This window comes from Grus americana, chromosome 4, assembly GCF_028858705.1.
Source record: "Grus americana isolate bGruAme1 chromosome 4, bGruAme1.mat, whole genome shotgun sequence".
In the NCBI taxonomy this organism is placed as follows: Eukaryota; Metazoa; Chordata; class Aves; order Gruiformes; family Gruidae; genus Grus; species Grus americana.
In genome coordinates, this window is record NC_072855.1 from 67854189 (window position 1) to 67926111 (window position 71923).

The 71923-nt window shown below is 37.4% G+C and overlaps 2 protein-coding genes across 6 annotated transcripts; one reads left to right on the forward strand and one right to left on the reverse strand.

Annotated features, from left to right (window-relative positions):
- Positions 1 to 1429: 1429 nt before the first annotated feature.
- Positions 1430 to 18455, reverse strand: ABCE1 (ATP binding cassette subfamily E member 1). Of its 3 annotated transcripts, none has more exons than XM_054823052.1 (18): positions 18324 to 18455; positions 12827 to 12995; positions 12429 to 12514; positions 11803 to 11900; positions 11290 to 11407; positions 9210 to 9347; positions 8972 to 9041; positions 7759 to 7855; positions 6723 to 6812; positions 5994 to 6115; positions 5079 to 5300; positions 4528 to 4587; positions 4385 to 4443; positions 4110 to 4220; positions 3874 to 4016; positions 3662 to 3784; positions 2417 to 2528; positions 1430 to 2194 (listed from the first exon to the last, which is right to left on the reverse strand). In XM_054823052.1, the coding sequence occupies exons 2-18, from the start codon at positions 12927 to 12929 to the stop codon at positions 2147 to 2149; spliced, it is 1800 nt and encodes a 599-aa protein (XP_054679027.1). In that variant the 5' UTR covers positions 12930 to 12995; positions 18324 to 18455; the 3' UTR covers positions 1430 to 2146. The 3 variants fall into 3 exon arrangements, with proteins under 3 accessions (XP_054679027.1, XP_054679025.1, XP_054679026.1); XM_054823050.1 differs by lacking the exon at positions 18324 to 18455 and adding an exon at positions 18135 to 18287; XM_054823051.1 differs by lacking the exon at positions 18324 to 18455 and adding an exon at positions 17394 to 17667.
- Positions 18456 to 18723: 268 nt separating this feature from the next.
- Positions 18724 to 56618, forward strand: ANAPC10 (anaphase promoting complex subunit 10). 3 transcript variants are annotated; one of them, XR_008576764.1, is made up of 7 exons: positions 18724 to 18954; positions 25288 to 25404; positions 26799 to 26889; positions 27679 to 27799; positions 46196 to 46325; positions 47087 to 47180; positions 56240 to 56375. XR_008576764.1 is itself a non-coding variant. In XM_054823053.1 (5 exons), the coding sequence occupies exons 2-5, from the start codon at positions 25290 to 25292 to the stop codon at positions 56468 to 56470; spliced, it is 558 nt and encodes a 185-aa protein (XP_054679028.1). In that variant the 5' UTR covers positions 18724 to 18954; positions 25288 to 25289; the 3' UTR covers positions 56471 to 56618. The 3 variants fall into 3 exon arrangements, 1 of the variants encoding a protein (XP_054679028.1); XR_008576765.1 differs by lacking the exon at positions 47087 to 47180; XM_054823053.1 differs by lacking the exons at positions 46196 to 46325; positions 47087 to 47180 and having other exon boundaries at positions 56240 to 56618.
- Positions 56619 to 71923: the final 15305 nt, after the last annotated feature.

Consider the following 71923-nt stretch of genomic DNA (forward strand, 5'->3'; position numbering starts at 1 on the left):
AAAGGGCTTTCTACTTATCTGCAGGACTTGAGCTATGACTTTCAGATAGTGGTGGTGGTGCTGTAAGGCCATGTTTGTTACCTGTACCTTTTCATGGAGTACCCCTGTTGGCATAACGCAGATGGATTTCTAGGTAGAGTCTGTGTAACACCCAATACTGCCAAGGTTATAAAGTAATGCAATTAATGACTAAAAAAAGACAAACCACTGCCTTTGTCTCTAATTTATGAGGGAAAGATGTAAATAAAGAACAAAGCCACATTTTCTTTCATTTCTCAACATTTTTCACATGCCGGTGAAGGCAGAACAGACAACTGTTGCATGGATGATATACTGTTCCTTACAGATACATAACTGAAAGTTATTTTCACATGTCTGTGAAACTTACTTACTTCTGTAACACTTGTGTAGGAACCCTCCAACATAAGCACTTTTCCCTTGATCTCGCTGAAGAACCTTTATCTGGAAACTTTTTAACAACCCATTTATTTCTCTTCATTTTTGTCTATAGTAAGGATCAAAGCTTTCACTTTAGGCCGAAGTACTAATTGCATCTTAATCTTGTAAAAAGTTAAATCTTCTATGGAAAGATGGTTTGTGTGAGGAATTACAGGAAGGAGTTGGTCAGGATTCTCACACCTGCTAGTAACCTCACTTTCCCTACCTAAGTGATCTGGTTACCTTTCTATAAACCACAGCTTTGTTGCTGGACGTAATGAATATGTGTCCCTGAAAATAGTAAGTTTTGTAGGATATTTAATCTACTAAATGATGCTTGATTGTAATGAGCTTCTAAAAACTGAGATGATCTTATCATAAAGTAAAGAGAGTACTATGACAGCATGTTACAAAGCAGTACTACTGCATTAAGTGAACCCTCCACAGAAACAGGATGGCTTATTAAGCAAGCTCACTAGCTAGCTATCTGCAGTGAACCGTGCTGGTTTTCTCCTCAGATCATCAGCACAAGGGATCTCTTACCTGTTGTTGAAACGTCCGATCTGGTTTTGTAAATGCCCCTTTAGTTAGGGTGCTGTGAGAGCCCTTAGAAACAAAGTGCTTTGCTGTGTGCACGTAAACTGAAACCACACTCTGGTTGGTTATTTTTGAAAATCCCTACATCGAAAGTAGACCCTGTGCCGAGATGAGCTGCCATGCCCTCCTGAATCCTTAACAAAGCTGCGTACAGATGATCGATTTGTTACAAGCTTTAAGGTAAGTGTTCTGTTCTGCTCTGGGTGTCTCTTATCACAGTACAGGAGGAGGAGTTTGCTGACAAGGTATCAATCCTTTGTGAAACAGATGGCTTTATTACTCAAAAACCTACTTCCTACAGTATACTGCTCAGTTTGTAGACAAAGCAACTGGAAAAACCAGGCATGAACATTTCTTCAATGTGCAGGTTTAAGTTAGAGAAGATCTGAAAGGATTTTAATATTTAAGTCTTTATTTAACTGATGATTCTTCTGTAAGTAGGTCTGAGATGATGCATAGGGACAGATGACTAAAAACGGGGTAAATCTCTTCTTTTACATTGTTACATGTAGTTTGTACTCCATCTTTTGTGTGTTCCTTTCTATAGTATGAGGTGTGCATGGCATCATCATATACACACTTTTAAATTAGTAATTCAGAAATTTTTGCACTGTGTCACAGAAGAGCTGTAAGTTGGGAGGATATTTATTTATGAAACCCTCATCCAGAGAGATTCAACCTTTTTACAATAGAAGTCGCTTCTGTAGCTTGACATTCTTGGTAAGCCTCCCTCTGATACAGAAAACAGTTTCAAAGATTTTTAAAATGAGGAAGTCCAGTCAGTACTTGGTACATGAGTAGGATATATTGAATTGAAAAACCTCCCTTAAATTTTGAAAAATCTGGAGACTGATTTGCACAATTTCAAGGTGGTCTATTTTGAAATTATTACACTGAAAACAGGGCTGTGTCACCAAAATATAGAAAGTGGCAGTTTTACTCAGACTAGGATTTACACTGCTACTGGTCTCAGATGTTACACGCAGCAAGAGATTTTTAAGCTCCAAAAGATGAAGTGTTCTAAAACCTGATTGGGCCTTCTCATCCAAAAATGTTTAGGTTCCAATATGCATTTCTATATGCCAGTTAGAAAGATGCTCAGATTCAATATTTAGTCATCCAGGAAAAAGTAGTTTCCACTCTTCTTCTGTTCCACGTCCTTGGGAAGAGAAAAAAGGTCAATGTTACTGAAATAGTCTTTAGCAGACCTGAACATAGCTGAAACAAGACACTTACCTAATTACTCTTACTACTCATTTCACATGCTGTTTTCCAGCACAGCAAAAGTACCAGGTTACTCTTCATTTTGTTCCTTATTTTGGAACCTGGCTTGATATTAAACAGTCATGGCTTCTCTACTGTAAAGGTGCTTCTCTCTTACCTTGATTGAATTGAGTTTGTTTATTCTTGGCCTGTAATTGTTGGGGTCTCTTCTAAAAGTGATTTCAAGTTGAGATAAAAACTTATTCATTCCAGCCAAAAGAGTCTGTGGACTGTTAAAAGAGAAGAATATTGCAGGAATATTTGCAGAATTTCTATGCTATGCAGGTTACAGGCAGCTTTGACCTCCACCCTGAGCTCCTTCAGATCTGTTAAGACAAATGTCAGCTGCATCTGACACACCAGGATGGGCTACGTTTTCTGTCAAATCACATCTCGGACAAGAAGTGGTACCTACTCCTCTCATCTCTCAGCAGTATGTCAGCAAGTCTGCAGACATTTACATTTTTTTTTTTTACTCTGTATCCACACCTGTGTCTGCTGGCAGACTTAATTATTTACATTCCAAGAAAAAAACAGAGTTGCACCATTAGCAAGATATAACAAAGCTCATAATGTACACTGATGCTGAGAAATGGTTATGTGATCGTGATTTTTTAATTCAAACAAGTGAGGTCTCAGAAGGAATACCATCAAAACCAGGCTAGTGGTGTGCTGTAAACACACTGCTAGACCAGTGTGGTTACTTCATCTGGCTTGTGTTAAGTACTTAGTAATTACTACTTCTAAAAGCCTGGTTTCTAGTAAGGCTGCTCCTCAAAACGTCTGTCATTTACATGAAATTATTTACAGGCACAAAGTAAACATACCAAAAGAGACTGCTCTGAAAGAGTAAAACTCATAGTGTACGTTATGTGTTGCTGTCAAGTGTTGCACTTCACAAGATTTGCATACATGTACCTGTAGTACACTGCTTTCTTTTAGTACAGCTGAAAGTTATTTTCATAAGCATAGTTTAAAATTGGTCCTTTTTTTCATTCCTTACACTCAATGCCACTTCTTTGTTCTCCTCTGATTGTAATGTAATCGGTGTGCAGCTGCTTAAGGCTAGTTTAAGCCAGGAGCTGGTCTAGCATTAGAGGGCTTGGTTGCATTCTCCAGCTATGCCTGAACTCTGTGTCTAGGCAGCCTCTAAGTGTGGATCAATCCTATTTTCTCTGCCTTGCTTCAAAAAACAAGAGCCAGAACCCTCTGGACGCTCTTGGATCACTTTAAATTCAGCTTAAATTTCTACAGGCAGAGATGCTTCACCTCCTTATTTTTGTTGATGCTTCTGATTGATAAACAATTTATTTCTATGTTGTCCTCTTTTTATCTTGCTTACTTATCTAAACAAGTCTCTTACCTGTTTGCAAGTGTGTTCTTGGAAGGAATACCATCAAAAACAATCACACGATCAGCAAGATATGTAGCCATGATAAAATCATGTTCTACCACAAAAGCTGTTTTTTTGGCATGGAGAATGAAACTGAAATAAGAAAAGTGAGAGAGCTGAATGTGAAATTATTGTAAAACTACTGAAAATGTCATGTATTTTTCCCATCGCATATACTTTACCGTTTAATGACTCTAGCAGCCATTAGACGTTGTTCAGAGTCCAAATACGCTGAAGGTTCGTCAATCAGGTAGACATCTGCAGGTTTACCAAGACAAAGAGCTAATGCAACACGCTGCAACTCACCACCAGACAGTGTTTGAACCTATTGGGGCGGGGGAATAAGGCCGTAATTAGTTCAGGTATAGGTAGAGAATTAAAGAAGAAAAGTTAGGATGTTGTCTCAGGCAATGAATACCTCCTGGTCAATGATGTTTTCTATCTGAAGAGGTTTCATCACATCAGTTACAAACTGGGGGTGCGTATAAGCATCTCTGATCTTCTCATGCAGTAGCTGACGGACACTTCCCTAGTAGAAGAAAAATGTTGCTGCTCAGTTTTATGTACCACAAGAAAACAAGAAGAAATAAAATTAATAGAGCTTTTTGTTCCAGGCATAAAGAAATTCTACCTGTGTACTAAGAACATGCTTTTTGTAGCAAACACAATACAATAAATAAGGCTTAGACGTACTGTAGATTTAGGACTGATCTTCTGTGGTTTGTAGCTGACGTTTAGAACCGGGACCTCACCTATAAAAAGATAAAATTTATAATGAAAACAAGAGCCTTTCCAGTATCTTCAAAATAGGTTTCTACTAAGGTATTAAGCGTTACCTCCTTCGTCAGGCGTAAGTCTTCCTGCAAGCATCCGGATAAATGTAGTTTTGCCAGTTCCTAAAATAAAATGCAAGTTTCATGTTACTTCAGACTTTTAATAACTTAGACCTCTGACAATTAAGTCACTGGTACAAAAAAAAAAAAAAAAAAAAAGACTTAATGAAGAACATATTTTAAAATTGGACTGCTTTGAGAATTCCTGTATTCACTTCCAGAAAACAGCACTTGCTATTATTTGCTTTTTCACATGGAAGAGACATCTCAAGCTACAATAGTGCAGACTCATGGCTAAGCTCACCAGGTCAATCAGCATCCTGCCAATCTATACTCTTAAAATGGGGTAACAGACAAACACAGTGGCATCATTAACATTCAATAACCTCAAGCCCCCGCTTTTTAAAAAGCGAGTTTGTGGCCTGGCATCTTCACTAGGAAACAACCAGTTCAACCTGACCAAAACCCACTAATTTTGAAGACCCAGACTGAAAAAGGGCTTTAGGAGCGTATTTTGGGCTGTAGAAGCAGTTCCCAACAAGAATTGCACTTACCATTTTCCCCTAACATCACCATAATTTCAGAATCAGTGAATTCTCCAGCTACTATGGATAGTTCAAATTCTCCCATCTTTTTTTTCATTCCTGGATATTTGTACATACACATCTTTTTAACCTCTTCTTCATTAGCTGTCTCGGCCACTTTAAATACCAGAGATGCATCTCGAAACCTTAGATTTTCTGTCGGAACATAGCCATCTAAGAAAATGTTTATGCCTATAAAGGGAGGAAAAAAAGAGCATTTAAAAAAAAAAAAAGAAAGGTCTACAACAAAGGCAGACAAGATGAATTTCAATTCTTGGCTGTAAATTCCAGTCAGATAAGAACACTGGATTTTAAATGGCATGTTAAAAGAGGCAACAAAACTTTCTGTTTGAAAGTATGTACATTATGCAAATTCAATGAGGAAAAATCTTACTAAAATTACAAAAAGGCTACAGAAGCCCTTCCTGAAAACCTAGTCTTAGTAATGTGCATAGAGTGTAAAGAAACTACTGCTGTTGGACCCATTCTCCCAAAAACATCTATTACTAAGTCTCAGTGCTACAAGCGTGGTCAATTCAGTTGAACACTACATACCTCTGCACTGTGCAAACTCTGTCCTGTCCTTTCTCTCCTATTTACAGGGTCTTTTGTGTAACTCTGTTTACAAAACACCTACAAGTATTAAAATTATGTCCATAGCAAGAGACAAAGGGCACTTCATAATTAAGACTTCTGGGTTGAATTATAAATTTAGGATCATGTAAAACAGATATTCTGCACAAAATAAAACAGTAGTTTTTTAGTTACTGAACTATAACAGGAAGAAGACATGGTCACGTAATAGATAACCAGCATTTTGGTACCTTTTTCTCTTCCATACAATTTTCTTGGTACATTTAAAAAGAGAAATATGGCAAGAATTACCTTCTCTTACGCTGAAAGGCATAGTAACAACACCATAAGCACTTGGCACACCATACAGGCAGCAGATAAAGTCAGAGAGATAATCTAACACACTTAGATCATGCTCTACAACAATAATGTACCTGAAAAATAGAGCCAGAGAGATGCTTTTATACTTCAGTATGAAACATTTTTTCTTTCTTTCTTACTCTAGTCTTGCACAAGCAAAAGCCATCAACACGATTTTAATTTAATAGGGTTTCTTAGCTTTATACTAAAAACCCCATGTTCAAATCTCTGCTAAGCATTTTTTTTAAACTGTCCAATAAACAGACATTGTGAATGACAAGTTGAAAGTCCGTCTTCAGTCTAAACTGGCAGCTTCTTTATGTACAGTAAGTGGAAGAATATTGATTGACTGGAGCGAAAAATACTGTGCACATTTTAAGAAAAAAAAAATCTTCATGAGAAGGGGATGGAACAGCAATATTCAGGTGAAAAATAACCACCTGTATTTTCACATCCTTATTACAAAATTTACCCCAGTGCTGAAATAGTACAGAAACTATAGAAAGTAAGTTTCCAAAATGCAAAGGAATAGAATATTACTGCCTTAAAATATTTTAAACATCTATTAGTGTACCATACTGAGAAGTCAGCACTGCTAGAGAGATGGACTGGGTGTTTCTTCCCTCTGTAAACAGTCACCTATTATTACAATCTAGCAAAACATTTCAAGTTTGTATTTACCTGTCAGGGTTTATTAGGGATCGAATAGTAATGGCAGCCTTCAAGCGCTGCTTGACATCTAGGTAGCTAGAAGGTTCATCAAACATGAAGCTAGCCCCAAAAGAAAAAATGAAGTCTTAGTGAATGCAAGCTTTCTACATATTCACACCTAATACTAACATTTCAACCATTAAATACACAGAAATTAAAAAAAAATCATTATTTACATTGAGAAGAAAAAATGAGAATTATGTACTGATGCCTGCTTTGAATCTCTGACGACTGCCACGTGAAATTGTTAAGTGGTTCGAGTTAAGTATTACTTTGCCAAAAGCTCTGACAAAGTTATCAAATGTTATAAGAAATCAGCAATCCATTAGGAATCCCATGCACTCAGTTGTGATTCATTTTAACATGAACTGAAAAGTCCAAAATACTTTAGGAGACTGGAAGAAGGACATCTTCCATAAGAGAAAAACAAAACAACAAAACAAACAAGAAAACCGACCCCAAACCCACCCCAACCAAAAAAAACCCCACAACCCAAACAAAAAGAAATTTAGAAAATACCAAAAAACCCCAAACCCCAAAACTCTTCTGATCTTGGCCCAAAAGAGTCAGGAAACAGCACAGACTAGACAGTAATTTCCTGGTTACAAGACAGGAGAAGAGGGACACAAGTCCCCAAAGACGGGAAGGATCTGTCCATTTCTTATGGCTAAGAAGCTAAGTGAGGAACGCTGTCAAACATACAGCAATATACAGGATACATTTTTGTGGGATTAGGGAAAGGTTATCAAGTTGTGATGCTGAAATTGGTCTCTGAAATTAGCTATTTCCAGTAAGATGAATTAAAGCATAAAACCCCCAGAGATTACATATGGAGTGTATATGGATCTCAGCTGCTGAGTTGGTAAAAACAATTTTTTCTAAAAATCCTTTTGTTTAAATATTTCAAAACAAAAGTATTATTTCTAACAATAAATGTAAATTAGGAGGGCCATATTTGGAGACAGATTATTAGAAGCAACGTGTAACAGAAGTAAATTAAACATACATATCAGCCTTCTGAATGCAAACAACTGCACAAGCAAATCTCTGAAGTTCTCCTCCTGAAAGGTCCTCAACATTTCTTTCTTTCAGATGGGTTAAGTCTGCAAATAAGTGGTTAATTTTAGATATATTATAACCAACACAACAATTCATATTTTTATTACCTACAGAAACATGTATAATCACAGCAGACATCCTACGCAGAGGGAAAAAACAGAAAGAAATAAAATAAGTGTTCAGTTTATACAGAAGCATCATAATGTTATTTTTAGGTCACAGCAAGTTACACCTTCTCTGCAGCATTAGCCAATGAATTTGTATGGCTGCTTCTTATCACACAGAAGGATTAAGTTTCTATTTGGTTTTCCACCAGATATTTGGTAAAGATTTCTGGCCCTAAAAAGAAACTATATCAGTTTTAAAGGTGTTTCTCGTTGGACCTGGCTGAAGAGTTCTGATTTTCAGGAAAATCAGGTTCCTCAAATGTTACGGCAAATTTGCAAAGCCAGTATTTTCTCATCAGAATACACATTTCAAGAATATGCTGTCTCAGTAATAAATTAAGTGGGACCCAAATACCACGCTCTTGGTGGCACAACGCACCCCCACCTTTACCACTCAGATCTACCAAAAAGAACCCTGTTAAATCTAAATTAACACCTAAATTTACTAACAATTGAATTCAAAACACCTACAAAAAATTACCAGGGCTGAACTATGCAGATGTTGGTCTGCTTAAATGCATTGTTCTCAGAAGGCAGTATCATTCCCACTATAATTAGCTATATGCAGCTTTTTGGGGGAGAGGAAATATAAAAAGGGTTTTTTTTGTACTTGGTTAGTATTTTCAGTATGTAATGCTTCTCACAAGAAAGTACGTTAAGATTTTGCCAGAGCTGTGAGCAAGCAAGAGGAGCAGATGGTAACTGAAATTTTTCCAGATTTAAAAATAAACACTTTCTACCATGAAACAGAAACTGCATTAGATTTTGTTAACTAGCATGGATCAAATAGTTTGCCTTTGCCACTAGAAAGTAGTATTTGCATTGGTTCAGATATGCTTACAGCAAGCCCTAGGCTTTAAACTAAAGTGTCTTTACTTTTTTATCTTTAATTGGTGTAATTTAAATCTACTATCACATTAGTAGTAACTTTATTTTTTCAGTAAATACACATTTCTCAAATGCTTTGAAGTGTGACTTTACAAAATTACTTACCAAGCTGCTGACATACAACAGTCTGTGTCTTAGTTTCATCCTTCCTATCCAAAATTGATCCCACTGTTCCCTACATGATAAATAATAAAAAACTCCACAATATTATTTAAACATTAAAAATTTCATACAGTAGTAAATTTTTGACATTGAATTATACTGCTAAATAAAATCTTTAAACACAAGAGAAGTATTACAGGAGAAGCTCCCAGCTTTCTATTAGCTCATGAAAATTTCTCACCTTTGCAGCTTTAGGGATCTGGTCCACGTACTGAGGTTTAATAATAGCTTTAAGGTCATCTTCCAGGATCTTGGTAAAATAATTTTGCAATTCAGATCCTCGGAAATAAGTCAGAATTTCTTGCCAGTCAGGTGGATCCTGTGACAAAATTAAAGCCTGTATTTACTTATACCATTCTAAAAACATCATATAAAATATCTAATTTTAAAATTCTGATCAATACGGCAAATAGAATATGCTTGCAAGATTAAAAAAAAGAAAAGCCTGGATAAAAGCTAGTTATCAAACTTACATTGCCTCTGTAAAGTTTCCATTAAAAAAAAAAAATTATAAAATTGCAAAATGGAGGGCAGAAGTTCAGATTTTTTTTTCCCCCAGGTCCACTGTCACTAGACCTTTCAAGAAAAAGCATTTTAAATTTGTACCTAGGATATCCAAAACTGTTCTTAGACAGCTAAGAAGCTACGAGTGAAACTGCTTCATGGGGAAAATGATAGTACGGGTTACTGTAACTGCACTTATTAGCTATCTGATCCAGGTAATCCAAAGGAAAAGGGTTGGACTGATAAAATCAACTTGCACAAAAGATGCAATAAAATTTGGTCATTTTCTCTGCTTTTAGCAAACATTTCCAAGAAAACAGGAGAAGATAAAGGAAAAAAGCAAAAAAAAAAAAGGAACTGTACAGACCCAGGAAAAAGTCCCAACTTGGTACAGTTTTGTTTTACACAGCATACTACTCTGAATAGTGGCAAGGTAATTATTTTGATGGTAAACAGTATGAAAACACAGCGACACAGCCATATTTCCAAACCAAGCAAATATACAGAGGAAGTGCTTCCTAAGTTTTAGAGCAGAAGCAACACAGAAGGTTGAATTCATACCACGTGTTTCTGTGGTCATAATGATTTGGCTCTTCACAGGAAAGTCTGATTTTGGAAGCATGGTAATTCAATTAAGTACACATTCAGAAAGTCAAAAGTTTTGCTATTTCTGCAATACTACCACCTGAAACAAGAAGTCCACAAAATAATATAAACCAAACTTGAAAGAGAATGGAAATGTAGCTGGGAAATTATTATTTCTTTGCAGTCTTAAGTGGCAGCCATAAAATTAATAATTTATTAAAACGTTACTCTTTCAGGTAAAGAAACTGATGAAGAAAGTTTGAACACACTTGTTCCCAGAAGTCCTTCCTGAAGGACAAACGTGAGCATCAAAATTCAATTGTCACCACACAATTCAAAGGTGAGAAGGTGATAACTGGAGTACTGTCTGATAAGAGGAGTCACAATAGCTATTATTCATGTCTTTTATCTAATAATCTTTGGAGTAGTGCTAGGTAAACAAACCCCTGTAAATTATCTTGCTTGCTGGCTGCACAGATTGACTTAGTGTAAATACATAGGAAAACGCATTATGATCTCCCATGAAGACCAGGAGATTACACGTTATTCTATGTCTCGTACTCACAAAATACTATCAAGATTCCTAAGTATCTAGCAACATGAAGAAACTAAGGATTTTCAGAACTCAGCATTTAAGTGTACAGTGGGAAATATCTTCAACGACTTATGATAACAGCATATTTTATAAGAGATCATCTTCAAAAGAATCAAAGATAAAAAAGCCTAAGAGATCACAAGGACCATGGTAAGTGCTCATAGACTACCACTGTTCAGATGAAAAGAATACTGAACTTAGAAGAAACTCCAAAACTTGAGCTACCTAAATCCCTTGATGGGCAACAGGTAAATCATGCAGGGAAAAGAAGCTGACATTTTTAAAGACAGGTATAAAAACCCCAACCCTTAAGTGTGATTTAAAGACAGAAACTACCTCTTGTATTTATCTTGAGTTACAATTATAATTAGTATCCTTATCTTTATATACAGAATTTGCATTTGTTAACAACATCCTTCTACTATTGTTTCTGTGTGTGGAGTAGGTCACTGGCTGTTGATAGGCAAAGTGCCAATGTCCTCGCAAATTTTATCGCTTCACAGATACCAAAATTCAGTGAAAAAAAAATAACCACAGCTACCTATAATGCCAAGTCTATTTTATTGCTGATACATACATCGTATTTTCCAAGATTTGGCTTCTGTTTTCCTGCTAAAATTTTCAAGGCAGTTGATTTTCCAATACCATTGGTTCCAACCAATCCCAGTACTTCACCTGGACGAGGGATAGGCAACCTGTACACAACATCAATAACTTTGGATTATATTAATGCCATCAGACACCAACATCTGGTTCTAAAGTAAATGTTACACCCTGTTTTCAGACTTCCTGATTATTTCAGCCTACTTTGTTAACTTGCCAATATGTAATTCAAATTAAATCAATATTCTTTAAAAATAGAAGGTCGTAAGAAAGATTTAAGAGCAGTGATTTCTTTAAACAGGAGCTCTGTAAAACAAGCACTAACATTTTATTTCATTACAATACTTTTTAATAAGCAAAAAGTAATTAACTTTCAGAAAAGAAGCTACTGAAGTAATAATCAAGAAAATCTTGATGTGCACTATGTTTAGACTATCAAAAACTTGAATTTTTTGTCTCTCTTACATTGATTTGAAACATAAAATACCTGTGAAGTTTGAAGGCATTGGCACAATATCTATGTGTTGTTTCTTTCTCCAGGTTGCTAGGTAAGTTAACAATTGACAAGGCTCCAAAAGGACATTTCTGTAATGGAAATAAACATATAGATTACTAGTGCACACAAACAATTTATTAACAAAATGCTATGCACTGTACTGTACCCAGCTGTGCATTAAAATAGTTTTAAAAGAACTTTTACCAAATTACTTCACTTTCATTCACATAGCCAACTTTCCAAAGAAGTTCTATACCACATTTTTCAAATTAAATAGTTAGCAACTTAGACTGCCAGCCTACAATACAAATAAGGCACGCTGCATATATTCTCTAGCTCTTTTACAAAAATACCTTTCTACTGCTAGATGTCTGTAGCTACAAACAAACAAAATCAAACCAAACCAAAGTCACAAACACCACATTACAACCCACACCCTCCACCCCAATCAGTTCAGTAACCTGACACAGTACTTCACTTTCTATAAACAATGACAGTTAACAAAGTCTGATTATTCAGGAAACAAAATTGCTTTTGGAAGTTACAGTATATATTACTAAATATAACAGCATAATAAGGAAATTTTATCACTTTATTTAAAGCAGCCTAACTTTTACCTTGATGCAAATACCACAACCAATACATAGTGTTTCTGAGATCCATGCTATTTTGCTCTGTGATGTGACTTCTATGCAAAGTTTTCCTGGTGAAAAAGAATAAGATTAACTCAAGAAAGTTTTTGATGAATCAGAAATCTTGCCAGTACTACTAAATTCCACAGAGGAACATGTAACTGATTAATGTTCACTGAAGCATCAGATCATCCTAAGACCTGAAAGGTGGCGTTATTACTATGAATTCTTCATGCTTTCAGTGATACTTCTAAAGGTTTTATGAAACGAAGCATGAATGATAAACAAAAACCTAGCAATAACAAAAAACTAGTTCCTTCTAGTAGAACATTATTTAAAACTTCTCCAATTATTTAAATACTTTGTTAAATTACATTTCTTACCCATTCGAACCACGGGACAACTCTTCTTGCATTCTTGACGGCATTTCTTTGGCTTACACTTGTCATGGTTGACAATTGCAATTCTTGTTAACTTGTCTGCCATAATGCACAATTTAGGGTTAAACGCATACACCAATTATGAGGAGGAATAGTGGGAGTCTTCCAGATCCTAAGGAAAAAAAAAAAATTCCAAAAGAGAACATAATTACTGACAGCACAGAGAAGAACATACATATCTGAAGTTATTACTAGCAGAGTTCAGAGATTAAAAAAAAGCAAAATGATTTTATTTTTTTCCTCTTTTAAGCAAGATGGCAAACAGGGCAAAGTCTCAGATACAAGTAGTAAGGTTACTGATGTATAAACAACTGCACAAATCTTTAACATCAGCTTTCCATTCCATTCCTATTTCTCCACTGTAAAACAGAACTGTGATGACATCTGAAAATGCACTTGTTTCCAAGAAAAGCATGTCATACTAACAACAGAATAATCTATACTGCTGCGAACTTCAGTTTCACAAGCTGCCTTGTGTAATCTTGTTCATGCCACAGTGTCTGGTAGTTAAATTGTGACTACAACTATTACGTCACGAATCTGATTATAATATTAATTTTACAAACTGTATGCTAATATTCTGTATTAAATTATTAAAATACTGTAAATAATAAACCAGTTTTCAAAGTGAAAATTTGTAGTTGCATATAGGAAAGTAATCCAGGCAATGTGAACAGACATACATGATGATGTTTTCATTCTTTTATCTTGAGTTTCACTAGAATAACTGCACTTACATTCTGCATTTCCTAATATGGTATCAATGACTATAATATATTGCAATAAAAATAAGCAAGATTCTTTATAAAATTAGTTATAGAAGAGAAAGATCTTGGAGGACTAGATGATTAAATATTCCTGAAATCACAAATAAATACGCTCAAAGAAGTGAAATTACTACTTGTATTCCTCTATGTAACTGTCTCTTCCCTTGCTTAGATATTTGTAACGCACACTGACAAGCACTGGATTGTACTGGGAATTTATGTCAACAATTGTACCAGAAGGGAGGGAAGGACAAAGAACTTAAGTTTAAAGTCTTGACAGATAAAAAAAGGTGGAATGTACTTTAAAGTGCATTTATATTTCCCTTCCCATATTCACACATCATATTGAAAATAACAATAATAACAACTTTATCTTCCTATGAGCAACACACACACCTCAGGAGAACTCCCTCCTCTTGCTCCTGCTCCAGAACAACAAAGACAACTGAATTATGAGGCTCTCGGAAGTTTACAAGATATTACAGATGACAAACAGATTTTATTTTAGGTCTAAAGAAAGACCATAAATAAAGTACAAAGCATTTCCAGTTGACCACCATTAAATAAAGTGATGGCAGCCGTACCGATGACACCAATTCAAAATAATTTCAATTCAATGCAGTATGTATCAGATGTTCAAAGACATAACTGGGAATGAGTCTTGGAAATACTTCAGGTTTCTGCACAGTCCACACACACACTTCCTTCCAAGAAAAAGATTCCAACATTTCTTATTAAAGAAAGTATTTTCTGTTGGATGTCCAGTTCATCTTGGCTTCACCAAACTAAAGTATCCTGCAGTGGTTTAGAGACTATTTACTACATACAGCTATTAAATGAAGAAAGGTTGTGACTTTCAATCTCCTGAAAGAAGCAAGAATACAACAGGTGTATGGCACATTTATCATGTTAAACTCCATCCTTCCCTAAACCCACCTGTGAACTTTAGTTGAAAGGAATCTTACAGATACTACTGTAATATGCAAGAAAGGAAGAGACTGGCATCTAACAGGGAGCAAAGGTCAGAAATTAAGATGTTATGGTATCTTTACCTCCATAATTACCATCGTTAGGAGTATTTTAAGTGGTTCCTTTTAAAAGTGATAGTCTTATTTCTCTTTTCAATTTCCAAAGTATTTTTAAATTAATGTCTACAGATATTCTTCATCAGATAGAAATGAATGTAATTATTAGTCATGCTGCCAACCTTACTGTAGCAGTTTCTACTTTTAATACTTCAATTTTTTCTTTAATTTTTTAACATTTCCTAAGCCAAAAAGTCCTAATAACATAGTTGGTGTTTTCAAATAAATGACTGCATATTTAAAAAAAAAAAAAAATTAAAAGTGATTTTACAGTTCTGTATTGTCAGACCAGATTGACAAGGTAGGGCAAAACACCGCAATTATATCCATAGGCCAGGCCAACAGACAGGGAATAATGGGTTTGCAATTCTCACTTTAATGCATTTTTCTTACATAAGAAAACAAGAAACTGAAGGTCTTATTCTTAAAAACAATAAGGATGTTTGAGTCTGGGTAATTTTCTAGGAGACATACTGGATTTTGTCAGTGCTTCAAATAAAGATACACTCTTTGGGAATATATGGTAGTGCTTTTCCTAAAAGCCCTGTAGTTTGCAGCGCGTAGAGTATCTGGGGGTGAATGACTCACTCAACTCTCTCTTTAGTTTCCCAAGAGAAGTGCCTCATCTGGGTCAGCCCCTTCTCCAACGCCTGTGTGGCTGAGTACCCTGAGCAGACAGACCACAATGTCTATCTTCCAGGCAGGGCTTCCCCTGCTAGTTCTCTTAGCTCTAACTAGCATGTAAACCCTTTCCATGTGTTGCAAAAGCAAGCTCTAGAAGATTGAGCTGCCGTACTACAGGAGCTTGCCTCCCCTGTCCAACCTCCCAAAGCTCTGGTGGAGGTTACTGCCTGAGCAGTACAGATAGCAGACCAGGCAAACTCTCTCCTCAGTCATCTACCCTTCCAGTCTGGCGTTTCGCTTAAGGCACCAAAGCGGGAGCATGGGGTGGGGTTTGCTCTAAAAGACCAAGTCAAATATGGCTTTAAACAATTAGGTTTTGCCACTTACCTCAGTAAGCTTTCCACCCAGTCTTGGTGGGATAATCAGATTAAAGTTTACACTACTACCCATTGCTGAATCAGACAATGGTTGCTAAGTAATAAAACAGCCTAAGATTTTTTTTTTCTTCTAACTCACTTATATGGGAAAATGCCCTGTCTGTGGTGAAGCGTTTTGAAGGGGCCACAGAAATAAGTACATCAAGCATTTAGAAAGTACTTGGTGGGGGGGGAATAGAGCCAATGAACCGGCATGGAGATGTACATTTGTGCCTCCCTGCTCCCATCTACATAATGGAAGTGTCAGCTTATCCAAAATTCTCCAGTGGTCTTAAACCATTTAAAAAAAAAAATAAAAATTTGTGACTTGTCACTTCTACAATATTTCCAGCACTGTCCTGATGTCTATGATGACAATTGTCCAGAAGAGATGCTGATGATGCTGATGACAACATCATTTTCTACTTAGAACTGACAGTTCAGAGCAAATTAAACAACATTGTCCAAAACCAGAAAGACTCAAGTTACATATTTATATGCAGTTACATTGGTGGCATTTAACTTAACATACCAAATAGGCTATCAAGGTTCAGACAGCAGAACTCTCAATACACTGAACACAGGTTAGCAACACAGACAATATGCATATGCTACAATACAGCATACCAGTAACTGTTAAGTATAGTCAGCAGTTTAAGGGCAGGAGAAACTGGTATTCAGAAGCATTTAAGCTCATGTCTGTATTTCCCCTTCCCAAATCAAGAAGAACAGAACAAAAACGAAAATACAAAAGTATTAATTTGTTACTAACTACAAGAGTAAAGCATTATTTTGAATTAGTGAATTATGATGGATTGACAACAGAAAATCTTTCCAGAACAATGGAGTGATGACATAAGTGAAAGAATAAGAGAAGGAATAACAACTGCTAAAAAAAAAAAGGTTCTAAAAACCTTGACAGTATCATTTATTGAAGCCAAAAGCTGTTCATTAAGAACTAGGATACCCAAAGAAAATTTAAACAAAAACCAAAGAACACATTTTCAAACTGCATATGAGATCACTACATTTGTGTCAAAGCAGAAGTAATAGTAAATGCTACAAGAACCACCAAAATCTACTAAGAATTAAGAACTAGTCTATGCTTAAGGTTTTGACTTTTGCTTTGGAACCTGAGACAATGTACAGAAAGAAGTTTAAACAAGCCCCAAATCTCCCTACTGTATTTAACTTATTATATTACTCATAAGGCACAACATGAATATGAAAATACAGTGTTAACATGAAAAGCATATGGTCAAATATACTGACGCAGCGTAACGAGTGGGTGTGTTTAGGTGGTGTTGAACAGTATTAATTATCACTCAATCTTTAATATTTCCTTTTAACATGAAGTAAAATGCATAAGAATAAACCTACAAATCGGTAATCTATCACATGAAAATTACAGAAGCATTTCACTTGTTTAGGACTAAAGTTTAGGAAACCATAGCAGAGAAACTTAAAGTAGAACTTGAAAACTGTCACATAAACTTGCAGGTGAAATAACTAAGTGCGTTCCAGAGAGGAAACACTACTATGGTCCTAGAGAAAAGCCCTGCCGAGTTTTTGGTTTGTTTTTACACATACCTTGTAAAAAACAGCCTTACCCCATTACCTTATCAAACCTGCGAGAAGTCTTGATCTCCTCACCACACAAGCACGCACATGGATATTAACTTTCCTCAAAATATGGCAAAACATGGCTTTTTTTTTCTCCTCTGGAAGAGGAAGGCGCTGCTTTCAGAGGAGAAAAATAGCGGCTTTCCCCTCCCGGCCCCCACAACGCGAGGAGCCCGCGCAGGGTCTCCACACGAAAGCGATTCCTGCGCCTGAGCCCAGCAGCAGAAGGAAACGTTTTCTCTTCACGCCGCTGCTGCTGCACGGCACAGGACGGCTGACAAAAAAAAAAAAAAAAAAGCAAAGCACTGTAAGATGACGTACAACTCGCCAGAAACGACGAACCGCATGTGCGGGCAGTGCTAGCCAGCGAAGGGACGGCCTTTCCCACCCCGCACGGGCCGATTTCTCTGCCCGGGCCGTGAGCCCCCGATTCGATGGAGCGGGCGGCCCGGCTCCCTCTGGGCTGGGGGCAACGACTTCACGGCGCCTCGGCGCTGCCGCGCCAGACCGGGAGCACCCGGACCTGAGGCCCAGGCGAGGAGCGGTCGGCCGGCCCCGCTCCCGTGGTGGTTAGAGGCGAGCCCCAGGCCCCGGCACCGTGGGAGGAGGCCGCCCCCCGGGCCGAGCCCAGCGGCGGGGGCAGGGCCGGCAGCACTGGAAGCCAGCGCCCCTTCCCTACCCCCCCTCCTGTGCGAAACACCGGTATATCCCCCCTACCCCATCGGAGGCCGCTTACCCGGAGATGGGGAGAGAGCGAGGCGCCCCCGCTCCCGGGCCGGGCCGCAGCGGGGAACCGCGTCCCCTGTCCCGCGGGCCGGCACGCAACGTGCTCCGCCGCCGCCACCCGGCCAAGATGGCCGTCGCCCCCGCAGGGAGGGGCCTGGGCGCGCACCATAGAGAAGAGGGGGAAGGAAGGGAGGCTCACCATAGAGAAAACGCGTTCGTTCAGGGAGAGAGCGGCGCCTCCCGCCACGGGGAGGAGCGGAGCGGGGCGCGGGCGGTATCAGTCCGCGCGCTGGAGACGCGGCGGTTGGTGACGTCATCTTCGGGTGACGCCACCGGAGAGGCGCGTTTCACGCGAGGTTGTGTCCGCTATCCCGGCTCCCCGCCCTCCTTTCGGGGCGCTCCGTGAGGAAGGACTGGGCCGTTACGGCCCACACCGGCTCGGCACTGAGGGGAGCGCCTGGAGCAGCAAGCCCCGCCTCGCCCCCCCCCTCAGCGCGCGGCGAGCTCCGCCTCTCCCCACCGGGTGCACGCGGGCACCTGCGTGCGGGCTCCGCCCCCTTCCCCTCCCACTGCCGGCGTTCTCTTTTAAACCGAGCTCGCGCGGCGCGCAGCGCATGCGTGGCGGCGCGACGGCGGGAGCCGGTGTGGCAGCTCCTTTGGCGGGCGGGTGAGGGAGGGGCGCCCCGGGCGGGCTTCGGGCCCTCGCGGAGGTGACGGCCCCTGCCCGCCTTTAGCCCGCGCTGAGGGGACTCCCGCGGCGCCGGCCTTGCCGCCCCTTCGCTGCCCCCTCACCGCCCCCCCTCACCCGCTGCAGCGGCTTCGAGGATCAGGTGGGGACGCTGCTTCGTACGGACGCAGGGGGCTGAGGGGAGGGGAGGGGAGGGGGGGCATGTAGCTCGTAGCTGCCCCCTCAGCCAGCGACGGGGGCCAGGGGGGCGGCTTCTCCCGCGTATCGCCTCCAGGTATCACAGTAGCCGCTGAAGCTGTGGCCGTGCCCGGGCAGAAGCCCCGCTGGCTGATGCGGTATGCTCGTTCGGGTGGGGGGCTGGGGGTTGCTCAACCGGGTACCTCCTCCGTGTGCCTCCCTCAGCGTGTGCTTGTGCCTTTGCATTGACCCCCCAGGTGGGAGAGGGGAGCGTGATGTGGTGATTAAGCACAGCCGCTGTGTTTCGTGAGTCGGTGTTGCCGATTTATTTGCAATATTTAAGTGTTTTGTAGGCCTGGGGGACACGGCCGTAATACAATGTTGTAAAATTAATTATACTTAAAATTGTTATTAAAAGTCCTCCAAAGAAGTTGTGGGGGAGGGCTACCAAGGAGCCTGGGTGGAAGCAGCTTGATTTGTCAAACTGACTTCATCCTCTGCTTACTGTGTCTTTTAGAAACTGCTTTTGCTTAATATAAGCACTTGTAAAGAAGTGCTTGCATCATTTAAAGAACAGCTTATATCCTTGCTAGGTAACTTTGGAAGTTTGAGCTTGTACAAAAATATTTTTTTTAGAAATGTATTTACTTAGATTGACTAGGGATACATGTATAAAAAATGCTAATGTAATTCTCTTGTGCAGTTGCTCTATCTTATTTTTAGTGAAATACATGTTTGTGACAATGAAAGACAAGCAATTTTTACTAATAGGCTTAAAGCAATATACTGAAGGTAGAGTAAAAATAATAGGTGTTTAAAATATTGAGAGAATAATCTGAGAGATCAAGTGTACAGCTGAGCTAGCTGTTGAAATAGGTTGCTAATGAACACTATCATTATTAAATACTAATTAAAATTAGTAATTTGAATGTTCACTGTTACTGTTTAATCTTCCATGTGAATGCAAAATAGGAAGCATAGTAAGAGACTAGTTTCTGGATATATCTTTAGATCTTTAAAGGCTTTAAACCAACAGGGGTCCATTCAAAGAAAATGAGAGCAGGGAAAATAGCTTGTGAGGTAAAATGAGTAGTGCAAGTATGAAAGTCAGGGCATCTATGGTATGAAATCCCCTTCTGTTAGAAAGAAGAAGAAAAGTGATCTTAAATCATGGATGCTGCAAAAATGCTGGAGTGGTCAGTGCAGCCATTGTTCAGTTTTGCTGGAGAAGTTGTCAGATATTTGTTAAAAATGAATAAAATGATATGATGGGAATACAATCATAATAATTTTTTTAAAAGAGCAAAGTTAGCTGAGCTCTGATTCCCCTGAAAGATTCTGAGGAGGTGGTTTGGGAGGAGAAATTTGTCAGTAAGTAAAGACAACTAAAACCAATGTGCAAACATAAAATGGACTAGTTTGGTTTAAGAACAGCCTGCATCAAACTTTTTTTACAGTAGCCAGTGCAGTTAATGAGGAAGGGATATAGGGGGTTTGTCTTGAGTTTTACAGGGTTTCTGCCATTGTCTGGGTCGATGTTAAAAACAAGCTACTGAAATGTGGTCTAAAAATAGTTTTTGTGAGATCTTGTAGAGCTGGTTGAAAAACTACTTTTGAAGCTGACTTGTAAATTCATTGTTAAACAGGGATGTTGTGAAGTGTCTTCCTCGGGAGTTCTGTTTTAAATGAATTTTTGTTGTTTTGTGTAATGGTGAACACAAAATAGATAAGTTGTCAAGTTGGAAGGATTGCAAGCACTGTACAGTTCAAGGTAAGAATTCAAAATGATCTTGAGAAGATTGATAGCAGATTGGAAATCAGTGTAATTAAGCTCATTTAACAAGAACTGAGGGAGGAAGAGAACACAGGGAGGAAAAATCAAAGGCATGAGTAGTGGAAAGGGTATTACTGAACAGCAAACAGTATCCCCAAAAAGCATTTGAGCACCGCAGTGCATAGTAAATTAAATATTAATCAATAATATGATGTCCTTTCAGCTAGACATGTTATTTTGGCATGTTAATAAGTATGATTGAAGAGAAGCAAAGTGATTCGTCTGCTCTGTCAAATAAGGGCCTTAGGTAAAATGGTATGGCTATTTTTTTTTAACCATGGCATGTAAATCTCTAGTCTCTGCAAGAATATTAGGTGTATAACACTTGGTTTGTGAGGGAAGCTCACGTAGGCATATTAGAAAAGAAGAAACTAAGCAATTTTGACTGCCCTCACATCTATAAAAGGGTTGCTCCATAAAGGCTAGTGATTAGCTAGTCTTTGAGTTCTCTGTAGAGCAAGAGAAGAAATCATGCTTGTTTTTTAGAAGGTAATACTTAGGTTGAATGTTAAAGCAAAATGTTTGGCTTTTAGGCTGATGAAATGCTGAAGTTGGCTGTCCACAAAGACTGTGAAATCTCTTTTGCCAGAGAAGTAAATGGCTGGATAGATATCTGTTGAGGACAGTCTGGTCTCTCAGAAGTCTTTACAGGTGTGCATTTAAACAGTGCTGTGTGTACTGACATGGTGGAATTAGAAATTTTAATTGGAGAAATCTGCAAAAGTTTCCTTGAGCCTGGATTTTTATGGAGCTTTAGTAGGAAAGGACCACTACGTATCCTTCTCTATCTCCTCTTCAGTGGGTTGTGGAAGAATATGTGTGTGGTTAGTGAAGGGTTTGCTTTCAGATATGCACCTTTGAAAAGTTTCTTCTACTGGTATACTGAGAATGACCTGTTTGTTTTGATTGTGAAAGGTAGGCTGTTGAACCATTTAAATCCATTTCACTCTGTTTATAAACTGTATGTTAAAGCATCTTTAATGGCTGCTACTTCACATGGACGTTATCTGGAAAGAGCAAACTTTTCTAAGGAAGATGCTGAGGGATAAAGAGTTTGAGGTGGGGGGAAGCTTAACTGCCTTCTTATCTTGATCAAAGCATGTGCATACCATATAGTGGAAAGTGGCAACACGAAAAAGTGATGTTGATCACGTCATTAAGATATTAATATATTAATGTTGTTAATAAGGAAACAGCAGAATAGCAGCCTATTAATGATCTTTTGGAGTAACTGAATTGGAAAATTGGAGATGTTTCCAGCCAATGCTTCTGTAGATGCAGTGTGTCTTTCCGTTTTTCAGCATGTGTCAAGAAGGGCTTCTAGACAGATAACTTGTTTTTACACGGCCTGAAAAAAACGAGCAAAACCAATTCTCAATCCGTTATCTTCTTGGGCCAAGAAAATGGTTTTGTTTTAGTTTTATTTGGTGACTTAAATTACTTTTAAGTGTTTGTGTCTTGTCCAAAACAAGGTACTTGTATTTCTGCTAGTAAAATGTCCAAAAGTGTTACTTGAGTGAGTTGGCCTGTTGGTGTATTATTTTTCCTTCTTGCTCTCAGCTTTCTGCTCTTAAAATTCCTAGACTATTGAGAAGCTTCAGCAAAGCTATCCAGAACGTATTGTTACTACTGTCATGAATAACTGACTTGATTAGTTCAACTCATTAGTTCAAACATTTTCAGTCTTTCACATCACTAAACCACAGTATGTCTCTGACTCATTTGCCAGCAGTGGTTTGGAGTTAAAATCTGGATCTTGAGTAGCTTTGCCTGTTAGATAAAAGGAAACAAGCTCAGTTTGAGACAGTAGGAAACTTGGATGGTGTTTCTTGCTGTATATTTCAGACCCCCAAAATATATGCCTTGAACTTTTGTGAACCAATGCAATGCAAATTGTGGCAGTGTTAAGTTATTTAGGACTTCCCTGTGTGCACTGAAGCTTAGAAGAAATCTTAACATCCTTGTCTTAAGGGATTCTACATACTTCAAAATTCTAGTAATTTCTCTAAAAAGCACGTGTCATCAACTTTCTGAGATAATCTGAGTGTACAATCTTATTTCTGTAATTTACCTTATTTTAGTGGGTTTTGATGGCATGTTTGCATACTCCATATGTCTTAAAGTTGTGTGTTTTGTTAATCTGACAATAGCTATTTCTAGGAAAGATGATGTGACTATGATATTTGGAGTTTTTGTTGTTTTTCTCTTGAAGTCAAAATAATAAAGGAGTGTGAAGACTTGCTGGCGATTATATTCAAGAGCTGTTTTGTATCAAATGAATAATTTAGCTTTACTTTGAAGTTGGATTTTCTGTGTATAGTTTTAGAGGTAGGGAGAACAGCATTACTGATTTCTGTATAAATCTCACAATTAAAATCAATGCATCTCAACCTCTATTAATTGGCTAATTGTCACAACAGTAACAAGATAGCACAGAATTTGGACTAGCAGGTGATCTGAGCTTTAAAATTCCTGAGTCCAGGAAAATAGTCTCCCCAATGCTTAATAAACATAATTTCAATTTTGGTGTTGGATGGGTGTTAGAGTAGATGATCTTTACAGGTCCCTTCTAAGCCAAATCATCCTGTGATTTTGTGAAAAATACTTGTTTTTTTCCTGGTAGCTATGAACTAAATGTCTTGTAATTTTTTTTCCAAGGCTGTTTTTAATTCTTAGAAGATTAGCATACTTGTGACATTGTGTTTTATTGAAGTTACTATCAATACATTTAAAGTTGTATTAGGTAGCAACTAGAGCATGTTACTTATTTTCTATTCTAGTCTAGGATCTGTTCTACATATTAACAGGTTTATGGTGTAGCCAATTCAGTAGAGAACAGCTATGTTTTACAGAGCTTATTGTAAATACCTGATAAAAGTTTTAAAATGGATAATGCAAGTGTCCAGTTATAGGAATGGCTAAATGGGTTCCCTGTTTAGTTTTTTTAATAGTTTGATGTTTTTTGAACAAAATTTCTCTGCGTGGGCAAGAACTCTAAAACATCTTGTTGCATGAGTTTTTTTAATCGGATGGCATTAGGATTAGCATATCTGTGAATTGTGTGAAAATATACGTGGTATCTGTAGGATTAGTTGTATAGTGTTCAGCCCGCTCTTCTGAGAGGATGGTGTTTGCACAAGGCTTTCTGTTTGTGGCCTTTTGTGATGCTTGCTGTTGTCAATACTTAGATTTCACTACACATAATTATTTCTGTTTTGTGGTAGTCAGGACTGCAGTCTCGTATATGAGAAAGTAGCAAAAAAAGCCTGGAAGTCTGTCTCAAGCATGTGTTTGGGGGGGGTGTGGGGTGTGGAATTAGGCAAGGGCCAATAGAAAATGCTTGGTGCGGACAGCAATTTATACTACAGAATTCAGATTTCCTGTGTCCAGCAAAGAGTTTTTAGCTGCAGAGTTTATTCTTACATGGAAACCCTTGTCTCTGCCTTGTATCACTTCTGTAGTGGGTAATCTGGATCCTGGGATACCAGCCTAGTTCAGTACCTCACTTGTTATCTAGGAGAGGCACTAGAAGATGTTTTCTGAGATTTAGCAGAGCATAATATGATGTCATGGATGTAAGCAAAGGATTAGAAGTCATTCTAATTCCCTGACTCGAGTGCTTTAAGTTTAATTTTTAAACTTTAACGTCGTTCCTTGCATGGAACTTATGTTTTGTTGGACTTTTAAAAAAAAAAAGTCTCTTCAAGAAAGTACCAAGGTGCTCTATGCTAAATGAAAACTAACATGATTATGTTGTAGTATATGTGTCAGTAGTCTAGGTGTTGAGACTGAGTGTGATTACTTGAGCAGTGTAAGTCACAGGTTAATGCTTTCAGATGAAGTTGTGAAATTAAGGAAATGGATTACGGATAAATGTGGTGATAACCAGTCCCCACCAAATTAGGGACTACGTGATTTGTTTGAACTCTCATTTCCTATTTTTAAGGAGAAGTATCGAAGAGGACAGGCTTGCTTTAGCTTCTGAATAGGCTTTTGATCTTGTAGGTTAAGAAAACTCTTAAGTGTGTGTGCGTGTGAAATGAAGTTGTATCGCTAGCGTTTAAATCAGCAGAGTCTGTTTTAATTTTTTTAAAATGAACAAAACCGTAAAAAAAAATCTTGAAACGCAGATTAAATCTGTATGTGTGAATTAGAATGATACAAGTAAATTATGTCTTATGAATGTTCCAAGTGTATATTGAATTTTTAAGGACACAAAATTTACAAGCATGTGGAACCTCTTATTTAAAGATATATTTTATTTTTTACTTTATATATATTATTTTATTATATAAGTAAAATTTCTAAGACATTCAGGAATGTATACATATATGTATATGTTTAAACCACTATTATGTAAGTGTGAGGCCAAAGAATTGAAGTGTCTATATGAACAAACACAACCCTTTAATTTTCCCATCAAGCTAAAAATGTATCAACTAACTCATTTTTTTCCTTTACTAGAAATGACTACCCCAAACAAGACACCACCTGGTGCTGATCCAAAGCAGTTAGAGAGGACTGGTACTGTTAGAGAAATAGGCTCACAAGCAGTTTGGTCTCTTTCGTCCTGTAAGCCAGGTAAAAATAACAGCAAATAATGTAAAAAGCTGAATGTATGTTTTTCTTAGAACATATAGTGGTTTATGTTTTGATAAGACAACATACATACAGAGTGTAGCAGTAATACTGCTGTAGTGTAAGCTGTATGGGTAGCCACTACAAATAATTTTGGCCTGGTCTATATTTGATGCAATATGAAAGTTATAACAATATCAGAAATCCTGCAATGAGGAAATACCTTGTATTAACAAAACAGATCTTCTACTATTTTTATACTAAATTGGTTTTTTTACTTGCACAGTGAACAAACTAAACCATGTTAGCAGAAACACAGAGGCACTGTGTAATTGTTTCTATGCTTTGGTATTTTGCCTGAGTATCTTCAATTTTTAACTTAGAAAAACCATGCAGCTTGGTGACCTGAATGTTCCATCTAAACTTTGTGTGGACTTGGCCATTATAGTGTTGCTCCCTAAAATCCTGCAAGTAAAATGAAGCTATTGTAAATGGCCCTGCAGTTAATGATACTTTTAATTGCTCAAAATATCTGAAAATCTGTATTCTTTTCATTTGAGATGGTTGAGTTGCTATTTCAGAAATATCCGTTGGGAATTGATCTGGTATCTGCTGCAGCATAGAGTCAAGGATCCCTTTATGTCACAATATTGTGCTCAGGCTGAACATCTTTGGTCTGATATCCTGGTATCTTACTTGGAGAAAAATATATGGTTTAGTTCCTTCAGACAGAGTGAAGATAATTTTTTTTTTATTGCAGATTAAACTTGAACTGCTGCATTAAAACTGCCGCTAGCGTGGGCAATGAATGAAAGGATGTGATTAGTAAAAGGACAGATAAGGAGGGAATGGAAAAATAAAGATTTAGAGTTGTTTCTTTAAATGACAGCATTAACTTTCAGGAATACTGTTTTTGGCATCTGTTGCTTCTTCGATCTAACTTGAAAAAGTAAAAATCTTTCAGGAGGCTACTTGAAAAGAAAATGTTATATTTGACTAAAATTTTATAATAAATGAATGGTGTCTGCTAATGTTTCATTTAGTTCAGCAGTTAGATTATAGAATATGTGGGCAAGCTTAAACATTAAGTATTGTTCTTGCAATTAGTATGAATTACTACTTAACCATTTGAAATTTCAGGACATGTTGAATGGCTTCAAACCCTACAGGCTTCAACAGGAGATAAAAATGTAAAGACACTCAAGTACTGGGCTTTGCTTGACAGATTCCCGTTTCAGTTTTGTGTCACAAAAGCATAGGCACAACTTGGATGTCTAGAAATATTTCCTTATATGTTAATGCATATAAGGAAATGCATACTTTAGTTTGTAATAGCTGAAGAGAAGTTATGTTATGCAAATGGGATATTCAAGACTATCATATTTTCTTTTTCTTAGGATTTGGAGTGGATCAGTTACGAGATGATAATCTAGAAACTTACTGGCAGTCAGATGGATCACAGCCTCATTTGGTGAACATTCAATTTAGGTATTAAAATTTACTCTCTATGGACTAGGGTGTTTTGTATAACTTTGCATTGATTACTGTCCTCCAGGATAAGAATTTTGGAAGTGCAAGGACCCCTGGGTTAATCCTGTTACCCAGCTAGTAAGAAGCCAGTTAAATAGCATTTATAAAAATGAGATTTTCAGATGTTATGCTTACTAAATGCCTAAATAAGCGACAAAATGGAATATATAATAGTATGTCATTTGTAGCAGTTTCACATTTACCTACCTAAGGTGACATTTTTGTCCTGACTCTTCTGTCTTTGAGAGTAATTTGAGGGGTAGATGACTTTTTATAGTAGGCCTGCATGACTTAACTGATTGAGAAGCCTTTTCCTATTCTATTCTGTGTAGGATGCTTTCAGTCTTTTTTTCTTTAACTGAACTCTTAAGATGAGGCTAGATGTTTGTCACCTTTTTTTATTTGCTTTCTGGAGAACTCTTCGGTATAGTAATAGACCCCATATTTGATAAGCTAAACATATGCTTCATCATGTACAAGTGTGTATTTGGCACCTTGGCCTTTTGTTGTATTTCTTGGTATGCTGACGCTTCTGAAGGCAGTCAAAGGAGAAGAGTGAAAATCAACTGTGCATAACTTAATGTAGAGAAACACCTAGTTGCTTTAACAGTAGTGTTCTTATAATTAGTAGACACACTTGTATTATGTTTTAGAACATTTAAATCCTTAGTTATTACAAACTAGCAACAAACTCATCCTGAATATTTTTCTTTATGATGCTCACATAGCTTTTGTTGCTTCTTGCAGAAGAAAAACAACAGTGAAGACGTTATGTATTTATGCAGACTACAAATCTGATGAAAGTTACACTCCGAGCAAAATCTCTGTCAGAGTAGGAAATAATTTTCATAATCTCCAGGAAATCCGGGTAGGTCAATGATGCTTTACTCTGTCTTAAAATAGTCCTCTCTCATTAGAACATCTGATGTAGTAAAACTGGTTTTGAAGGTAAATTATGGCATTATACTTCGAGGGGGAAAGTGGCTGGGCTTATTTTGATGTGTGCTTTTAGTTTTTATCTTGTAAATTTACTAGGCTGGTTTCTGTTTTTATCAGGCTCCATTACCAACATGGTTATAACAGACTTGATACATAGATACTGTAATGGAATAGAGAGTGGGGTTTTCTGGAACTGGACTGTTTAGAATTGGTTAAACTTTGATATCACTTAAAATATCTTCAAACCCTACGCATTGCATACATCAAAAGGGAGACTTAGCTTTTAAATGCTTACATTTTTAGACTTAAAAAAAGATATGAATTAAAGTTTTCAGGAATGGGTTGCTCAGCTATTGAGCCTCACTAGGAATCAGAATTTAAAACTACAGGTTCTAGTTATGGCTGTGTATGGTGCATAAATATCTTTGGAGTCTGGATTTCATTTCTGAGAGGCTGCATGTACTCTTATTAACTAGTAGCATCTGATTCAAAGCTCATTTTGAGACCTTGGCAAGAAGAAATTTGGACACAAGGCCTGGTCATCAGTTATGCAAAGGTTTCTTTGTATTCTACTGGTTAGCAAATCTTTATATATAAAGTGAGAATCTGTTGCATATTTGCTAATAGCTGACTAGTCACTACTGATGGTGAGAGCTAGGGGAATTGCAACACTCACTTCTCCAAAATCACATACAAAGCAAGCAAGATACCAATTTAAATTGCAAGTCTAACGTACACTACAACCAGATGCGTTTATAAATGATATTTTACTTTTGAATATAGTTTCTAATCTTTTGCAATGCTTTTTTTTATACTGGACAATCACTGAGATGTAGAAATCTTGGAAGGGATGCAGTATTTTTATTTTTAACAATGTGATGCAAAATCCAATTTCCATTTCTGTGGATATGACATTTGATGCCTAAGACTTTTAATGGGACAAATTTGTAGTGTTTTATTAATGTTTTTATTTACAAATGTCAAACTCAGTATTTTTTTCATGGTGATACTTCTAGCCATAAAAAGTTTCTTTGATGGAACAAATGACATCAGATTTGAGATGCTTTAACTGCTTAGTTTTGCTAGCCTTTTGGTAAATAGTAAAAGCAGATTCGAAATAATCCATGATGTTTGTGGAAGTCCACCTTGTAAACCCATCGGGTTACTCATGAGCAGGTGTCTTTGCTACTTTTGAGTCACGGTAGCCTTATGTTTCAGATTCCTCTTCTCTGGAGCTCAGTAGCTACTGGCTGATACATTGGGAAGGCTTAACTTACCTGCCTTGTAAGGGAGGTATTACAGAACAGAAGGATTGGAATCACGGGAAGAGGGAGATGTTGAATAGTGCGTTGAATTTTTACTTTGGGGATTCTTACTGTTTTCACTCTTTTCGGTGTTTGAAGTCCCAGCAAGAGTAACTTACAAGGTTGTAGATGCAGTGGGAATAGAAAGTGTAGTAAACATATGCCTCCGTTATGTTGGCACTATGCATCTATTTGTATCCTTTCAATGATTTGTGATGTCTCAAGTTTGGACCTATAGTTTTATTCTAAATCTTAAATGGAAGGGTCTTGATTAATTTTTTAATATTCTTTGAAAGAAATAAATCATCACATTACTTTGACTTTCATGAGCTGCAAATTGTCTTTTAATCCTAATTGCATTGTAGCAATTTAGGAGTTGCACATTGTATAACAGTAACAGCATCTGGATCTTTTCCTTCCATGAGGCGATGGGTCTGTTTTTCCGAGTGTCCACTAGATGTCATTGTTGTCCTTAATTATCAATTTGATTTTGTGCTTGTAGTCTACTCTTCCACTAACTAAATTATCGTTTCATAATAACGTTTAGTACAGCATTATACATATAACTGCAATAACTTAAGTTTCTATACAGTGGGAAATGTCCACTTTTGAGATATATGTGGTGTTAAAAAAATCTATTGAAACAATAAAATGTATAACGAGCATAGTAGTCTTCTGCAGTTTCTCAGGCAATATTTCTTAGCTTTTTTCTTGCTAAATGCAGGATTCTATACATAATATATTTGGTTAAAAAGGCACTTCTAAATGAAACAAGTTACTAGTATCTTTTATAGTATATTAATAGGACTGTAATATGTTGCATGAGAGCAGTAACTCTTATGCATACCACATGACCATATGCTTTTTTACTTCAAAACTGAGGTGAAAAAATGGTCAAGCTGCTTAATAATGAGATAAAATACTTTGATGCTGTAAAATGCTACTAACTTTGTCACCACTAATGTTAAATATCAATGTTCATAGTTCCTCAACTGTCTGATACTCAGAATGTTTCTTAAATTTACCTTCAATCCTGAAACCTTCTCTTTTCTTCAGCTTCTCTGACACCTAGGCAGGTTATTAAAGCAGTGGGAACTGTTATGAGCTCTGTAGAGAAATCTGCTTAATTATACAAAGATTCCATTGGCTTCAGGACTGATTAACTGGGTGGAAAATCCAGCTAAATGATTTTATATTTTTCTGTGGATGCTTGCCCAGCTCATAGTGTCTAATGAGAGTCCTATGATGCCTCCATGTGTTTTCTTCCTAATGGTCTAATTATCAAAACAATGCAATGTGCTGTTAGGCTAGGTTTTATCACTAATATAAGATTAGATTTAGTTTGTGGTGTGTAGTACGTAGACATGTAATTTTTGGAACCAAAAAGGACAATATTTTCTGAATAAGTGTGGCGTTTTTTCCCTCTAAGAAACAAGTTATTTGTACCCCATTCTGTGGGTCAGAACAGTCGTCACAATCTGGTGGTATTACTCCCTTGCTCAGCTGGAGGAACTACAGTTAAGATGTGCGCTGTAAGTCAGATGCCCTCTGACTTAAGTGCCTTTTTATCACAGCTGTCAAGCTGGGAGAGTATTTTTTCTCATTTCCAGTCTTGGAGTTCTCCCACATAATGGTGTAAACAGTCTGGATGGTCAAGATAGTCTACAGAGGCATTTTTGGAACAGCGTCTGGACTTTTCAGTATGTGATTTAAGTTACTACATTTTCTCATGATATGAAAATAACCCACCACAAAGGATGTGAGTGAAATCTTGGCTGCAAGAGATTTCTGGTCTCTTCAAATAATGCTCACCTGCTTGTTGTCTTTGTACCTCTTAAAGACATTAGGTCATCAGCAGTTCATCTTGCCGTAAAAAAGATTGTTCTGATGCTAAGTGCAGGCAGGATTTCAGATTATATTCACCTAGTAGTTTCAATGGCTTCTGCTGTCAGCCTGTCATGTAGGGACTTTACACAGCAAAGCAAGACACCTGTAAACTCTTGTATTAGCCAGTTCTACATGTTTGGATGTAAAAGACGCTCTGGGAAGGTGTGGCTCAGACTTTCTGAAAATAGTTACTCCTTGCATTAGTTCACGTCTGAGAAGACACAGGTGTTTAATCCCAAAATTAAAGATGCTTTAAGAGGCAGAACCCCTCCTGTAAGAGACAGTCTTCTATTCTGCTGTGCCCTGCAGAGAACTCTGCAACAGAGTGTGGCATACATGTCTTGGCCACAATTAGGTAAGATGCGACTAGACAGGTATAATTTCCTTCCTATTCCAGCAGGAGTTCATTCTTCCAGCATATGCTTTTTGGACTTTCCCATGATTTTTAATTTGGAGTAGGACATGTTTTTCATTTGGTTGTTTGTGTAGTTCAGACAAACTGGCAAGCTTTGTGATAAGACCAAACCATCGCTAGTGCATGGTATTGCTATGTGTACTTTGATTTTTCAGATTGCTTAAGGGTAGTAATAATCCACATGGCAGATAAGATGTATTAATGTTCAGGCCTAAAAGGAAATGATCATAAATACCTCATTGAAGGGGGGCACAGGAAGCCTCTGGCCATGGATGTGCTCCCTTGATGCAGTAGGGTGAATCTGCAAACAGATGGCATCACGGCTTTGCGTAACCTAGGTGAGCAAGATGTTTGCTCTTTGCTTCAGACTGAATGGCTTCCAAAAGAAGCAATGCTGCTGGAACAGGGTAACTCTCCTGGTTAACAACCTTTATAGGTATGCAATGGTCTGTCACTGGGCAGCAATGGATTGCCCTTATGTATAGAATCATAGAATCTTTAAGATTGGAAAAGACCTCTAAGATCATCAAGTCCAACCGTCAACCCAGGATCACCATGTCTACTAAACTATGTCCCGAAGTGCCACGTCTACACGTTTTTTGAATGCCTCCAGGGATGGTGACTCCTCCACCTCTCTGGGGAGCCTGTTCCAATGCCTGATGACTCTTTTGGTGAAGAAATTTTTCCTAATATCCAATCTAAACCTCCCTGATGCAACTTGACCATTTCCTCTTGTCCTTTTGCTAGTTACTTGGGAGGAGAGACCAACACCCACCTCACTACAGCCTCCTTTCAGGTAGCTGCAGAGAGCAATAAGGTCTCCCCTCAGCCTCTTCTTCTCCAGGCCAAACAACCCCAGTTCCCTCAGCCGCTCCTCATTAAGACTTGTGCTCCAGTCCCTTCACCAGCTTTGTTGCCCTTCTTTGGGCATGCTCCAGCACCTCAATGTCCTTCTTGTAGTGAGGGGCCCAAAACTGAACACAGTATTCGAGGGGCGGCCCCACCAGTGCTGAGTACAGGGGGACAATCACTTCCCTAGTCCTGCTGGCCACGCTATTTCTGATACGAGCCTGGATGCTGTTGGCCTTCTTGGCCACCTGGGCACACTGCTGGTTTGTATTCAGCTGGCTGTCAACCAGCACCCCCAGGTCCTTTTCCTCCAGGCAGCTTTCCATCCACTCTTCCCCAAGCCTGTAGTGTTGTGTGGGGTTGTTGTGACCCAAGTGCAGGACCCGGCACTGAGCCTTGTTGAACCTCATACAGCTGGCCTCAGCCCATGGATCCAGCCTGTCCAGACCCCTCTGTAGAGCCTTCCTACCCTCAAGCAGATCAACAGTCCTGCCCAACTTGGTGTCATCTGCAAACTTATTGAGGGCAAAAGGAAAAAGACACTTTGTCACTGGCAGTCCTATGTAGCAGACTTTGCATCAAAGAATGATATTAAGTATTAAACATTGCTTTGGGAAAGGTCTGTGTTAACTCAGTTGCTGTACACTTTCTTCTGGAACAAAAGCCTACTTAACCTTTTCAACAAGACTCAGGTGAAAGCCCTGTTATCTTAATATGTCTTTGCTGGCAATAGTGCGAGTCCTTCTTTTCAACTTTTTGTTGTCTTTTGTTGAATTGCTGTCTATTTTGTTTTCAGTGTGTTTTCTAGCCCTTTTGGTCTTGCTCTGTATTCTGTAATCAGGTGCTCCAGAGCTGTCACAAGTGCAGCAGTGTCCCTGGTGGCGTGGTACTGTGACCAAGCACCACGGACAGGGACACTTCTTCACTGTTGAAAGAGATTCTGCACTCGAGCAGGGAATTACCAACCAGAGGAATGCCCAAAATGGGGAGCTTTTCCAAGAGGTAGTTAAGGAAGTCTGACACTATTGTAATCTCTTTACTCCTACAGTGTCCAGTGATGGTAGTGAAGAGGCTGAACTCCTCTAGACACTTTCTGAAATTTAGCAGCTAGCAATCTCAACCTGTTTTTCTGTATGTGGAGTAAACTTAGATACTGAGGAACAAGGAGATGCTAACTTGTCATAATGAATCAAGTACTGCTTCGAGTCTCTGATCAGACATCTCTAAGGTACATTTTAAACTGCTTTTCTCTGAAGATGGAGTACTGAGTTGTTACTGCTTTATTTAGATTTCTGACTAGGCTTCAAGTATTTTGGTTAGAAGCCATTCCCCTGTGTTCTTTCTTCCATATAAGCAAAGATGCATTTCTGACCCCTAATTATTCCTTGGGTTCAGGAAGTCAATTTAAAATAATCAGTCTGTTTTCTGCAAACTACACTTGATGCTAAGTAAAGACTGACTAAGCTTTAGTTTTATAGAATTTCAAACTATAGTCTTTATTGTCGTCTGTTTCTAGGATGCTCTGCAGATGAGGTCATCATATCAGCTTGTTCATTTTGATTGTTATCTTACTGTTATGCTAGTTGGGTAAGGATTAGTTCATTGGGATGCAGACAGTACCTGTTCCTTACATCTAAAGTTTACCAGTACTGGAAATCTGCAAAGCAGGGGAGGAGAATGATCCACTGGTATTGGTTAGTCAAGCCTTGTGATTGATGTCAAGTGTAGGAGTAAAGTTTAGGAAGCAGGATTATTTCTATTCGATGCAGTTGGTTCTCCATATTTCCATCTTCCAGCAGAGAGGATATTTTGTGAGTCACCAACTGGGATGTTCACATGAACCCCTCTTTACAAAAGAAAGGCTAATTTAATGACATACCATCACTGTTCCCTGCCAATGTCATCACTGTAGATGCTCTGACCTGCTCATCATTCCTATGCTTATGGAAATCAACTAACATATGCTTCAAACAGTGGAAGTTATGAACAGGATGGCAGTTCTCCTGCTTTTTTTTTACCCTGAAATGGTAATGGGTTGTAATGGAGCTTGCTATGAAATCATGAGAAATGCAGTTATTGAAATAGCCTTTTGTGCATATGAGGTATGTGTATACAAAAAGTGAGATCCACATTAGATCTAGAATTCTGAAAAATGGAAGATTATTTTGATCCAAACACCATAAAACTGTTAAGTATTTTTATCTTACCTTGCTCTGAAATGGTATTTTAACAGAAATAAAAATCTCTTATGTTGGATCTTGGAGAAAAAAGAAAACTAAACATTGTTTTTATGCTGTGGCATGTGTTTATACGTAGAAATATATTTTTTCTTGTTTTGTATCCCAGCATTCAAAACCAGATCTAAGGAACCTTTTCTTGCCACAGAGGGACTCAATTAGGCAAGGGTATGTTAAAGAGGCCCTGTATTTTTAATACTGTCAGTCTGACTTTACCTTCTGAAGCAGAGGAAAAGCCATGTGAAAGAAAGTGGCAACAGCTCCATAGAAGGCAGGAACTTGATGAAGTACAGAGCTTTCCTCAAGGGAACTCAAGTATATAGAAGCTAGGAACTGATTGAAGCACAAAATTTTACATATATGTGAAAGCCCTGCCTGGAATTATAACCTTTTTCATGATTATTCAATTTAAGTTCCACCATGGAAAAGGAATTAGAAAATGTGCATGACTTTTCATGTAAAAGAGCTGCTCTTTCCGCTGCCAATGAGAAGACAAGAAAACTTAATCAATTTGACACTAATCATGTATGTTACGTTGTGTAACCTGTTTTGTAGGAAGTGTTTGGTTACATAGTTTCATCTCTTTTCTGTGCATAAAGTTCTAGTAGGAGGATGTGAAGAGATTTCTTAAAAAGCTTGTTTGTTAAATATGTTACTTATGTAAAAATCTTTCTGGTATGGATGGCTTAACATAGGGGTTTTTTATCTGAAGTTTTATCACTGCAGGGAAACTGTCCCCCAATGTGATGGGGGAATTTTTCATAGGCTTTAATGCAAGCCTCCACTAGTGTATTCTAATTACAATACTATAAATAAATTCCAGTCCTTTTCCTGGTGGACAGGAGCAGGTTGCAGATAGTGCTCTGTGTGTGAGGGAGAGCGCCAAATACTTAAATTTTTTATATTAGTATTTTTAAAAAAGTAGAGATAGAATTGTGGCCTTATAGAAAGAATAGAATAGTGTAGGAAACCAGCTGCAAGTTTAGATGAGCATATTCTCCAACACGTTTGAAGTATGTAGGATGAGAATACTGTTGTAGAATGGCAATAGTATTAGTCATCTTGTAGGAAGATTAAGTGGTTGGTTTGTAGTCTATGCAGATTATCTATGCTATTGAACCAATACCCCAAGTCAAACTCCACATGGAGTACATGTATGTGTTAATAAAAGTTCTGTGAGACTAGGGTCTGTCACTCTTCCTCTTCACACATTTTGTCAGCATCATGGCCATGCTGCTGACCTACAAAAACTTTAGCTAGAGCTGTGGAATAGTCCTATTTTTATTTTTTTAACTCTACCAACTTCTGCAGCTGATTTCCACCCCTCACACCCTTGTGCTTCTGGCGTTTGTGAAAGCATTTTATGTCCTTAGTGCTACATATAGCATTTCTTGGTTTCTTCTAAACCATGGCTCTTTTTAATGCCTGCGTAGAGCAGAGATGCTGATCTGTCTCTCTCTGATAGCATTACCAAATTTTTGGAGCTCCTAGAGAGATCAAATGTCTGTGTTCTTTAGCTCCTAGAAATTTGTCCAAATATGTATATTTGGGTACAATAGATCATTTATATATTTAAAACAGTAGCTCTTCCCCTGCCTTTCACTCCCTGAAATTCAAGTTGTAATCAAACTTATGTGCTATCAGGCTGAGGGAAGAAAACCATGTTTTTCTTTTACATGCCCAAAATGTAGTGAAAATCCCTGTGGACAGTTGTGTTTACAAGGGTAACTGTCTGCATTCAATTGTGGGTTATAAAAGTGCTTGCTTGAATAAATACACTGAGCTATCAGACGGAACAACCAATAGTTCGTTGGACTAATTGACCTTGTCAGTAGAATAGAAACACTTGCAAATAAAATTCCCATTGCCAGCAAAGTTGCAACTGAAAACCCCTGAAGAAACTGTGCGTATCCTCTAACCATCTTGGAATGCAATGATTCAAGCAGAAGACATGTGTGGTGGGGGGGGTAGGGGAGGGGGAATCATTAACTAAGAAAGTTTTAAATACCAGCATTTTTCAGTGATTTTTTTTGTAGCATGAGGTTATATGCATTCCTAAAATCATTAAGTAGTTTGCTTTCCATATTCAGAGTTATGTTTTCTAACAATTGTTATTACTTCTACCATATCTCAGGTCCCCTTGTCTTACTTGTTTTGCTGATCTGCTTTTATTATAATGTACCCCTTTCAGAAAAGGCAAATATGTTTGGCTAGTAACCACAGCATGTTGTAACGAGGGTGGAGTATGTTTGTCATTCTACAGCAACGGTTGACTTACGTGAATGCCAGTGTCTATAATCACACATACTGTGGCAGTTTATATTTTTGAATATATTCAAATTGTGTAATAATGGAAAAGAATCACAGTAAATAACAGAATATCTGGTTTTCCAATCAAAAGCATGATGGAACCATTTTTTACTTTACCAGTGGTGAGTCATGTATTTTCTTATTAAAAAAGGAAAATATTTCAGTCCAGAAATAAGTCTTCACAAATGAATTAGTCATATATAAGACATTTCCTTTTAAAAAGTTGGATAATGTCACACAGGTGGAAGTAGTATTTAAAAAAAAAGCAACAGTGAAAGACATAACAGGCTTCACTGTGTACTATAAAAACATGATTTTATTTTGGTTAGAAAACAAAACAGGAAAAATGGCATTTGGAAAAAAAAGTCTGAAAAACAGTTTAGTTAGCTGCTAAATAAACTTCAGAGATGAAGGTTTAAAAAAGCACCAAGATTTGTAAAAGGGGGGGGATAGTGTATTTCACCTTAAGTAAGGGACAATGTGTAATAGGGGATTTTGTGGTTTTACAGCTCGGTGCATGTGTTTGAAAGCTGTTCTCTCAGCAACGTGGGTGGCAGGTTATGCTACCATATAATGTATTGTAGTTGGCTCTCCACACTTGTCAGGGTTAGCGTTCAACCATTCGGAAAATTTTCCCATTGTTCTATCATGTGAACCAAGGCTAGTGTTGAATTCCCAATAACCTTCTGCAGGAAAAAGAGGTTTAATTAGAAAGTTTGAAATTTGATTACTTCTGTTATTGTCTTAATGTACTTGTCTCTAATTTAGGTGCTTATCTGCAAATGCAATCCATTTCTGCTCAGAAAGATGAAAAACAAACTTAACACTGTACTGCAGTTGCTTCAACACTTTTAAAAGAAAACTTGTATACTCAATTCTGTCTTTCTTCAGCATTAACACTCTATTTCCATCTTAAACATGTTTGCTTTAGATGGATCATAGCTTTTGGCAGCTACTGCATTTTTAGCAAATAATACTGTTTCTAGTAAGAGTTGCAAAAAAAAAAAACTTTGTGTGAGGTCCTTGTAAACTGAACCTTGGGAACGTTATGTTATTTCTGTATTTTCCCTTCTTTTGTGCTTCTTCTGTATTTGTGTCATGGTTATAAATTACATCGTTTGAACTAGAGAATTAAAAACATTTTACTTTGTGATTCCTGTAATATAAAAAAGAGAATGTTTGTTTTATGTGGTTTTTTTTCTTTTTACCTGTTATTTCAGAGGCTGGCACACAGAGAAATAAGCAATTATGGTATTGAAATTCCATTGTGCCAGCACCTCCGGGGCATAATCCAAAAAACTCAGAAAAATCGCCTGCTGGGATGTATGCAGTATGCTTGTGTGAACATCAGTGTCTGCTGTTCACACATCATTTTTTACTGAAAGTTCCTGTTGGAATAAAGGTTCTGTGTTTGGAGAGTGCACTGGGCTATTTGTTGGTCAATGGTTTTTCAAAGTTTGTAGGGATTTCTAATTACAGTTTACCAATATAGGCTCACTAGATATTTCTTGCAGATAATCATTAATGCTTCAGAAGTAAGAGAAGCAAGCAGAGATTTGCGTTTTGGCAACATAAAAACCATATCAAGAAAGAGCTTGATGCTCTTCCCTTTGTTTAAGCATTCTGCTTGAAGACTGACCATGGGAGTGAGAAATAAGTTGGGTGGATGGAGGGGGAGATCATAGCATGACAGAAGATGCTCAAATACTTATTTTCCCCACTTCAATATTTTAACCCCTTCCTTTCCCCTTCCCCTGTGCACAACCCCCCTTTTTAATGAAAACATGTTGTCTAGTTGACATTTTAAAACAGTACAAGTGTATCCAGCATTACAGCTTATACAGGGTTTCAGTATGCAGACCCATCTAGAATGTCTTCATGCTGCTCCATCAGATTACCCCCCTCAGTTGATCAGAATTCATTTTAGCTGTAGTTACAAAATGTGTAATACTATTCACTTGCAAACTGTAGTGTGTAGCAACATCTATTTTCTTGTTTGTTTTTAATCTCTCTGCACTTGGGCATATTGTTGGAGACTTTTGTAGGCAAACTGTTTAATGCAAGGACAGATGATTACAGTTTCTAGTCTTTTGCTAGATTGATAAAAGTTGAGAGAAGGAAATGATTCTAAACCAGATTATAAGGTTCAAGCTAGGTAAAGTGTGATAGTTTACCTAGATACTCCAGATAATTATCTATTTATCTGACTGAATAAACACTGCTAAAGTCCTTCTAGTATAATTGCAAGTGGCAAATGATGTCAGTGTATGCTTGCCAGTATAGAAATCATACTTTTGGTTATCTGTCTCAAAAAATATTACAGACTGACTTCACTTGTGGCTTTTTTTTGTTCCTGCCCCCTTCAGCTGTGGTTAAGATCATGTCATATGACCACAGAACTATATACATGTGTGTCTTTTTCCTTCAGTGAAGTAATTGCAAAAGTGTATGTCTTTCCTTTTTGCTGTTATCAATATGGTAATAGGCTAGTTCTTAGGTATAGATTATCTTAATTTCTTTTTCAGATTAAAGCATAATGCTTTTCCACCCAGGTGTGGTCTTCTATGTTAAACAGCAAATTACTTTATGAGTTTATATTAGTCTTTATAACTTCTTGTCAACCAATATGCTACAATCCATTGCAGAAATTAGGTCAACATATTTTTTGGGCACTGAATTAGATTTTTTTTAATCGTTGACAAGTAGAATGCCTATACTCTGAATTTCCATACAGTATTAATTGCTGTAATAATATCATGCATCCCTTCTAGTTTTCCTTGCTTGTAAAAATTTGAAGGGAAGCTTCTGGTAACAATTCTAATTGCATGTATCCCCAAGGGGAAATCATGTGGATTGTCATTTAGGTTTGGATGTGTGAAGAGGCTCCTGGTCACAAAAGGCTTCAAAGTTTGAGCTAAGGAAAGCTGAAAATCTTTGCTTTCTTTGTTTGCCTGCTGTATCATTTATTGGCTTTTGGAGAAGTGTGAGGGGGAATGATGAATATTCTGGGGGGGAATCCAGACACCAGACTTTACCAGTTATTTAGCAGAGCAAGAAGGTAGGTACCATTGAAGAAACTGGAACAAGGGATTCTTCTTTAATCTCTAGGGAGCAGCGTGCTAGGGAGGAGGTCTTGGAGAAGTGCTTCCTGGTATCAGCAGGTCTGCATTTGAAAGGGAAGTTATGTTTTTCTGTAGTAAAGGGCCCTGCATACTGCATGGAAAGTTTTAAATCGAGGGCTGTTTACCTATCTCCTTTTCCTTCCCCCCTACCACATTTTACAGCCATGTTCTTTCCCATCCTTCAAGTTCCCTAGACATGAGAAATCCAAAATTATCTGCTCTGTTTTTGGATCCCATATGTAAAAGAACGTCGTGGGAGTCCAATACCAAATGCCAGCATTTTCCCTGAAAGATTTAAACCTGAGTTCTCTTGTGTCAAAGATGGTAGTAAGATGTTGCTTACTCACTCCTGCTTTTTCTCTTTCTGGAGAGGTAGCTGTCCAGTTGAATGCAGTGCAGTTTGAACTATTTTTTTTTTCCACAAACTGTGGATCAGGATTGGAAGGATAAAGTCAGTGAATTATAGATAATAAACTTTCTAGGATACCTAAGAACTGAAAGTCTTGTGCTGCCATCTCAAATGGTGCTGGTCAGCTGGCACACCACACTTTATTTTCTGTTTCACTTAAACACCTTGTAGGTAACAGCAGCTGGGAACACTGTGACTATCTTAATCACTCTTCTGTAACAGAAGAGCGGGTGGAGGAAGTGTCCCCAATGTAGAAGAAATTAGGAGCCAATTGGTCCGCTACCTATTGTTTTCTGACCTATGTGTGGCTTTCATGTTGTAAGTATCTATATTTGAATCAGTACAAATTCAGTCAGATTTAACTATTTGTGGTAGGTATTGCCTTCTGGCAAAGTTGTCAGGTGCTGCTACTAAGTAAGATTTCAGAAAAAAAAAACAAAACAAAACCCCAAACCAAATCCCTAAAAGGCACTGGATGTGCCACACTTTATATCAGGCCAGCACCAAAACAAACAACCAAAAATTTCCATAAATTAACAAGTAGTGCTAGCATTCACAAACAGTAGTAAGAATATATTATTATATTGCTAAAAATGAAAAGACAGACCTTTTTCTTCAGGTAAAAGTGTATTAACAAATATATTTCATGCAGGTATATAGGGGGATTTTATCATTACAATCATCCTTTTTTTTCTTTATTCCTGAAGCTTAACATTTTAGTGGAAAACAGATTATTCACAGTGTCATTAAGAAAGTAGTTATGGAAAAAAGTGTGCTGTTCACATGACAACTTAAAGCAATCTTTGAGGTTCAGAAGAAAATCTTACCTGGCAAGTGATAGATATCTAGAATAAATACAGAATTCTTGAGCAAGAGATTGAATTGCTTCAAAGCTATCATCATGACAGTCCTTTCTAGAGGCATTTCTTACTCCCTTGATTGCTGAAATGTTATTTTGGTCAGGGATCACGTCTGCTAGGAGCTTTGAGAGCACTGCTAGGCAGTGTCTACATCACATTCTTTGTTAAGATTTTAGGAGAGGAAATCAAATGTGGTTTTATCCTGTTCCTAATCTCAAGTAGTGCATGGAAATGTTTCTATAGATCTGAAGGATAATTTATTTCTTTCTGAGGACTGTTCTCTATCTTACTGTGTCTTATGACAACTGAGATCATGCATTTGAATTGGAAAAACTGTTCCCAGGATTTTCCCATTTTCTGCAGGAACACACAAGAGAGGGTGGAATGAGAGTACTAATGTAGCATATGTCGGGCTTGAGGGCCTGTGCTTTCTAGTCTTCTTCATCGAATTCCTAAACTAGGTTTATCTCACACTCCTATTACTTCAGAATGAATTCTGGAGTGTTTTATGTCTCATGTTAAAGGAATGTTAACAAATACAGTTTTTATTGAGGCTTTTTATGAACGCTGTTCTCAGTCACAGTCTTTGAGTGAACCATGAGGGTCTAGCCCCTAATACTTATTATGCTCCTTTTTTTTTCCCCTCTGTATCTGTCAGAGGTCAAATTCAACTGTGTGTATAAAGGATTTTTTCATAATTTCTAGTAGCAAATGCAGAAAATTCTAACTTGTTTCTCTCATGTTGAGATTAATTTGCTGCTACTTAGCAAGATGATGCTACTGTGGGTAATTAGTAAGGTTAAATAAAATCATATTTTGTTTTTTCACTGTTGTGAAAAGAGTTGCAGTTCCATATCAGGAGAAATGATTTAGTAAAATTTTCAAGTTAGACTTTCCTCTTTTTGAACAAGTCTCTGTTGTGATTATGGCGGTCACCATGTTTAACAGAGAGGTTTTCATAAATTGGCTTTGGGTAAATCCATCACTGCTTGGGGTAAGAACTTCTATTGTGGAACTATTAGACTTTCTTTTTTACTTATGCTGTCTATCATGAGGCGATAAAGATTTACTTGCGCAGCAGAATTAAATTAAGCAGAGGAGCACATGTGCCCGCAGGACTTGAAGATACACAGTAAGTCACACACATTTGTAATCCAATTCCATCAGCCTGTTACTGACTTCACATATCTAAGCAGTAAGATATCCAACAGTAGCTCTAGATTTAGGACTTAGGCCTATTGGTAAGCAAGTTTTCAATTATGTCATTCTTGTGTTTTGGTTTTTTTTCCACTGCCCCCTCATTCTTCAGGAGCATACATGATGTTATTTTATTTTGATTCTCGTACAGTTTATGCTGAAGAGCTGATATTCTTACATCTGTTGAATGTAGCATTAAGACTATTCCAGACTGCTGGTTATAGTAGACATGCTGTTACAGTAAGGTAGTCATTAGCCCAACACTGTATAGCTCCATCTGAATACCTTCTTGAACTGTACATTCTTTGAGTGAATGGTGACTTGAGGAATCTTTGACTCCTAGAAAGAAGTCAAGAAATAAAATTAATCTAGATTTAGAGAAGTAGAGTCCAAAGTCTGACCTCCACATTAAGCAATGAAATGTAGCCTTGCATTTTTCTGGACATACTTACATGGATTTGTAAGAAAGCACAAGCAAAAAGGTAAAAACTCTACTGCATTTGTTACAGTACGTGGGAGGGAAAAAAAAATTGTGTGTAGATGTAAAATTAAATGCTTCCATTGGGCAACAGTCCTGATTTCAGCTTTGAAAATTTATGAAAGTGTATTCTGGCTCATATAAAACTACCCAGTTGAACCTCTGACAGATATACTCCTATTTCTTCTCTTTTAAAGTTCATTCGTACAAAAATATATCTCCAGTGAGACGTGTTTATGAATTTGGGATCTTTCTCAGATGAGACATTGCATTTTAAATTTACACAAATAGTTTTCACAACAGTCTCTTGCATTTGTTTCCAATGAGTAAATATTCCGTGAGTTGAGCATTACATCTGCTCTGGATCCTGTGAAATGTTACTCTGCATTTGCTTATTAAAATCTGGCATGCTATAACAAACTTGAGTAATGTTACAGTTTATCAGGTTTTGCCCCACTTGCCTTTACTGAGTATCTGCATCCACAGAGTCCTTATCCAGATGCAAAAATGTTTTACTTGTTTGTATATTATACTTCTGTAGGATTTGGGGATTATTTACATAGATTTAGGCCCTCTAAATTCCTTGATTTTAGGAGAAGCAGCCCTCTTACTTGTTTCTGAGGAAGCAGAGAATGAAATTCCTGTGGAACCAGGAGAAATGCTTTCACTTAACCCCAGTGGTTTTTGTGTCTTACAAAGCAACAACTTGTCCTCTTGCTGGTAAAGAATAAGTAGGATTTTTTAGTTTGGTAGCATTGAGGTATAATTTATTGCAGTCTTTTTCTAACAATTAAAGTCACTCAGGAACTACATTTTTGTGTAATAGATAAAATGTTAGAGCCATGCAGTTTTGTGGGCCTGTCTTTTGATAGAAGATCAAAAATCTAGTTCTCTTCAATGTGTAATAAGAGCCCTTTTCAGTGAGGGGAATGTTTTTCTTTTGCTGTAGATGTACTACTTCTTTTCACCTATAAAGGGTGCTTGAGAGCTGTCTGCTATTACTACTGCTGACTCTTAAAAATTTTGTGACATTCCCACTTTCTTCTATTTATTGATTTTTCCATATGAATTTTCTGAAGCATTCCAGCATTCTCTGGGATGCAAAGTGCAAGGCAAGAAGTGTAATCACTAGGCTATCTCTGCTAGGTTATTCAAGATGATTTGATACAGGATTAACTCAGCGTGGCTAGTTTTCAGACACTTAAATCTTTAATATTCATTGCATAATCTGATTTTTTTCAAATACTTTCTTTGTATAGTTTAACTGTAGCTATGTCTAGACATATTTCCTGGATATGGCTAAACAATTTTGAAGGTAAATTATGAGCTGATTTTTTTTGCACTTTCATACAAACATAATATCATTCCATTATATACGTTAGAACAAATGGGAACTGCAGATACCGGAAGTACAGTTTTCATCCATTTTGCAAACCTCTGCACCTTTGTAAGATTAGTTATTTCCCAGTAGTGTTTTCAGTCATTTAACTTCCATTTGCAATAGATTTGTGCAGTGCATCCATACAGTCCATTTATATTGTTTCTGCTTGTACCCAGCAGTTCCAGTTTGGAAAAATCGATAGGACCTCTTTCTTTATGCCCTTCTGTCTCCTGGTTTCTGATGTCTTAATTCTATTTGCCTTAAGTTCTTGTATAAGGCCACTGCTTAACAAGTAACTATTGTAGGATTTTCTTTTAAAGCACTTGTTTCTTTGCTTACAGAAATTCTGCTTATTCTTTCCTTTCTTGTAGGATTCCTTTCATAACAGGCAGCTGCCAATATTAACACTGTGTCCTGTTCTTGGGTCAGCAGTCCCATTTATAATGTAAATTCACCTGAACTTCAGAGGGTTTTTTACTATATTTTTCAGACTTCTTTGCTGTAGCATGTTCTGCTGTTCTTGTTCAATCTGTTTTCTGTTCTCTTTGTATAGCTGTCTGCTCTTTCACTGTCTGCTATCCTACTTTCTGGTTTCCCCTACCTCTTTCTTCAGTAGATGGCCGAAGTGCTACTATCTTCCTGAGAGCAGCCTGACTCACCTGGAAATTGTAGGAGATGATGTCCTTATTTTGGATGGATGCTGCTTTGGAGAGGGACTAAGGTTTTTAGATATTAGTACAGGAATTGGAAAATCTTAGGTCTTTTCAGTGCTTTTTCAGGATGGGGGAAGGAACTCAAATTCATGACTAAGATAAGAATTTAAATAAAAGGGCTAGTAATGTGTCGTCTTATGTAATTTTAAGAACTTTGTGCCCCATTTCCTTTGCTATGAAAACCTTAGCCCACATACTTAACCAGATTTTTTTTATAGTTCTGTTACTAATTTATATTTTTGTGTTGTGACTAGAAAGTTTGAATGCAGATAGTGACATTTGTTGGAATGAACTTGGAAAATCCTAAGTTTTTTTTGTTGTTTGACACTCTTTTTCTTCTTTGTAAACCAGTCTCCTTGTTTTTTTTCCCTGTCTTCTGATCAGGTAAAAGTTACTGGAAGAGTTTTCAAAGAAACAATTCTATGAATCACATTTGCCATGTTTATGCCATCATTTGCTCAATAACTTTTACAACAGTTGATCCTTTTAAACATATAATTGTTAGAGAATCTTCTGGTTCTATTCTGTATTGTCACTCAGCATACCGAAAATAACTTGTATCAGTAGGTCATCATTTGCCAGACTCCTACTTAGCATGATACTTACCTATTACCTTGTGTATATGGGGCTTCCTCCTTAGGTACTTGTCTATAAAATGAAAAAGCATTGTAGTGAGATAAGCTTTTATGATTTGAAATGCTTCCCAAAAGGTACAAAATGTTTGATTTCATTAAATGATATTTGCACTTCTTTCTAAATGTTCAGTGTGGCTATATATTTTCTAGTAATTTCTTGTGGGTTTTTTAAATGTGCAGTTTCCTTTCTTCCATCTGCATCTATAATACTCTGAGCTACTGATAATTTCAGTTGGATACTAACCTGTTTAAAAAAAAAAATCCCTCATCCGTCTTTCAGAAGTTTTGGAAAGTTTAAAGACTTGCAGCAAACCATAGCTTTTCTGCCATTCATTTTTTAGGACCAGACTGTCCAGATGCAATCTGTTCCAGTATGTCTGCAACTTAAACTTTAAACAACTTAGGTACAAGAAGTAGACAAACTGAAGCAGAAAGCTTGTTTTGGGCTGCATTACCTATTTTTGACACTGTCAGCCAGGTCACTATTCTAGAGCATAAGCTCAAGGATTTTTTTTGTTGCTTTTTCAGCTTCAGCATACTATCTGCCAAGCTCAAGGGAAGTAACAGATTCACATTGGAGCCAAGTCCTTGTAGGTCTGAAGGATTTCCCCTGATACCAGGAGTCTTCTCAAAATTTAATAGCAGTGCACCTGCAAAGGTATGGCATTCCTGTCTATTGTGACAGCTGGTTAATGAGACATAAGTCCCAGCAGGAGAATGCTGATGAGCTTAGGATATGTTTACCTTCCTTTCCTCCACTCTTGACTGATCCTTAAATGAATTATGAAAACCATTTTTCATTAAATCAGAGATCCAAAATTTCACAGCTGTTATGACTGATTTCAGTTGGAGACGGTATTCCTTCTGGAGCAACAGGTTCCTGTGAAGATGGAATCTGTTTTAGCTGAAACCAAACTAAACTCATATGATTTCCTGCTGTGGGTTGAAGGCTTGCTTTGGAGTTTTAGGCCTTATTTCTGTGCGTGCACATGTGAAATTCCATGCTAGACTGTGTTGTCACTCTGTATTTGCTGATTTGATTGCTCTGCTTTCCAAAGGGACAAGGAGAAGGTTTTTGTGTTTTTCCTAAGTTCCAGTGGATAGGATGGCTGCCACTTAAAACATACACAGACAGGCAGTCCTTCTCTAATGAGACTTAATTTATGGATGTGTCAAGCATAAACTCTGCTATATAAAAGTTCAAGTGACCTCACTCAAAAAAAAAAATTTTAAAGATGTGGGACTTGAGAGCAAACTGTCCAAGCCTATTTAACATTTTTGGCCTTCTCTGAAACATTGTGTATATCTTGATACATATACTTTTGTAATGAATTTTAAGCTGCCTATGCATCGTCCCTCACAGAACATGTCAAAGTGTATACGGCACAACAAATGTGAAAAGTGTCCCTTTCTTTCCAGAGAGACTTCCCTAGCAAACAATCTGTGACAAATTCCTGATGGTTTCTGCAGATACATTTTCTAGAATGAAGAGTTTTCAGCCAAATTCTAGAGGGTGAAGTATTCAAAGATGATTGTCTATTTTTTTCTTTATTCTTCTTTGTTTGCTTGCTCTTTTTGTGCCACCCGGTTAAGCAGACAGTATTTTCTGAAATTACAATTGAGTAAGACAGTTTTGGCTGACAAATACACAGTAGCTGAGCATTTGGCAGGCTATTTATTTGCGTCTCAGACTGCATGTGCCTGATTGTACAGGTGTTACTAGCAAGTACCGTGAGCAGATGCAGTAGTGTGAACGTGATGGCCAGGGTGGTGGTTGCTTAAGTACCACGGACAGGGGCCCCTCCACGCATGTCCAGACCATCTGTGTGTTGTCAACCTGTGGGACTTCCACCAAAGTGACTTCATCTGTCAGGAGTTTGTGGGCAGTTCAGCACAGCCTTGACCGTTTTTCAGGCATCAGTACTTCTGATTCTTTAGCACTTGATGCTTTTGAAACAGCTGTTTTTCCTGTGAGTCCAAAATTTTTGGTGTTCCACAGCATGTGCAGCTGTACCCTGTTTTCTCCCATTGACAACAGTCTTATGCGCACGCTTACTCACCAGAGACTTCCCTCATGTCTAAGACTTAATTCTTGCCCTCTTACGTACCCCTCACCTGATTTCAGAAGATTTCAAAGACAAAATGAAGGAACTAATAATGCAAAACCTGACTTTCCCTGTTTCACTTTTCATGGATTAAATTTCAATTCTGTATTCTTCCTAAGTTAATTCCTGTTGCAGTATTGAAATTCTGTCTGAATCAATGAAGTACATCTGGGAAGAGGTTGCATTGTTTTATCAATGGAATCAAATCAAATGGTTCCTTGCTTTTTTACTGTATGGAGAAATTCTAATAAGGACACCTCATTCTAAAATGGACCAGTCAATGAAACCATTTCACAAGTTGGCTGGTGAATAACTTCTAAATAAAATTTAGGTTACAGCATAGCTCAATTGACATAATCTGCTTCAGAAACATGCCTGTTTCTGTGATCTACAAGGTGGCAATGTGATACAACCCACTGACATTGTCCAACATGTGTTGTGCTGCTTATGTAATGCAAACATGAAATTTTGAAAGGCAGTATAAGAATCTCTCTTTGAGTATCATAAATGCTAATCCTTGGCTCACCATGCAAGGAGGATATGCCTTGCTGATTAGCCACACTGGAAATCTATCAGTGCATTTTTGTAGAGTAGCTATTTACTTACGATAACTGTGATTCTTGGAGGTGGTGCAGTTTAGCTGTTATGATTGAACCTGCATTGTTTTAAGAAACCATGGGAATTTAGGTGTTAAATCATAAGGAAAGGAGAATGGATCAAGATTGTTTTTTATGTAGGGGACTACTAGGCAGTATAGGACTTACACGTGGCACTGTTCTGAGGAATTCTAGTTCTGCAAGCATATTTTTGTGTCCTTCAGGTGATATCCAGAGGGGATGCCCATTGGCAATTCTGTATCACAGTTCCTGTTGGATAGCCATGACAAACTTATGCTGATACTGAGGCTGATAATGACAGCAATGAGCTGGGGAGAGGGAGCATGGTTTGAATAAATTTTGGATTGAACTTCAGACAGATTTGTAATAGTTTGGGGCGGGGTTTTTTTTACATTGTATTGTTGATCTGTCTGTAGATCTTCATCTACCCGTTGCATGTCTGGTAAAAACTGCTTGCAAATTTTCAGGGATACCTGTGTAGAAGCATTATATTTTTAGTTCCAAGCATTACAGTGGCCTCCAATTTAATGATTTTGTGATATTTACCACGTATTGTTTTTCTAAAATAACAGTCTTCTGAGGTTTGACTGCTTTTTGCACCTCGGTCCATTGCTCTTTCACAACTTGTCAAGTGTATTTAAAACTTGTCTGATCATACTTTAAAGGATGAGATTCTCATAGTGGGATAACATTCTTAGCTGATTCTTTCCCCATCAGAGGCCATAACTCCAATTTTTAGATGTCTACCTTTTACCAGCAGTTCACAGTGAAAGATCCTCAAGGTAATGGTGAACTTCTTTTGCTTGACATAACAAAGTAGAAGTGTTGCTTTACAGAGTATTTTCTAAAGAATATTTGATTTTTGCAAGACTTCTTACCGTTTCATTCAACAGTTCAGAAAGGAGTGAAATGAAGACAAGCTATGGGTGATTCTGGACATATATACACTGTGACTTACAATCAGTGTAATTGCATAAATTGAATTAACACACTTGATGCATTTATATGGGTACAAATGATTCAGAGAAACTTGGCAAGATGTGTTGAAAACTGATCTGTGCAAAACGAAGTCAAATTTATTGCATTCATGAAAATTTGGCCTAATATATTGTGTCATTTCTCATAGTGTTTCCCTGTTATGTTGAGCTGATTGAGCACTTGTCTAGTATATTTTCAGGGTCTCTGTGGTCTAGTTGACTTCTGTGCTGCTTCTAGGCTCAGATACATATTCTGTGACAAATATTTATTTTGGTAATCTATATAAGTAAACTTTACTTACTCTTTCTAGCTTGGTTTGTGTGTTTAGTTGTCTTTTTATTTTAATTGGATACAACTTTCTAACACCTGGGCATTGGTTAATTTTTACTGTTTTAATCTGGAGCAGAGTAGTCTGAAGAAGGAGATTCTATAAAACTTTTTGCAAGAAACTTTTTAACCTTTCTCTTTTTCAACATTCCCAGTCTTCTCAAAAGTTATTTCTTTCAGCTCATTTGAACAAAAAGCTTATACATGATAGGAACTTTTAGTATTTGCAGTTTTCACTGCCTGATTATAGCTTATTCTACAACTAATCTCCTGTCTGCCCAAAGCTATAGTTGAATCATCTTGAGGGGTGGACTGTGCTCCTCTAGACTCTTCAGGAACTGCTATTTGGAAGAATGGAAAACTTCTCTTACCTAATGGACTGGAGTTAGATTTCTTGACCGTTTAAGGAGGTGACTGTAAGACCACAGAGCCACCTCCTTAGGTGGTCGTTGCTTCGTTAGAGCAAAGAAGTGTGCTTTTCACAGTGGGTCCTTTGAGCATGTTTCTGTGTTTCTTGTTAAGCAGCTAATGTGGTGTCCCTTCTTTGACTCACTTGGAACCTGCAAAGTTTCTTTTGGACATGCTTCATTTTTCTGCTGGAACTGGTGCATCACTGCTATTAACTGGTTCTCTTCCTTCCTAAGTGAAGTGGTGGCTGAAGCCCAAGCTCTGCTACTTCATGTGTTGACAGTTCCAATACTTGGAATTATGCAGAGGTCTACTGATTCTGAATCCTGGTAGCTATATGGTAGGACATGGTAGGTATGGAAAGAGAATTTTGGAAATTTAGCCAGCCTTCTTTCTCTTTGCCAGTGGTTATGAAAACATATTTGGATAGCTGGAGAAAAAAAAGCGCCCGAACAGGGAAAAGTCTTTTTCATATTTGATCACTCAACTCAGAGAAAGTCTGTGTATTGATAAATACTACATTTCTGAAAATAGCATTTATTTCCTCTGGAACTTAGTTTTCTAATCTTCTGCTTGGAGGAATACATTATTGTGAACACCTGCTTTGAAAAGTTTAAGGTGATTTTTTTTATATAATTGTATGGTAAGAACTAGTTAAGCACATAGAAAGACACAATTATATTTGTAAAGAAAAGTCTAGCCACTACTTTTTATTTCAAAGGTGGCGAAGTCATTAAAATAAAAAGAAGCATCTTTAACAGTTTTATGAGAGAAGCAGGAGGAGTAAAATGGAATACGAATACTGTCTGATTTCACAGCCTGTTTTAGAGGCAGCCACTAGAAATGTGTGTTGCCATTTGGATCTAGTAGTACAGATGATTAAGTGGAAATGTGATGAGATAGCAGCATTTCAGAATCATGTTGTATCATGCTGAAGCTGTAATGGCAGCAGTAATTCTCAGCTTTGTCATACATGTATGTAAAAGAGGACTTCTCCAGGAGAAGAAAACAGGCTGCTCTTTTCTTCCTATATATGCACAGGAAAACTTATTCCTCTGAAATCTGGGAGCCCTATCTAGCATACATTCTGGGATATGTTTGTAATGATCCTGGATACAGAGCTATTTACAGTGACTTTTTTCCTTTTTGTATCTTCACAAAAGATATCCTCATAGGACAACAAAAATCATGTATTATATCAAGGATGTTAGTCTACTGTAAATATAGCAAGCAATTTGGGTTGGGTTTATAAGCCTAGTACAAGTAGCAGTTTGAATTATATGCCACTTTGAAGACACCACAGAATTTATGCTGAATATCACTGAGTATGGAAAAGAGGTCAATATTCAATTTAAGTAGGATTAAGTACAATAGAAAAGCCTTCTTTAGATAAAAAATTTCCTATCCTATAAGGAGGCCAGCAATACCAGTGTAAAACAGGCTTCCTCTTAAAAGCTTGTGTTCAGTCATCTTTCTGAAGTGTAGCCTCAAGTTGCTTTGGCCTTGATTTTTTTTAATTTTTTTTATTTTGCTGTGGTTTGCGTCTTCAGTGGTAGAACACCCATTAGTTGCAATAGTAGCCTTGCCAAATGTGTATGGAATTCTGTAGAACCTCTGGACTGTACAATGAAGTGAAGAAACAGAGCTATTAAATTGGATGGGGAGGAGATTTCCATTGAGAACACTATTTCTGCTTTGGCTTTCAAAATAACATGGATTACTGGAGTGGGAGCATATGTCCATAGGTAAAGCTGTAGCACGCAGAGGACAGGAAAAATAAAGCAGGAGGAGATAGATAAGAGTATATAACAGCAGCAAAGGACAGGTGAGTGATTTTTTCATTTCAATTTTTATCCCTTTGTTCCTTTATTTTGACTTTGCTCTTCTTGTTTGCCAATTGTCACAAAATTCATAAAGTTAGAAGCAAATTTAAAAAAACCCCAAACCAACCAACCCTAGGCTTCTAGTATATTGTGTGTAAGATTAGTCTAGAGCTGCAGGAACTGTCCTGAGTTACTAATACCAAACTTGCATTGATTCTTTCCTTTGTTTACCTTTTTTAAACCTTTTCTGGTAAAACACAGAACAGAGCAACTTCCAATTTTTAATTTCACTCTGGTAATTAATACTATAGCTGATTTTTAAAACTTTCCTGGAAGCCAGTTAATTATGATTGATTCTTAATGATCTACGTAGGAGGAAAAAATACAGGAGGAAGCTTAATCTGGTATTTTTCTCATAGTGGACTTATGCTGTAGAGTTGGGGTGAAACATACATATATACATATATGTATGTATATACAGTGGCTAGTGCTTTTAAAGAGCAGAGTTGACAGCAAAGTCAACTGAAATGGATTTAAAGTATAGTATTTACTATAGGTAGAGCTGCTAGTGCCACCTGTACTTAAGGTTATGTGACCCTTTCCATTTTAAGTCTTAACTCTTAGTTACTTTATAACTTTGCCAAAGTTCAGTTCAGACAGATTTTTCCATGCCAGATGTCTGCTCTGGGTTGATTATTTTTTTTTAAAGTTTCAGCCAAAGCAGTTCTGTTCCAAGAATAAGGCTAGTGAAAAGTATGCTATTTTGCTTGTGTGAGAATATTCTGGTGTCCTTCTTTGATGCTCCAGTGCCCCCAAGCTCTGAAGCAAGGATTTGAAATTTGGCAATAGTTCAGCCTTTGTTGAGGATGTGCCTTTTGCCTCCCTGTAAAAATCCACCCAAATTTCCAGACCGGTTTACAAGGCTTTGAAAGATTGCCTTTTGCATGGGCTTAATAGGAATTTCTTAAAACTTCACAGTAAGTTTCCTTTAGATTCTGTTCACACTGGGAGTGCTCCAGGCAGAGTAGAGCTGCATATTTCATCCCACTTCTGCTAGGAATTGTAACGGCTGGATCTGGGTGCTGACATGGAACTAAGAGTAGGCAGCATTTTGTCTTGTACCACCACTGCCTATTCCCATGTCCTATTCCTTCTCCCTGGTGAAGGACCTGGGCCCTCTAGAAAAAGAAACTCTCTCATGTGAAAGAGCATGACAGATGTGGAGAATTTAGTAGTGTGTCTGGTTTGTACCATTCTTTTGGTCACAGAAAATGTGTGTATCATACTGGCAAAAATATTACTTCCTTTCCTAGTGGATGTTCAGATAATAATCATTAGGTTTTGTTGTATTTAAACTTCAGTAGTTGAGTGGGTCTTAAGGTTTTAATCATTTTACGGAACTATGTAGCCATCAATTTAAAGAAGTTAGACTCAAAAAAAGTCACAGTACAGTAATGTTGTTTAGAGGGCAAAAATCAAGAGTTTACTTTTTTCAAACATTTAAGTCTAACTCAGACCTCTTGTTCTTAATATGTTGTAGTACAGCCTCCAGCTTCATCACAAGTGTCATGTGCTTGGTCCAAGAGGCAAATATTTGGGATGGGGGAAAAGGGTCTATTCTGAGGATGAGTCCAGGATTTGTACAGTAAAGGATGTGTATTTGTCCGTTACAGAAGTTGGAACATGTAGAGTAAGTGAAGCAGAGATTTCAGGAGTTAAAAAAAAAAAAAAAGCTTTGTGGCCAAGACAATTGAATGCTGCATGATGAATTGTGTGCAGTCTGTGCTTAGTAGTGGTGTTTTTACATGATGCACTCAAATAATTGTTTGTAGGTGGCTGCTCATACTGTGAGTTCTAGTGGCTGGTTTGAAAACTCTTAGGAATTTGCAGAAATGCAGACACTTATAACTGCAAGTGAAATCAGTGGGAGCTTAACCTCATATAAAATACTGTGTGTTACTAAGGACAGAAAAAACAGGTTCAAAGTATCTGAAATTTGACATCTGGAAGTAGGGAATATTTTAATTAACCTAATGCCTCAGTTGCCTGTTTTACAGATGTAGAAATTACTTGTCCCATCCCTGTGGAAAGGCTTGTGAAGAAATTGGCTGCCTTTTGTAGCAGGACTGAAAAATAACATGCTATAAATAAAGCATATGACCACCTCCTATTGATCAGGGATGAAACAAAGCATTGATAAATATGTAATAAAAAGTTAATTTATGTAATAAGATACAAGTAAATTATTAAATTAGTAAAATTACCATTGCAACTCTCAACTTTTCAATTATTATCTTTAGGACCCTAATAATTATCCTAAAATAAAAGATGTGAATTTAACAAGCATCCGACTTTCTTTTGTACAAATAGTCCAATTTTGCAAATCTCTTGATAGCTCTATTGGTTCTGGAGGTGGAGTCATTATTTCACTCTCTGCAATTTCTTTCCCAATAAAGCATGCAAACCTGAACTATATTGGATCTGTCTGAAACCAATGAAGTCAACCTATAGAAAGTGGTACATTTTTTTACTGTATTAACTAATCTGTTTCATACTGATCCAAGCATAAAAATCCTAATATCATAGCTCTGGAACTTAAATCTTCCACACTGAATCAGCAGTCAAAATTTGTGAACTGTGAGAATAATATTAAAATGCAAGTTTAATTAGCAGTAACCTCTTAATTCTCTTCTAAATCATAGCCACTTTACCTTACTACTAGTTGCGTAAAACATTACTGGGATCTTCATCCTTTCTGTTCACTGTGGAAATGGAAAGCATACTTGCTCAAACCATTGACAACTACCTCATCATGATAAATTTCCTCTTTGTAAAGCCACTTCAACAGTACATCATTTTTATTACTTTGCAAAGCCAACTGTAACCTGAAGTCTCCTATGCAAAGAAAGATTTTGTAGGTTTTTTGAGAGGGACAGGATTACAATAAGGTGAATGTGTTTGTGGAAGTGTCTAGCTCCCGGAGTGAAGAGATTTGCTGCTAAGGTTTAGTGAATTTAATGCTTTGGAAATTATTTGTTGGAGAGGCTGCAGCAGTGGAGAGTTTTTGGTTGGGGTTTTTTTCTTTCTTTTTTTAAGGTGGAGGTATGAGAGGTTTTTTGTCTCTTTGAGGACTACTTTAAGTTTAAACTTTTTTTACTTGTTGGGTCATTCCCTCAGGGTGTTTGCTGCCTCTGAAACAGTACATCTCAGGTACTGTTTCATCTTTTGAAAGCTTCAGCAAAGGCAAGGCATTTAACAGGATGTTTGTCATGCAGTATTTTCAGGAGAAAGATGGGAATTTTGAGCCGCTCAAAGCGTAGATCTTCCTCAGAGGAGCTCTGCTGCTAAGAACAGCAGTCTTATTTGCTTAGCTGTGTGAAATCCACTTGCTTGTGGACAACTGTTTTGGCTTTTGTTTCCCCCTCCCCCCTTAAGACTTCAGCTTACTTGTGTGCTCTTCCATATGTGTTTTGATCTGTGCTTTGAAGTTGGGCAGCAAGCTTTAAACAAAAGCTGTTACCACACTTCTGCATAGCATCTAGCTTGATTTCAGCATGCTGATGTGTCAGTGATGTGGTTTAGAGTTAACATAATGCAATTCTTTGCTTGCTTTGACATTGGTTTCTGTAGGATTAAAATTAAAAAAGAAAAATAATTATATTACCCTTGGGTTTTGTGTAAAAGCCAAGTTAAAATGGACCTTAGAATGTGATTAAATGGCTGTGCAGCAATTATTAATTGGGCAGGCATCTGTCTTTTCATATAGATGAGATGAAGTCCTGTATTTTTTCCTCTGTCAACTTCCTCTTCCTCCTTCCCAGTCCCCCTAATAATCTAGGGAATTTCTGAAAACCAGACATTGTGTGGATTTAGTTTCCTACGTACGTCATTCTAGCATATGTTAGTTCAGAGTGCCTCGATTAAAACAGTTTAACTTTAAGATGCATATCTTGTCATCTTTGAGCAGTGTACGTGAGTAGCAAGATTCAAATAGTACTGCTTTGACTTTCTTGAATTTATACTCAAGTCTGTATTTTTTTATATTGATTTTTATTTTAAGATTAAGGCACAAAATGAAGGGTAGGTTCTGAAAGGCAAAAGCAAACACAACTGTACTCAACCAAATTAATTTGTATCCAATTACACCAGCAGTAATTAGCTCTGAGATTTCAACTGTACTATTTCAAATTCATTTGAAAAAGTAACTAAAAACTGATTTGCAAGACTCTGCTCTGTTAAACAGGTTTAATATGTGATCACTTATAGTATGTTAACTGTTTCTGAATGTTTGCTTTTTTGTCTTGTTTTTGGCAGCAACTTGAATTAGTGGAACCAAGCGGCTGGATTCACGTTCCTTTAACAGATACTCATAAGAAGCCTATTCGCACCTTTATGATTCAGATTGCTGTTCTAGCTAATCACCAAAATGGAAGAGACACTCACATGAGACAAATTAAAGTGTACACCCCGGTGGAAGAGAGCTCTATTGGTAAATTTCCTAGATGTACAACAATTGATTTCATGATGTATCGCTCCATAAGATAAACTTTCTTAATGAGAAATAATAAAGGCATTTTTTCATGGCAGTATCATTGCTTAAGTATTCAAATACTTAGAGCAGGGTTTACTTCAGTGTAATTATATCTTTATGTTTATACTTTGTATGATTTTGAAATAAAGATAATCTTCTGTTACAGTGTATTGTAGTCTGTAATTCTGCATTACTTTTTACTTGCAGTCTTTGAGTGTTTTTGTACTATTGGAGAGGAAAAAAAACCTGGGCACTTTAAAAGAACATATTTGTGACTAGGAATCAATAATTGATTTGATATAATACAGTTCTTTTTTTTCAGATGATTTCTTCACCTAATGGTCATGCATGGAAATAGTTTGTTCTATAGTGTTACTGTTCATTATTTACCTAAAAGTTGTTCTTTAGAAGAGTGTTCTTGAATAGACATGGTTTAAAGACATTACCACTGGTATTTTCCTATCATTGCTGTATGTTGAAGTGTTGTACTCCTTTTCTGTATTGTTTTTTTTTTCTGCTTAATGACTGTCTGCATGGATTTAGCCTTCTTTGTAACTGCGAAGTAGATCGTAGAATCATAAAATATCTCCAGTAGGAAGGGATCCTTAAGGATCATTAAGTCCTACTCCGGGACTACCTAAAACTAAACCATATGATTAAGAGCATTGTGCAAGTGCTCCTTGAACTCTGACAGGCTTTGTGCTGTGACCACTTACTTCTCTGGGGAGCCTGTTCCAGTGACAGATAATGCAATGAAGATGACAGTGACATGAAGAAAACAGAACCTTTCCAAATTAGTCGATATAGTGTATATATTAATATAGATATACTGAGTATAGGTCATCTAAATGTTGATAGTTCTTCAAAACAAGAGGAGAGCTAGGAATGCTCCAACATCATAGAATATAAGCAGGAATGAATCTGAAGGTCCAATGCACCTTCTAAAGTACCAAGAATTCAAGTGTATAACACAAGGTAATATCAGACTCATAACATGGATTTTCTTTAACATGTGTTTTAAAGAACACTGCAAGGAAACTGTATGCTTTGTCCACTTGCTGTGACTAGGAATACTTAACACCTCTGCTAATGTCTCATAATCTAATTACTAGTTTTTTCTACATTTTCAAAATAAGTAGACATTAGAAAGAGAGGCTGTTGAAGTACAAACTTTTTCTTCCTCCTAGCACCATAAAAATTGGTGGTAAATCCAGACTAATCTCAGCCAAGGAAAACTTCCAACACTCTTAATTGTGAACAAAGGAAGGCTAATAGTAGTGGAGGTTTATCAAACAATGATACAGCATCCTCCAGAGGAGAAAGAAGGTGAAACAGAGGAAAATGGGAAGGTTGTCAAAGAAGGATAAAGATTTGGCTGTTGAAAGCCTTTATATACTTAATGAAGTAAGCTGTTGTTTACTGAACAGTTTTGTCCTCTGGCTGAACTCCACAGACTTTAGGAGGATAATTAAAGTGGGCATTTCCTGATAATGAACCTTGTAGAGAAGTCCATGAGTAGCCCGAGTTCTCTATTTAAATGTGGATTCAGTCATTTCAGGAGGACCTTACTGGTACTTTACCTTTCTCTGTAAAGGATGTATCAACAGCAGAAGTCATGTTCAGCAGAAGCTGGTTGAACTTGTCCTTTTCACCAAGTCTGTCAGTTCAGTGGATTTTTTTTATATAGTGTCAAGGAGTTGTACATTCTTATTCACTTATATGAAGCGGAGTTTGTACTTTGATGTACCACTTCATATTTTTCTGTCAAAAGAAACCCCAACCAAAAAACTCCCACAAACCCCCTGGATTTATGCAGTTATTTCATTGATAAGTTATTGATAGATTTTTAAGAAAGGACATTATTAGGCATGCAATTTTCCTGGTTTTCACCACAAAGGTAAGATTGCAGTTATCAATCCTAGCTTTGTATTGTCAAGCCTCTGTTCCCTACTTAATGATTCTACCACAGATAATTCTGTGGTAATTCTGAACTCTGGTCAGTAATACTTAAAATATTTTGATTCAAAGAAACTTGGAAGTATTATTTTCTCTTACATGTCACTCTACATTATTTATTACATACTTCAATAATATATGTGTGTATTTTATCATCGGTTTACAAGAGACCAGTCGAAATGGACATGAATATGTTCTGCATGAACCATCCCAAGGAATGGTTCAGGTAGGAGTTCAAGGGTTGCATGAACAATTAGATGTGTCCAAGTTAAGGCTACATATTTGAAAGCAGCACCTGCTCTTTAGGCTAATGAAGTCAAAATAGTATTGCTCTATGATGAATGTTATCCGGTAGACTAGGAACAGGCCTGTCAGCACAGTCTTGTTCTGCTTATTTCTGCCCTGCCTCACTGGACATAACTTTTGGGATCTTTAGAGATATTCCTGCTTTTATTGATTTTTTTTTTTTTTCCAGGGCTCCTCTGCCTATGCAGGATAGGTGCCAGAATTTGTCTCCAAAATTTGGAATTGTTAATCCTGATAGTATAGTTGAATAAGCTAACATAGCTTGACTACTTATTCTGATACTCTGAAATCATAGATGATGTTCAAGTGGTTAACTTATGTTTAACTATGTTACAGTGGATGATGCTAAGCTTTACTGTGGGGGAGGGAAACTGTACTTGCAAATTAAATTTAATGCAGTCTTTTAGTAGATGTTAAGATGCACAAGGCTTTTCAAGGGTTAAGGCTGTGGTTACACTTTTTATTCTAGCAACAGTTGATCCAGTCTGAAGCTGCACATTCTGGTATTTTGTTTCTACTTTATTGCTAGAAATTGCCGTCTCCTTGGTTGAGCCTCTTCAGAGCCTTCCGTGGCTGTTCACTAAACTGAATCTGTGAAAGTTAGATCCTTGGCCCTTTAAGTATATTCTTAGTATTGGGTGGAAGTAATCAATCTGTGGATAAGACTGTGGGAGTCATGATGATGAGGGTGGGAGTAGATTAAAAGGGAGAGTACAACTAGTAACTCCTTCAACTGTTGCTGACAAAATAACATATGACCATGCCTGAAAGGCAGTATAACAATACAGTCTTGTTACTACAGTTTGTGTCTTGCTCTTTGATATGCAGTGTCACTTGAAAACAAGTGCAATGGCCACTCTAAATCCATCTTAAATCTTTTCTATGTTGTTTCGTAACAATTGAAGATACATTGCATTGGTATTTAACATCTGTGTAAGTATGTTTGGTTTTTAACATTTTCAGTACTTAGTCACATAAGGCTGCTGATTTTTAAGTGGTGAGATCCTAGAGGATTGTGTCTGAAAATAAAGCAAGTTACTGCCTTTGTGTATTAATATAATTCCTGGTATTTGAATTGGGATAAACTGGTCTGCCAAACCATTGCAGGAAGTTACTATGCATATGTTGTGTTTAGCTGCTACTTTTTTTTTCTTGTTCCCTTTTTTTTTCCAGACAAACAATTGTCTAAGATCTTATCATTTGAAAGACCAATCTTATGTGACTAAGCACCAAAATTGTTGAGCATACAGATTTTTCCAAAGACTGAGTTTGGGAACAGAAGGGTCTTGTAACATTAATTTAGTTAAAGTTTATATATTGCCTAGCCACATGCTTCTTTGGAAGGTGTCAGCAAGTGCTGTAAATTAGTTAACTGCTAATGCGTGCTAGAGATCCAAAATTGCAAACCTAAAGAAAAGCGAGAATTAGTTACCTTTGCAGTGAAAATTCACAAAAAGAAACATTCTCAGATTTATGTATAAATAGTACTGATGGAATACTAGAACCATTTTGATCTTGATCATGAATTTGCAGGTTTTTAGTGAAAATGCGAATAATATTTTGGCTTAATATAATTGTCTCTCACACTTCCTGCTCAGTCTGAAAAAGAAATTTTCTTTGCATCCTTTAACAGTATCTTACATCCGTGACTATTTTGTTTTATTTTTCCCCACATGCACGCTTTGGCTGCTGTTTGGAAGGAGACAACTCCTGAGAATCTGTAGTCTTTAGTATGTCCAAGTTGTCAGCTTCTCAGTAGAAATGAATACAGAGCTATATCTCTAAAAAGCATAAAGTCAACAATTGACCTATTCACCCTACAAGGTGTTTTTAAAGAGACAGGTTTTCAACTTGCTGCCAGCTTAAAGAGTACTTGTTTTTAATGATGAGCGATCAAGACTACTTCTTCAATGTGATGAGGAAAAATTAATCAAATATTCATAAACGTTGCTTGCTGAGAATTGTAACTGCGCCTAAACTTTAGGGTACTTATGTGAGTATTTTGGCTTGTTTCTCCAAATATGAAAGAGTAAGGTGTACTGGTTACAAGGACAGCTGATCTTAAATAATTTTGATCCACAGAAATAAGAGGGCTTTTATAAAACTTAGCAAATTTTACAAGGTGTATTCCCAGAGAAGACTTTTTTGCTATTTGTCAAATAGAATTATACTATCTTAGCATTGCTTTTAGCAAGCTGACTACTAACTGAAGATATTCAAAACGTGGAATTGAATTCAGTGACATGTCTGATGGTTTTAGAGAGGGGAAGGGAGTGTGTATTTGTATTCAATAATGGTCAATACTTTAGGCTAATGAAGGCTAAACATTTCCTGAATAACTGTGTTTACTAAAAGAATGCTTTTAGCAGTATACTATGGGTATATGCCTATCTGAAAGATGTTTCAGAGGCTTTGGCTGTTTTCCCCTGCCCCAAATCACAAGACTTTCCCAGCAGACCCATAAGTAATTTCCCAATTTGTTTTTACAAACCTTGTCTATGAAGACAGAGAGCTTCTTTACATAGGTGCTCTTTTCCAGCTGGCGACTAAAATTATAATGGATGATTATGTGATATTACTGTAGCAGTATCAAAATCAGCTAGTTTATCAAGTAGCAACTATCTGAGAAACTTGAACCAAGGTGGTTCGGAGTTGTTTGTTTCTCAAGCATTATAAAACTCTTTGGAGCTATATGCTGAGAGTAATGCTGTTGGGGAGAGGAGAGGTAGCTGGGAGGCCACCTTTTTTCTGTTATGGCTTATTGTAGCAGTACCTTAACATGTTTGGTAATTTACAGTCCCTTGTGACTAGTGTGAAAAATGGAGGGAAATAGAGATTTATAAAAGCTAGTAAGGCATGAACTTTCTCTTTAACAATGAATTATAGAAAAATTCCAAGTTAAGAGTGAGAAAGCTATCTCTAAAGCCTGCTTTGCTTTTTTTAAAACGTGCTCTGGTAAGTGGATGAGCACTTAATGCACTTGTTTTCTGTTAAAGTTGGTGGAATAGTGCGCATTAATTTCAACAGAATATTGGGTTAGGTCATTTTGCATATGGAATTGCAGTTACTTTTAAAGTTTAGGTCTTCAGATTTTTGTTGTAGTCTGACTAGTAGTGTTATCTCAGGATGACTTTACCTCAATTTTTGAAATTTTGCATTTTTTTACATTTTCTTCACTTAAAGAGAAAGAGAATTGTAAGTTGCGCCACGGCTGAAAAGTTGGCAGTTTTCTAACTTCAGGCAAGGTATACAGGTATATCCTGATCTTTTATGTTTAATTGTAGTATCAAAAGCCGAATTATAGGGTAGATGTGAAATGAAAGGTGGGAATCATCTTGTTTTAACTTGTGCAATGTGGATGGCGTTTTTTCCTCCCCCTATAGCTGGAGAATTATCCCTTGCTGTCAAAGCAGGCAGCAGTTTATAATCCTAAATGGACTCACTGGAAAACTAAAGTACCATAAAAAGGGATAAATAACAGACTGTTAATATATTATATGTGAATTGATCGGATTAGCTGTATTATATAGCAAATATCACTCCTTGATTATGGGATTGTGTTTTCCGTACCTTTTGTTTTGTCATCTAAGATGTTGCTAAGTAGTCTTTCTCTTTTTCTCTTCTATGAGAAACATCTGATAAATATTGAGTAGTATAAGATTATGGTAATATTGAAATAAATGTGAGACGAAATGGAAGATGTTTTTGTTCTAAGAAATCATGACTTGGCAGTGATCTGAATAATCACTTCAAATAGTAGTAATTTAGGGGTTTTAAAACTTTTTGGAAGATACTGCACTAGGCCTTTCTGCCTCGTGGAACAGAACTTTGATTCCTAGCATAAGTGAAGCCTTTCTTTAAATTAAACCTGGGCTTAATTGTCTTTGTAGACACTAAGAGGGAGGTAACTGAGTGACCAGGGTCTTGAGGAACTCCTGTTGAAATGAATGAGAGTAACTGTGTTTTGACTAAGTCATGTCTGTGTGTCTTCTCAGTACTGCAGTGTAAACAAAAAAGGCAGATGGCAGGAGAGGGGAAAAAAGAGATTTGCTGCTCCTGGTTTCTAAAATGGAGAACAGCAAAACATTTATGTTTTGCTTAAGCTCACATAGGGAGTCTCTGGCAGAGCTGGAAGTTGAAGCCATATCTCCTTTGTCTATCTTCTCTTTCACTGTGAAGCAGATTTTCAGATAATGGTACTGTTTTAAAAACAAATTTTGCAGCAATGCAATTTCTGTGTGTAATTCCATTTTAAAGTTTAAGCTATATTTTGGGGTTTGCTGTTCTAGTTCAATCTGTAGGGGAAGTACTTTTGCCAACACTGCATCTATAGGTGCACAACTTGAGCTCTTCAGTTGCTGCCTTGCTGTTTGCTCTTACCTTACCAAAAAGGCATAGCATACTGTTTAGTGAAAAAAGGGTAAGTTACCTTACATTTTATATGGGATACTTGACAAGAGAGTGATACTAGGTTGCAGTCTGGCTTGAAGATCTGTGCACATGCCATTTTCCGTGCTTTGGTGTAAATGTAGAGTATTTGGCTTCTATTGATTTTTAATTTTTTTTAATAGCTACTCTGTACATTAGACTTCAGGTGACTCTCACCCAGACCCTCGGTTACTTAGACATGAGTGACCTGCCTAAAGCATCGCTTGCTGTGCAATTCTGTAGTTGCCCTAGTCTTCACAAATACACGTGCTACTAGGCTGTGTGGTTCTTGGAGCTCTAATTCAAGATCAAGTTATTGATAACCCATCATGAAGACTATCAGACCAGGTGTTCACTGAACAGTTGGCATGCAGGTAGTTTTCTGAGAATCAAAGGCTGAATCTGACATGAACAAAGTATAAGAGATCAAGAACTGAAGTGACTCTTACTCTTGGGACTTGTTTTTCTTCATTGGTGTTGTAATAGTTTAAGGGAAGTAATTGAAACCTGATTTAGGCTTGAAATCTGTTTATACAGTAGAGTGAGCCAGATGTCCAGATCACCAGTACCGATTAGCAAAACGGCATCAATTTGTGTGTAAGACATGAAGTGATTGAAGAGACTGAAGGACCATGGAGAGCTACTGGTTGTTGGGAAGGCCGTCATCGCTTCACCTGATACAAAGTGAGCTGCATCTCTAGGCAGCAGGCTGTTCCTTGAGAAATCCACACCTCTCTCAAAGCAATAGCCAGCAATAATTGTAACTGTCTTGAGTCAAGAACTACAAGCAAAACAGGTGCTTGGGTAATTTATACCACCACCTATTGAAGTATAGAGAGCAGAGTGCCACCTGTAGTAAGTCAGGCTGATGAGACTGGACCTACTAATTACAGCTGAATCACATTATGCCCTATCAAGAAAGAGTCAGAAGCTAGTGTAGTAAACTTCAGGATATCCTGAAGACTTCAGACATTGTCAACAGTAAATTATGTGTCTTTGTTTCAAAATGACCAGTGGGTTTTTCTATCACTCCTATTTTCAGGATGGATCTGGATGAGTAATACAAAAAGCAAGATTTTGTTGCTATGCCAGGTCTAACCGAAAGAAGAATCGGTCATCATTGCTGTTACTGTGTTTTGGTATGTGAATAAATTATAGAGATAATTTTTAGTGGATATTTTTCTTGAATTTACCATCCAGCTGCGCAGCTTAAGTAGAATGCATCAGAGTTCTGTGGGATCATTGGAGTGACCCCAGATTGACATCAGCACATGCTTGCCTGCATGGGAGAAATGCAGGTTTGGGGCTCTGAAGAGTATATGGTTATAACATGCAGCAGAATGCTATGCTTTGAGACCCTGACTTGTTTAATCAGTGGTAACCTCTGGGCTTTTATTCCTAAATTTTGTCATTATATGTAAATGGTTATTAAACACTGATCGATTGATGACAAGAATGCTTTGCATTCCTTTGCATGTATACATGAAAATAGCTGTTTATTTAATATTTAGCTACCACGTTATTTTACTACTTTAATTAAATGCAATTTAATGCTGAAGCATGAGATAATAATCTAAATGCAATTAAAATGTTTGTAGTATTAAGAGTATGTACACTGCCCTCCAAAGATGGGATTGCTGAGGCTTCCAGGCAAAGGTATTGGGTGGTCTGCTGTTGGTTTGGAATACTTAAGTGTTCTGTTTTAGATCAGAAAGGTGTTAAGGTGCTTTTATAAAACTGTATAAACCATCATTAAACATTGTTCATTGAAGTAAATGTTAAGTAATCCTTCACGTGACATATTTGCTGTAGTTCCAGGCTGACATTTCAACAAGCTGTTTTACATCAGCCTAACAATTACCTGTGACAGTTTCTCCATTTGCACCAAAGAATAAACATTTCTAGCAACCAGTCAACAGTATTAGCATGGTTTAGTTTAATGGGGGGGGGGAGCCAAGTAATGAAAATTATGCTGATACTGGATGCTGCTAGAGGATATAATCCAGACATAATTACATATGAAATGAGAAAGTAAGTTTGGGATCACTGAAAGCATTAAATACCTGAACTCTGATCCCACTGAAGTGAATTACCACTGTTAATTATAGTAGGGTACAGTTAAGCCAATATTTAATACTTGAATTCAAGTAAATTAAATGGGACCAGTGATTTCCCAGTTATGTAGATAAAAACAGGCCTACCTGGAGCAGTTCTGAAAATTTCCTTTTCAAATGCTTCTTTTGATATACAAAACTCCTTTAGGAGTAAATTCCAGACACATGTAATGTAGCATTGGACGTGTCATTTGTTGAAATCTTTTAAGTTCAGAAGGTTAAAATCCCTTGTGTAAGATGAGAGTATCAGAACTCTGCAACACTTAAGCTTTGAGACAGTTTATGGCTATAGATTCAGTTCTAGTGTTGACTGAAGATGCCTGCCATCATCACACTGTTGACTGGTTATCTTCCCCCATCTTCAGGAAAGCCCAGTGATGACTTTAGATCTGTCAGGTGAGCTAACAGTGTGGTTTTATTTATTTATTTATTTATTTTATTTTTTTATTCCCCCCGGCAAGACAGGCTGATTTACAAACAAAATTTATATAAATGATCGCTTGCTTTTGATTGAGTTAGGAATTGATCTCCAATGTATGGGATCGTTCACTTGTAGTTGACATACCTGAAGGGTAGTAACTGCTGGTGGGATGGGTTGTGATGAGTAACTTGGCTGACAGATTGAGGGTGGGCATGGATGCAGTAGTCTTGCTATTGCTGCATATAGAGCTAGGAGGTGTGTTTTTAGCAATAGTAGTACTTAAACTTTTCACTGCTACTTGTTTGAACTGAGGTTTGGCAGTTGAACTAACGCAAGTTGAGAAGGGAAAGCACTGGGAGAGCCTGATACTACATATCAGTAAAAAGTTCCCTGAGAAAACTATATGGACTTTCATGCAATTCCTTGAATTGATTTTGGTTACTGAAACCAAGCTAGTAAAACCAATTTAATTCTCTAGTTTTCATCAATTTATTCTTTAATAATTAAGGGAAGTAACCCCCAAAAGAAATAATGTTTATAACTTGAGTATAAAAAAAATTAAAGCTGATATAAATTTAGGTAATTAATCAATTCTAGCAAAATGAGATTTGTAATGAAAAACTCATATCCTTCTAACTGAAGGTGCTACTAAACTAAAAGGAATACTTAAGAAAAGGAGTTACTGAGGTTTCTTGAGTATAAGACTGTAATATTGCCTGGGGGACAATATCTAGCTTACGGAATTGACCAAACAAAATAGCTAATAGTTGTTTGATATTTACCATATTTTTGTACTAGAGTTTCATATAGTCTGTACTTTGAAGCAGCAGAGGAGAAAGCAGTCTGTAAAATTGATTTTCATTCACCCCAGAACAAGCACTATCATGACAAGCAATGAATTTATGAAAAAGTAATGTCTAGGCATTCTGATTAGAAAACACCTCATGAAAGGAATTGTCTTGTTCTCTGCATTTGTCCATTTACTTTAAAAATGTGTTTCTCTGTTTAAACCAATTAGTAATTTCAAGTAACAGATGAAGTATAAACTTTCTGCTTTTTCACAAAGGTACTATTTGTCTGGTTTTCTATACAGCTGCTTCAGGTTGCTGTCCTGCTGCCATTGAAAATCAGTTGTAAAATAAATAGGTGTTCATTCTAGTATTTCGGGGTAGAATTTTTAATTTTGGAACTCACATCTCTGAAAAGAATTTCTACCCTTAGGAACAAATAAGCCCACACAATCCAATCCTTCAATTGCTTTTAATCCTCATGTTCTGTTTGGTGTGATTTTTTTTTTATTGTTTAATTATTTTTATCTTTAAACCCAATGTCATGTTTAATATAATACCTACTGCTAGGCCACAATCTTGCGATAGCTTGTATTCAGTATTAAAGCTTACTCTTCTGCTTTTAATTAAGACTAGTCTTAAATATTTCAAACATTATGCTTTATCTGTTCTGTCTGTTGCAGATATTATTTTGCCATTATTTGGCAGGTGACAGAGGAGAATTACAGCACTTCCTAAAGGTACATTTTCCATTGGAAAACCACCAATGTGATTTGTAGTTTAAAGGGGCAAAGATTTAAACCAAAATCTTAGTGTGTGGAAATGCTTACGGGCTATTGTTAATCTTCTAGCAGAGCTAGCTAATCTTTCAATATGAGGTATATATGTGTTTGATTTTCTGTTCTTCAATGTATTGAAAAACTGGGGGAGAGTCTTTATTTTGTGTTGCTTCTCAACTAAGTCTCAAATTATTCTACATCTTCCTAGGATGTACATATGTAAACACCAGTGGAAGCACATGTACTACAGCTTCTTGCTCTATCCTACATACCCAACCCTACTGTATTTTCAAATGTTTATTCAATGTGTTGTTTTTTTTAAATCCCACCATAAAGCAATGATGTAGGTAATACAAAAATGTGTTTTTCTATTAGTTTTTGTTTTCCCTAACCTCACTTTTCTATCTCCAATAGCAATTTGCTTTTTCCCTGTCTGTGGTGGGTTTTTTCTTTTTTTTTTTTTCCCCTGCCCTCCTCTTTTTTCCAGATTTTGTGAAGGCTTGTTGTCAAGTAGTGGTACTTCTGAAAGGAGATAGTTTATCTGGATATACCTAAAAAAACAGCACATGATTTGTCTTTGGTATTTATCAAAAAGTGTTTCTGTCATCACTGGATCTCTCAGAAATACTGTTTTCTGAGTATATCATTCCCATCAAATATCTGTTTAGGCTGCTTTCCTCCAGATACTGTAGTTTTCATTTCTTCCAGATAGAAGAATTAATTGTGCTCTCATGCTAACATAAAGCAAGGGCAACCTCATTAAACCAGTGGAACAGTGTGAGTGAGGAGAGAGTCAGGTCTTGCATATTAAGTGAGAAAAAGATTGACACAAGTATCTTGCAAAGGCTGCAATGACAATTAGGTTTATCTATGTTGTCAGAAATTAGGATTATTTACATTGATTGTGCAATCCTTTTGTTCCCATAAATTATGATGTGGTCCTAATATAATTATGTGTTCTTTTCTTTTCCCCACCTTGTTTTAGGAATGGATCAAAATAGCATAGTGAAAGGAGTCTGTTACCTCTGGCTCATCTGGAAATTTGAAAAGTAGAGTGAATGAGGTGAAGTCTTGCAGAAAAGGGAGGACAAGGGGTTTTGATTAAGACAGATTGCTGTTCTGGAAAGTTGGACTCCATCTTTAGCTTTTGACACGATTATTCTCGTAAAGTCACTTGAATATTTTCATAGGTGATCGCTAATTGTCTGTTTCTTGGAGGATTTACTCTGAAACCCCTGATTCAGATTTTCTAAAGTACTTAGTCTTCTCAGATGTTGCTGAAGTCAGAGGTTTGCTTGTATCATCCATTCTATTCCACTGAAGAGTTGGTCTGTTCAAAAAAACCAAAACCAACCAACCAACCACCTTTGATTTAAAAACAATGCAACTCACTTATATTGGGGACAAAAGCTTGCATTCACTTAGTCCATTTCTCTGGATTCTGGTGGCAGCCCTAAATTTCATGCTTTAGAAATTGTCATCTCTGGACCCTGCTTCACTCATTTGTGGTGCTGCTTTCCTCAGTCTTCAAACTGGACCCAGACTCATCTTGGTCTGAGTGCTTTCCCACCCTAGCCTTTAGTTATCCCCTCCCTCCCATTCTCTTTCCCCAGAGCTCTCATCTGTCTCTATCCCTTTCCTAGATTCACTGTTGCAGCACTTTCTATCTTGTTTAATCATAATTTTTCTCACCCAATACCTGTTTCCCCAGTTTCCCCCCCGTATCCCCTAATCTTCCCATTTCCCCCTCCCCCAGTCTTGAAGATTTTCCTTCCTTTTCCACCTAGTCCCAACTAATACCATGAGCTTCCTCCCCATATTGCATAATACATATTCTGCCTGTCAGCTCTCTTCCCATCCTGCTGAAGTGACAAGATGACGAGATTGAGAGCACAGGGGAGAGATTTTTCTGCTTTTGGTTATAATAGTCAACGCAGCCCAAGGATACAATACCTGGAAGCAGCTGTTACAGCAAAAGGTTGACTTTGACATATAGCTTCACACCAGGTCATGTTCAGGATTGTTCTGTGGGGTGTGCATGTTTTTAAGCTTGGCCAAAATTGGGCAGACTTTCATAAATTGTTATAGGTGTATCTTCTATTCTTTCTCCTTTCCCATCTAATTTCAGAAACTTTACTGTAAAGCATTAGAGTGCTAAAAGTTTCCAAATAAAAGATTGTGAGTGTATTTCTCTGAAATGGCTGAATAGTTTTGGCTGGAGTTTTCCAAAATAAATTCAGCCTGAGGCAGACAGCTGGTATGGGAAGTTTCAGCTAAAAGAGTTGCAATTTGGCTAAGTTTCTCAAAACTCAGAAGAGATCTGTGAGGGAATTAACCCTGGGTAATGTTTCACGTTTCACCAGATATCATCTTCTGGGCAATATGCTTTGTCACTTTGTGTGGACCTTCCCATTTGGTTTAAAATTTATTCTCTATTGTAACTAGCTAAGCTTCAGTAAAGTAGAAGAGCTATTTTTATTTGGGGTTTATACAGTCAAGGAGTTTTAAAAATAATTTATTTGCTTGCCCAGACTAGTTGAAGTAGCTTTCTATATAGGTATAGTCTGTCAGGTGCATTTGTATTGGAAATATCTCTGTTCTTTTATACTCGTTTATAGCTTACACAAGGGATTTGTGCTAGAGTAGCACTGTCACAGAGCTAGCTCTCTTAGACAGTTTTAACCTACCACTGTCTGTAGCACCATGCTGTGAATCTGCTGCCCTAGCGTGCAGTCCGTATGGTAATAAAAGAAGCAAAATATACTCCTCCTGCCCAGTTCTCCTTAACTACTTGTGTGAGCCAGACTTATTCACACTGTTGTTTTTCAAGCTCTGTCATTATTAAACCTTTCTTTCTCCTTTCTTACACCCCCTCCCTCCTCAGCTTTTCACTGGGTTTCAACCTAGGCTTACCTTCATCACTGCAGGCCTTTTTGGGTTAATTGATGGTTCTTGATTCCTGGTGTATGGCTGTGACCTGCTCAATCCATTCAAAATTGTTAAAAAGCCAGTATCTTCTGTCATGCAAGGTTCTCTTTGCTAGATAGATGTTCCAACCATCTTTACTGTCTCAAAGTACAAACCTCACATACTTTATCTGGCCTTCAAATACAAGACTTAATACTGCACGTTAGGGCTATCAGGAGTTTCTAAAGTCTGAACCTCCTAAACCCAAAAGCTCTGCTGAAGGCAAAGAAGTAATTGACAAAGACAAATCTGATCATATGGAACCTTTTTGTGCTCTGGTGGTCCTGAAGCACTCAAACCAAAATGAAAGCAGCAAACAAAAAAATAAAAGATGTCAATTCACCCTGGAAGATAATTAAGGCATAGAAAGTCTTTCCCCATCTATTTCATGTTAGCTCCTATTACCATCTGGATGGGTGAGTTGGGATAGAGGAGTGCTACCTCAAGACAATCTCTCCTTTGAATGCAAGTTCTCATTTCACACACCTGTTAAAAAGCAGGCTGCTAAAAATTGAGTGCTGTCAAATTAACTGGTTAAAATCATTAATACCCTGGAGTGAGTAGGGATTAATTTTATTTTTCCCCCCAATGTCTTTTTCAGTACAAGAATGAGAGGATATCAAGTTATGTCAGCAGATGAGAAGTTCAAAATAAATAAAAGAATATTGTTCTCAAAGCTATATTTAAGCTGCATAGCAGGTTGTAGACCTGCTTGCATGGTTTCTAAACATGACTTCAACAAATTCATGGGAGAAAATTCCATTGAAGATCATGAAATACAAGAAGGCATAGGCCATGAATTGTTGGAGATTTCCATAATCCTGGGTGAAATACCATTACATGGTATTGTCCTCTAACACTCTTCCCTAGGCATTTGCTTGCTGGCAATGGTCTGTACCAGTTCCTCTTTAGGAACAGGATGGTGTGAAGCCCTAGCGAGACCAAAGAACTTTTGCTTGGGAAAGGAGGAAGGGATAAGGGAAACAAAAGATTGGAGAAATGAAGTGACTACAGGGGACAACAACTGTGATAAAAGGAAAGGGTGTTAGGTTCAAGGATGGAAAAACAAAGGAGTGGAGGGGATGCTGCTCAGAGCCCCCTCCAAGGCACTAGACAGTTCTTGAAAATATCTAAGGACCTGGTGGGTACTTCCCAGGGGCTCCTATCAGGGACAGGTTGTTGAACTGAAAGGACTTTGTGGTTTTACTTGATGCTGCTGTTCATGCTTTCTTCAGCGGTTTAAGTTCTTGAACATTTGGCTGTTGGCAAAATTTGCTTAGAATGTGAAGCCAACCGAGAGTAGAAACATTGTGATTTGAGAATTAAGCGTTGCATTTCTCTAACCCCAAAAAACAAACTTCTGAGGGAGGAGTATGTTTAAGAAAGGGGGGAGAGGGGGAAAGACCCTAACTGTTTTCTCATCAGAGTACACTGAGAAAATGTTTAGACTGATATAAAACCTTCATAGTGTTATGTTCTATAAAATTGGCAAGAGCTTAGTTCTTAGTCTGAATGCTATGCTTGTTTTGAAATTTAAATAATAAACAATTTATATATGTATATATATTAGCTTAAAATCACATTTTGTCGGATTTGGCTGTTAATAAAAGCTTATGGTGGAATCAGCACTCTGTCCTTCCAGTGAAAATATGAACAGGACCACACAAAATGCTTCCACTGTGTCATTTCTTTTACTGCTGTTCCATTA

Coding starts and splice junctions, on each gene's coding strand:
- ABCE1 (XM_054823052.1), bottom strand. CDS start 12,929: ATGGCAGACAAGTTAACAAGAATTGCAATTGTCAACCATGACAAGTGT. Junction 3,785..3,873: donor GCTGCTAGAGTCATTAAACG/GTAAAGTATATG, acceptor TTCTTATTTCAG/TTTCATTCTCCATGCCAAAA. Junction 2,195..2,416: donor ACAAACTCAATTCAATCAAG/GTAAGAGAGAAG, acceptor TCTCTTCCCAAG/GACGTGGAACAGAAGAAGAG.
- ANAPC10 (XM_054823053.1), top strand. CDS start 25,290: ATGACTACCCCAAACAAGACACCACCTGGTGCTGATCCAAAGCAGTTA. Junction 26,890..27,678: donor TTGGTGAACATTCAATTTAG/GTATTAAAATTT, acceptor TGCTTCTTGCAG/AAGAAAAACAACAGTGAAGA. Junction 27,800..56,239: donor ATAATCTCCAGGAAATCCGG/GTAGGTCAATGA, acceptor TGTTTTTGGCAG/CAACTTGAATTAGTGGAACC.